This window comes from Stegodyphus dumicola, chromosome 2, assembly GCF_044657685.1.
Source record: "Stegodyphus dumicola isolate Sdum_Otavi_A_Nest chromosome 2, ASM4465768v1".
In the NCBI taxonomy this organism is placed as follows: Eukaryota; Metazoa; Arthropoda; class Arachnida; order Araneae; family Eresidae; genus Stegodyphus; species Stegodyphus dumicola.
In genome coordinates this window covers 183,233,502-183,305,590 of record NC_140769.1, presented here as the reverse complement: position 1 = coordinate 183,305,590, position 72,089 = coordinate 183,233,502, and the positions used below count along the sequence as shown (strand labels likewise).

General features: G+C 36.0%; 1 protein-coding gene across 1 annotated transcript; it reads left to right on the top strand.

The window, feature by feature from the left end:
* Positions 1-42,796: 42,796 nt before the first annotated feature.
* Fitm (acyl-coenzyme A diphosphatase Fitm) lies at positions 42,797-48,112 on the top strand. The gene has a single exon (XM_085811495.1). The coding sequence runs from the start codon at positions 42,818-42,820 to the stop codon at positions 43,790-43,792; it is 975 nt and encodes a 324-aa protein (XP_085667621.1). The 5' UTR covers positions 42,797-42,817; the 3' UTR covers positions 43,793-48,112.
* Positions 48,113-72,089: the final 23,977 nt, after the last annotated feature.

The window sequence follows — 72,089 nt, the reverse complement described above, 5'->3', positions numbered from 1 at the left end:
GAGCCAAACTCACTAATTTTTACTCACACTGCCATGTACTCATCACTGAATTCCAAAGCTAACTGATGAGAGATGAGATGTTTGTGTGGCGTTTGTAGACGTGGAAGGCGAAAGTAACGTAGATAAACAAAACTGGCTCGTGTCACAGGCTATTCCGAGGGTATTTCAAAGCCAAATTAGCCTCTTTTCTATGAAACATGTGAAACCACCTCTCTTTTATTTCACACCCCGCTTAAATCTTCAACCCGCTTAAATCTTAAACTATTAAGATAAAAAATATATTGAAATGGTTCATCAGCTGATTCTGGATACAGAAAAGCAAGGAAGAAGAAAGTGGAAATGTAATTAAATTCGACATAGCTCTGTGATGGTTTATTTTAACATGTTGATTGCCGTGGGGGTCACCGATGACCTGCACTCGACTTGGCTACAGCGCCGTGGGTGTCACCAGCAACGCGACCAATAGTAAAATACATAATTAGAATAAATATTGATACTGATAAATTTTTAAATAGTACCATTGTTACTATAATGGTTTGAAGAAGAATAAATCGTAAAAATTTAAATTATAAATCACAAAAATGGTCTACAGATGTTTGGAGGTCGCTGATGACTCCCAGCATGAAACACAATTATATAACTATGTTCTGTAGATAATATTTCGACATAATATGTATTGCATAATAAAAATTTCAAGTTGGCGTCATGGGCAAATCACGTAAAATGCACGCGGCAGTCAACGTGTTAATTTTTACATTTTAAATTTCTTGTTCCACATTTATAGGATTTTATGAAGATCATTTGAACTTCAATTTTTTAGTTTTTGTGAAAAGTTGGTTCTAAATTTCTTTATATACTATATATAAGAACTCCTAGATAAAACTAATTTATATATTTATTTATCCCAAATTTTCATTTTAGTACATGCTTTTCCTCAATATTTTAAAAGTTGATTTTTTGTTGAACTGAAATATGCAATATGGAAAAATTCTATCAAAAAACATAACTCAGAATCAAAACAGGAGATAAATAGAGATGATAATAATGTGGGATATTTGATTCTCTTCCCCTAATAGTCATTTGAAACATTTTAGCATGTTTTTCCATTCAGCAGAAACAGTAAAAATATAGAAAAATTCCCACAGAAACATAATTCAGCTGAGAAACAAAACAGGCAAAAAAATGGGTTGGCATCAGGAAACTGATTGGTCTAAAACAGGGCTTCTTAAACTTATTTTTAGTCGTGACCCTTTTTTATTATAGATTTTTTTCACGACCCCAAAATATTTACGAAAATTTTGTGGGACCCCATAAGCATTGCGAAAATCTGACACACGCGCGAGTGAAACTGTCAATTTTTTCACTTGTATTGTAAGATAGTATTGCAGTTTTAGGTCATTATCTTTAATTTCTCATTTTAAGACCTAGAACAATGTGAAAATTTTAATTAAGAAACAGACGAAATGACAGGGTCATGTGCAAAGCAAGTAAAATGTTATATTATAAACAGAATGTGTTGAAACATTTTTGTTTTTCTCTTTGTTTGTATTGTCTTATCTATATCTATTTTCAGATAAATATGTAAAAATATTGTGTAATTGTAAAATTATTATATTAAGTTTAAGAAATACCAAAACTACTAAAATTTTTTGCGACCCCCTGCTGTAGATGGGGGTTGCGATCTACAGTTTAAGAAAGTCTGGTCTAAAATAACGTTACAATATTTGATTTTCTTGGAACATTGAATAACTGAGGCCACAGCCAGTGCAGTTATGGCAGGTGTGCAAAATTTTGGAATTTACAGAAATATCGAGTAGCAAAATTTTTGGAATTTAGGAGTGGAAAAGTTTTTAGAATTTAGGACTCAAAGAGATTGCATACCACAACAAAATGTACCTGCTGAAACTAGGACTCCAGTGCATGGTTATATTCTTGTAAGGAGTGTATGCCTGAATGCAGAGATGCGTTTTGAGTCATCATCGCTAGGTCACCAGCCTACACAGCATTGTGTGATACATCATTCATGTAAATAAGCAATAAAATTGACTGCACTTTAGTTAAATAAACTAACTCATTCCTTGTAAATATTATGCAAGAGAATTGTAATTGTTAAATGAGAATACAACACTTGCTCTCTGTTCATCTGAAATAGGATAGATATTCTAGCAGAAGTTTGAAGGATCGGATCATTCTGTATTTAGTTAGATAATCAAAATACACAAGCTAGGAACATAACATATTAAACCGTAATTCACTTTTCACGTTGGACAGCCAATGTTTATCAATTTTCACATAAGTCATACTTTTCCGTAAATTTGAAAATACTCTATTGCATGCTGTTCTGTTGAAGACAAGCCTGAAATCTTTTTTTTTTCAAAATGCAATTGATAACTTGTATTGTTTTTTACAAAATTTTAACCTGGGAGTCATGAACAAATTTGTGGGAGGTCACCAAATTCAAAGAAATTTATTTGACAATAAAAGATATACGGAATTTGAAGAGAATTTTGGATGTTTTTTAACATTTACCAGTAATTTTAAATTAAACATTTCCATATTTTAATTTTGATTTTATTGCTTTCCACTTGATTTATGTTATGTTTGATGATTTCTAAACAGCTCGAATCAAATTTCAAAGCAATTGCATACGCGCAGCTTAGATGTAGTTTTTTTGGCTATCTTAGTAGTGTCTTGCATGCAATTTGTAATTGCAATACGCATCATTTATAAACTATGTTTCTTATTTCTAATCAAATTTGTTGTCAAGTAAGCACATAATATTTCCTAAGCATTGGAAAATTCAGTAGTGTCTCGAAGGATAATAAAAACAATTTTGTTTTAGTTGCAATTTTATACCCAATGTTCAAAAGAGAAAGGATGGATGGACCAACATCAAATAAACTTAGAGAAAAACTGTTAATGAAAATGCAAACAAAAATGAAACCATTGGCTTTCTATTTCTAAAAAAAAATTGAATAAATATCAAGAAGAATTTATTTTATACTGTTTTACATGTTGCATTATCAATGGAAAATGAATACCCATTGTGTGTTAAATGCAGCGAAAACTTGGCACGTGGAAAGCATGAAATCTGCGAATTTAAAAACACATTTAGAAACGGTACTTTTCCCGTTTTGCCGCCGCAAACAATAAAGTTGCCAACAATGGTACTACTGATGCCAAACGGAATATCTTCTCTGCCAACCTCCAACGCCTCATTTTCAAAACAAGTTGCAGCCATTTCTTATCAGATTGATTGTTTCTTTCAATACTGGCATACAACTACATAGAATTTTTACAAGATAATTAAATTTAATGCCCCAAGACCAATCGCGTTAATTAAGTCAGTTAGACTGCAATCACACCACTCACCCGATGGCAAAAATATAGAAAAGGCAAAATCAAGGGTTAAATTCATCAATTCTAATGAGAATGCAGTAGCGAAGTAAAGCACTGCGGTTTTACATAATTTCTGAGTAAGCTATTTGTACGAATTGAAATAATTCTTGCATTTAAACTTGTATTCCAAATGAATTAAATTAAGATTTAACTTGTCATTAATGTAGTTAATTACTGAGAGAATTAGATTTTTGTAGCGTAGTTTACGTGAGATGAGATCATGTGATACAAACCAACAAATCAGGATGTTGAAACATGAAAACATAGTAAATTCTTAATGTCTTTTTATAAATTTATTATCTTTATTTATTGGCTTTTTACAAAATTTTAAAAGATATTAAAATGTTTATGCCTTCAAGATAAAAAATTCTTAGAACTTATGTTTGTTAACATTTTTTGTGTATATTGTATGTTGTCACCAACAAAGTCTGCTTGGCGCGATTTGCGCCAGTGAAACTGAAAAGTACCTCAGAAACTAAGCATAAAGATTAAGTAAATAAATCTGAAGAATTTTTTTAAGGAATGAGCTGAGAGCATGAAAAATTTTAATGTATTTTTGAAAAAAATATACAACAGTTCCTGAGAAGGATTTACAGGCATCCTTAAAAGTTTCATATTTAATTGCAAAAAATTTAAAACCTCATACAATTGGAGAATTGCTCATTCTTCCTTCAGCAATTAAAATGACATCATTTATGCATGCAGAAAAATATAGTAACGATTTAAAAACAATAGCATTAAAAAAAGATACTGTTTCTTACCAAATTTTTGTCATATCAGACACTATAGAATACAAAATCCAGTTTTTACTATAAAACTTGATGAAACTACCGACATTACTAAAATGTTTCAATTAATTGTTTATCTGAGATATGTTTTTGAAGACGACGCAGTAGAATATTTTTTATGTTGTAATATTTGGGAAGGAAAAGCAACTGGAGAGAAAATATTTGAAATTATTAACAGACATTTTGAAACGAATAATTTTACCTAGACACACTGTGTCGCAGTTTGTACTAATGTAAGCTTTTAAAACTAAGCCAATACTTTGGCAAGGAGAATTGAATAAAAAAAAAACTGGAAACATGCTTTTCAGAATTTACTAAAGAAAATAATACAGATTTCTTGTTTAAAACAACATATGATAAAATTGACAGAAAATTTTTTGAAAAATTTCCAAATAAGGAATTAGGTTGGATCTGTGACCCATTTTGCCTTTGGTATTTTCAATTCCAATGTATCTCTAAATGAAAAAGAACAATTAATTGATATTTTTTAAGTGACAGAATACTGTGTGTTAAGTCTCTAACTTGCCAAAAATTTTAGTTGATTGGAAATTAATACGCCAATTTAAAAGGAATGAAAGTAAATTATTACGTTTCTTACATAAAATCATACAGTAAACCTTTAGCTTATATTTAAAACTTCTAAAATGTGTATGTTATATAAGCCCATTGCTTATGTATTGCTAAAATGCTTATGTTATATACCATTTTTCTGTTATATAAGCATTGAAAGTGGATTTCTCACTGAAATAGAAATAATTTTGCTATTGAATTAACATGGAGAACTTTTTTATTGAAATATTTTTTCTCTGTGACATTAGTTGCATCTACTACAAAATTAAGATTAAAGAACTGTTTTTAAAACATTTTGAATTCGTTGTCATATTGATCTATGAAGCACTAGATTAGTGAGTTTTTATTACATTATTGACAAATATAGTTTTCAAACAATCAAAAAATTTTCAGCGGAGATAATTATTTGTCAAATATGAATGTGTTTTCAAAGAGGAAATAAATAATAACTGATAAAAAGAAAATTCAGTCAGAACATTCACATCTCTAACAAAGTAATTTGCTTTGACTTAATCTTTATAATACAATATATTTTACAATGATAAGGCAAAATCCAATGTGAAAGGTTATGCGAAGATTACGATAGTACCTAGAGTACTCAGCATTTCGTATAATCCTATAACCAGATAATAATAATATTAAAATAAATTTTATCTGAATGAAGAAGAAGTTGTCTTATTACAGAAACAGTAAAATTATGCAATTACATAAACGAATGCACTTTCAGACAATATACTTAATACTGTTTACAAATGCAAGTCAAAGTTCTGTGTATGTTACTTCTCGTCCTTCAGCGCATGCTCAAGAATTACCATCCAGGCGAAACTAGTCGATTTGTTCATGACGTCAAAAATTCGAAAAGTGGGGTAGGGTTTGGAAATACGCGTCCTTGTCGGCCAATTGTCCTGCCGGCTAATTGACCTTGTCTGCTAATTGTCCTTGTGGGCTCTTGGATCTTGGATCATATCTTTACTGCTGGCTTTAGCTACTAGGAGCTCTTACCAGTATATTATCATTTTACCATAGGCCATAAAGTTAAAAATTTAAGAGGTATATTTAAAATACACCGCGCCCGAAGGCGAGATCAATAAATGAGAGAACTCATAAAATAAGTTTTGCTAAGTTGCATATCATGGCATAGCATGGATGATTATATACGTAAATGGTGGCGAGAAGCGAAATGAAATTCTAAGCTTCTGCGTGAGTCAAGAAGAGCAGGAGCACGTGATCAGCGTCCGGCATTTAGATTGGTCGAGGAGTCAGAGTTCGAAAAATGAAGTTTTTGTAGTTTTTGGCAATAAATAAAGTTCGAACATAGTAAAAGCAACATCTATTTGTGAATTTAAAAGTCTTATGTATTTTGAAACACTTGAAAATCTTCTAAACTTGCGATATAATCATTAAATGAATAGGAAACTGTAAAAGGTGAAAATGAGGTCATGTAGCTCACTAGGGCTAATGAGTGAGAGTAAGCACTTGGTGTTACCACGAACTTTGATTTTAAAACACACGATACGAAATATTAAAAATAAAAGGTAAACATCTTGGTTAAATAAGTAGTAAAACGAAGAATTCATCGATGAAAAATAAAGTCCTAATTTTGCAAAGTTCATCTTTCTTGAATAGTAACTGCAAAGTAATAGTAATTTTTTTTTCTTTTTTTTTAATACATTATATACACTACCACCACTTAGAATTGTGGTGGATCGTTCGAGGTCTTTTCACTACGTTCTCAATAGTAGGGTCATAGTCTGTAATATAATATAGGTTCTCAATAGTAGGGTCATAGTCTGTAATAATTTAATAGCTTCATAGGGAGAATTTCTCATATCTTCAAAGAAGTTGTGTGCAGAAATTAGGATTTGGTCGTGAATTGGATTGATATCCAGGTCTTTGTGAATTTGAGAATTTCGCACGAACCAGGGTGCGTTCACTATGCTACGTAAGATTTTGTTTTGGAGTACAGTCGGTCACAAAAGTATTCGAACACCGGTACCCTATCAGAAAATGACAAGATGGCGTTTTTTTTTCTCTTTCTCTCTGTGTGTCGTGTTATTCCATCCTAGGTTTTCTTCTCCCCCCCCATCTTGGAAAAAACTGGAAAAAATTGGTTACGATCTCTTTTTGAATGGGGAGATGCCATTTTGAGAAAAAGCTGACGACCCTATCTTGGAGAATGAACATGACCGCTCTACACACCCTTTTACTCTCTCTCTCTCTCTCTTTTTGAATTGGGAAGCCATTTTGGGAAAAAGCAGACGACCCTATCTTGGAGAATGGAAATGAACGCCTCTCCCTCTCTCTTTGAAATGGGAAGCCATTTTGGGACCCTCTATTCTTGGGGAGGGAGAAAACTGAAGTCTGCATTTCGCTGTCTCTGAATGCGGAAAGCCCTTTTGGGAAAAGCGGACCCTCTTCTTCTGATCTTGGAGAACTGGAAATGAACGCTCTACACGATCTCTCTTTGAATTCAGAAGGTATTTTGGGACCTTCTAATGTTGGAAAACTGAAATGAACGCTCTACACCTTCTCTCTCTCTCTCTTTCTCTGAAATGGGTAGCCATTTGAAAACTCCCTAACTTTGGAAAAAAACAGAAATGAACGCTCTACACCATCTCTCTTTGAAAATGGGGGGGGTGTCATTTTGAGACCTCCCTCCCCTAAACTTGAAAAAAAAACTGAAATGAATGCTCTACACTTTCTCTCTTTGGACATGGGTAACCCTTTGGGGACCCTCTCCTCTTGGTATATAAAAAAAAAGAACTGAAGTGAAGGCTCTACACAATCTCTGTTGGAAAGGGATCCATATTTCGGGAAACGTGGATCACCTCATGCTGGAAAACTGAAGTGAACCACCAAGATTGGACTCTATATAATATTTTTTTTTTAAATTGACATCATGACCCTCCTCCCATTTGTTATTAAAAAAATTGTTTTTTTTGTTTTGGTTTTTATCCCATTTCCGATGTGATTTCAGAAATGCAATTCCATAACAGTTCAATTTCATTCGAGGTTAAATGATCTAAACAATCTTTGACCCACCCATCCGTATGATTATTTTCTTCTCCTTCCTGTTGCACCAAATTTTGTAAGTCCATATAATCATTCCATACGGGAAGGGCTGGATCCTCACAAGGCTGTCTTGAAACACTTGGAGTCTCTTTGGGATGAGTGGAGGGATCTAGGATGTCTGGACCCGGCTGCGATTCTACCTCCATGATTTCTGGACCCGTTGGAACTTGTTTACCCGGCTGAAATTCTACCTCCATGATTTCTGGACCCGTTGGAACTTGTGAACCCGGCTGTGATTCTGCCTCCATGATTTCTGGACCTGTTGGAACTTGTGGACCCGGCTGACATTCTACCTCTACGATGTCGGGACTTTTTGAAGCTTGTGGACCCGTCTGACATTCTACCTCTACGATGTCGAGACAGGTTGGAGGAGAAGAAGAACAGGATACTAGAAGAGGTTCTGTCTGTGAGGAGTCCAAAAGAGGTTGCCTGTTTGAACAAGTCAGGGAAGAAGAAGAAGAAGAAGAAGCTTCTGGATTCTGAAGCGGATCTTGCACGCCAGGTAGGTTCCGGTAAGTCGACCGTTTTTTAAGAGGTAATTTTTTTTCTTCCTCCTCATCTTCAATTGTGATGACTTCAATTTCATTCCGTTGCCGGGTCGATTTTGTTTCGGGAAATAACGGTTTGGTCCAGCTCCTCTTATCATCTAAGGAAGGGATGGGTAAAGGTGGCGGAGGGTTTTCTTCTTCTTTTTCTTGAAACATCATCGGCGATTGGAAAGAAATCTCCTCTTTCAATTGTTTCCAAAGCGAGTACGAGCACCGATCGACGAGAAAGAGACTCTTCTCGGTTGTGACGATGAGATATTGCGTTTTCGGGGGAACGACATAGTTTTGAAAAGGTCTTAGAATATATTTCTTATATTTCATCCTGTCGCTGACTTTAAAACTTCTTTCCTTCAGATTGGGGGACGATGATTCGTAATAGGCGAGAGAAGCGGCTGTGGTTTGAACAATATGAACTTCGTCCTCAGCCGTCGTTCTCACTCCAAACGTAAAATATCGTTTCGTGAGAAAAATATTCTTCCACCGAAAACTCGTGCGCGGATCCGTATATCGCCGGTCTGTTTGAATGGACCGTCTTAAAGCTCGATCCATCCAATTCCAAGAGGAGGGAGATTCCTCTTTCGTTTGTTGCGATTCGAATAAATTTCTGTATATATTCTGAACGAGCAGGTTGGAGGATTCGACATCTTGGTTGAAAGAAACGATCGCTTGATGAGGTGGTAAATGCGGAATAAATGTCGCACAATGACACGCCAAAAAAATTTTCAAGTTGGAGATTTGCTTTAGCGTCTTCAAATCCTCCCCGTTCGAAATCCGTTGAGTTGGAAAAACGTCTAATAGCGACATGGCTCCCAATGGAAAAGAAATGATCTCGCCCAGTACTCTCGTCTTTTTATATATCTATATAGACACACACAGACACACATAGAGGCTCTATGACGTCCGTTTTATTTGTTTTTATTTTTGTTTCTCTCTCTCTCTTCTTTCCAAGAAATCTTATCTCCATGACCTCTTTTTCTTTTCTTAAAAGATGAATGTGTGTGGGAATGAGGAAGTGAAAGTAATAATTTAATAAACAAAAAATTATCCAACCATGACCTTCTTTTTTTTTCAAAGTCAACCTTTCCAATCCAAGGACGTTCAGAGATAGAGGAAGCAGGGAGAGAGGAGGAGGAGGGAAGGGAAGGTCACACTCTCTTTCTCTCTATAAATAAAAGGGGAGAGCCCCAAAGTCGTATTTTTGTCCAAGTGGATCATGAGGAGGCATCCCCAGCTCACTACGTGTATTCCTTTCAAGTATAAATATGTTGATCTTTCCTTTTATATCATCCAAGGAGTCGTTTACCTGAAAGCCTCCGATTTTTCAAAATGTGCGGGTTATTATACCGTGGGGAGTTATCAAAAGATGCGGGACGAATTTTTATCCGACGAAAACGTGTTGATGGCTCGTGACATTCCACCTTTGGATGCACAAATTTTGTTAATGAAACGAGCCAAATATTTTTACACGTCCCACTTTCTAACCGTCTCGCAAATGAATAGGATTATGGATCGTCTTGAGAAGACAAAAGGGATTCTCGTTCATTTTAGTGAATGGTTGCATAAATGTTTGCACGAACCTCTCTCGATCGAGAAGACTGGGAAGAATACCTATTATATTCTTCTCGAGGACTCTCCTCCTTCGTCTCATCATAGAGAGGCCACGACTTTTGAAAAAATCCTCGAGCAAGAAAAAATAGAATGGTGGAACAACTACCCCATCCCTCTCCCCGAGCATCAAGAGGAGCCTGTTCAGAAGAAAAAGAAAAAACCTTTCCAAAAGCCTATCCTCATCCTCCTCGATAATGATGGGGATGAGGAGAAGCCTGTTCAGATTCCTCTCAGTTTGTCAAAACCCGTCGAGGATGAAAAACCTCTCCCTTTTTCAAGACCCCTTGAGGAAGAGAAACCCCTCGAGAAGGAGAGATCTCTCCCCTTGTCCAACCTCCTCGAAGATGAAAAACCTCTCCCTTTCTCAAGATCCCTCGAAGATGAAAAACCTCTCCATTTATCAAGACCCCTCGAAAATGAGGGACCTCTCGATTTGTCAAAACCCCTCGAGGATAAGGGAACCAAAACTTCTCTCTCTTTCGAAGAGGGGGGACCTCTCAATTTGTCAAGACCCCTCAAGAATAAGGGAACCGAAAATCCTCTCCCTTTCTCAAGACTTCTCGAGGAGGAGGAGGAGGAGAGACCGCTCCATGTCTCAAGACAGGACCCCCCTCTATCTCTGGAGGATCCGAGGGAAACGATTCCTATTGAAAAACCATCTATCGACGATCCCCAGAAAAGGTCTTCGGAGGAGATTAGACTTCCATGTAGAAAACGAATCTGCCACAATCATAATAATAATAATAATAATAATAATAATAATAATAATATACCCCATTCTCAACAACAGAATCCTACAACATTTGCAGATAAATACATTCAAACCAATCCCTTTATAGTAACCCTTTTGATTGGAGAACCCGTGCATTAGCCTCGAAAAATAAAATGAGATTCTAGACTGTTTCTATGACCAGAATGTTAAGCCAATAGATAGGTCTAGCTCAGAATTTTTCTTTTTAAAAGAAAATAAATAAATAATCCAAAGACTATTCGTAAATATAAATGGTAAAGTCTCGAGTCGGCTGGAAAAAAATTTTCAGAGCTGAGAAAAATTCTACAACTCAAAAAAAAAAAAAAAAAAAAAAAAAAAAAAAAAAAAAAAACTTTTTGTTAATTTTTATCATGTCCTAGACATGATAAAAATTAACGACCCCCTTCCCTTTTCGTCTGGGAATGTTGTCTCACTCTTTTGAAAAACAAATCGTGATTCATTCATGGAATGATTGCCATTAGAGAAAGGATGAGTCATGGTCTATTTTTAGAAAGGGTGAGACATCCTTCCCAGACAAAAAGGAAAAAGGGAGGGTCATTAATTTTTATCATGTCTAAGACATGATGAAAATTAACCAAAAGTTTTTTTTTTTTTTTTTTTTTTCATTAGAGAATTTTTATCTCACCTCTGAGAAATTTTTTTTCTCCCAGCCGATTCGAGACTTTACCATTTGTTTTTAAGAATGATTTCTCCCTGATCTATTATTTCAAAATTCCAAGTTTCGCTTCAGAACCATCTGTGCTGTTGAAGAAGTAACGTTATATATGTATTTTTTTAATGAGTTCTGTCAAGATTGAATTGTGCAGGATCGACCTTGCGAATTTCTTCTCTGTGTCGTTAAATAATAATGATACCGAACTGCTTTTTGTAGAGCGCAATGGAAAAAACCTTTTGTATGGTTAGGACAATTCATGTGTTTGATCCCATTGTATTTGAGAATCTCTTGCGTCGATCCCGAAATGCAATAAATGGATCTTTGCAACCATTTCTCTAAAAACCGCCGTTTCATTTCTCCTCGCACCCAAATCATGGAAAAAGGTTCCGTCAACATCGTTAACACCCATGGAAAATAACTGTACGGAATTTCTCCTTCGTACCACGACAAGCCGTGATAATAATCACTTGCCCACACAGCAGTTCGTTTTTCTTTCTCGGTAAGCATTTGCCATGGAAACGGGGGTTTAAAAACAAATACCCCTCGAGAAGTACCGTCCAATGTGACGTAAGCCGATTCTTTCACAATAAAGGCTCCTTGAGAATCGTAGAAACCTTCAAAGTCGAGCACGAATTCCATGTTTTTTATTTCTTTTTCTTTCCAAGGTGACCTTTATTATTATTATGATGGATGTGTATTGAGATACGCACGATATTATTCAAAAAACAAATATATATATATACGAATGTGACCTTTCCCAGAATTCATACGACCTGTCACGTGCAACCTTCTCTCTCTCTATATATATAAAAGAGGAGACGGCGAGAGAAAGCTATCCATTTTTTCCTTCAGGATACACAGCGAGAGAGAGAGAGAGAGAGAATTTTGTTTTCTTTTTTTCCTCAATTGAAGAAGATGGACATTTTGAGTGCCAAACCTCTCAAAGATTCCTACATTGTTCTGGACATGGAATACTTTCACTGTTATGATCCAAAGACGGGAGATATATGTTTCATCTTGAAGGAACTGGGCTACATCACTTGCGATTTAACCTTATGCGGATCCATGATTTTTCTCCCTCCTGTCCATTACGATGACTTATCGTCCCGCAATCAAGCTGTGGTCAACCAGACTACAAATAATCGACACGGCCTGCAATGGATCGAGGGTCGTCTTTCCTACGAGCATCTTCCTACGATCCTGAAAATGCTGACCGAAAATGTGGAGACGATCTACGTCAATGGATACGATAAAGCCGAATTTTTCAGCAAGCTCTGCCAGCGATCCGTTTACGAGTTTTATATCCCAGGGAAAACCGAGTGGCGGAACAAGTCGAAATGCACGCGACACCAATATTTTCAAAAGATGATTCATTGTGCCGAGAACAAGGTGAGAAATTTTCGATACCATTTGATGGAGGGTAGTTACGTTTTCCGGAAATTACATTGTTACCCCTCCGAAAGCAAAGCTGTCGAAGAGGAGGCGGAAAAATCTCCCCAGGAGAACTCGTGCGACGATGAGGAGGAGGAGGAGGAGGATGAACTTTCTAATAATAATAATAAATGTCTAAGTTGGGATGCTTTAGAGACCCAAGAATATTGGTCTCAACCCTTATCTCACCTAGACCTGAAAGAGGATCCTCAAGTGTACTCTTTGTGGTCCTCTTCTAAAATTTGGTCTTGGAGAGAACCCTTGAATGTTCATGAATGAAATGGTATGTAAATCCCTAGAGAAAAAAAATAGAAAAAAAAAGTTCCTTTTTTTTGTAATATGTTGATTTCTTTCCAATCCCATTTCTTTTCTATAACTCCAGCCCAATCGACGAGAAGAAGACGAATTTTCCAAGTTACACAAGACGAATCTTCCAAGTTACACAAGACGTAGAAAGATTTCACAAGGATTTATAAATCACACGCTCCCACATGATATATGTATAGAGAGAAAAAGACCCTCTGTTCTCTAGCCAATACGTCAAGACTTCCCTAAACTAAGAGAGATCATGAGTACCGAGGAAACCTTAGCAAAGCAAGTGGAAAGACTTTCAAAGAGATTAGAAGAGTTAAGACGGGATAGATTTACAGTTCCGCCGACTAAAGAGGAAAATATCATCGATTTCAACAAACCGCTGTACTTTCATCCCCTACCCCAAAGAATGAGACGAGTGGACTCGCCGTTGAACAGTTCCAATGAGAAACAAAATGTCACTTATTTGAATAGTCAATTTCAACACATGAATATTTCATAAGTATTTTTTTCCCTAAAGCGTAGGGAGATCGGATCAGTAGTTTTTCCCTTTTCATCGTCGAAAAAGATTGGGAGGAAAAATCTTTCTCAGCTCTCTCAGAAAAATTTTTCAGCCTTAAAAAAAAAAAAAAAAAACTTTTTGTTAATTTTTATCACGTCTTAGACATGATAAAAATTAACTCTACCCCCCCTTTTGTCTGGGAATGTTGTCTCACACTTTCTAAAAATAGACCATCACTCCTCCTTTCCTAAAGAATAGAATTCCAAGAATGGGATCTGGTCTATTTTTAGAAACGGTGAGACCCTATTCCCAGACAAAAGGCGGGTAGAGTTAATTTTTATCATGTCTAAAGTTCAGGGTCCATCCATCTTCTTATGTGAAACGGTGACCCTGACAAGATCGAGATAAACAAGTCCTGTGAGTTGTTTTGTAATCTTGACGCGATCCAAGAAAGACTTTTTATTATTATTTTTTTTGAAATAGGCGGGGGGTGGGGAGAGAAAATGTTCTCACGACCCTCAGATATCTTTTCATAAATATATTTTTTATCAAAGTGTTTCTTTCATTCCGATCCTTTAAAGAGGTTGGAATGACCCTGACATTTAGATGGGGTCGCGATCCCGACAGATGTCGCGCGAGTATAAAAGTGTGTGTCCTCCGCGAGATTTCTTCATAGAACAGAAGAAGACGTGAACTGAGCTGGTAAGTTTCTTTAGTCCTATGAATATGGTTATCTATAAACTCGATTTGATTCTTAGTTTTTTTTTAATAATGATAATAATCATAACTTCATTTAAAAAGACCTTTGAAACTTCTTAACCCTTTGAAAAGAAAAATGTCTCTTTCAAGACGACGACTCTAAAACGTTTTATTGTTTTTCCCCCCCTTTCTAGATCTTCCCTGTTACACATATATACCTTTTCGATTCTCTTTTTTGCTCCTGTTTGTGGAAGACATCACCGTATTCATCGCCATGGCGTGCTCAGAAAACTTTATCGTGCTCGATCTAGAGGGTTTCCAGTCCTACAACCACAAGAAGGGTGAATTTACCTACGTTTTAAAAGAATTGGGCTATGCGACAAAAGATTTTTTGACCGTGGGATCGTTGACGTTTACTCCTCCTCACCCCTTCCACCAACTGAGTGAAAAAAACCAAAAGACAAATGCCTGGCTGACAAGAAACCGGCACGGACTTCGTTGGAACGAGGGTCATATTCCCTACAACCATTTAGGACGCATTCTCCAATCGCTCACTCACAGCTTCTCCACGATTTATGTGGTGGGATGCCAGAAAGCTAAATTCTTTGCTAAAGCCTTGGATTATCAAAAACCCGTGACGGAAATTTATGTGCCAGATGGAATCATTTGGAAGTATCGGGAAAAATGTGCCCGACATCATCAAAGGATGAAATATTTCCATTGTGCCGAAAACAAAGTGCGCAACTATCGATGGCATATTATGGAAGGAGATTTTCATATCAATCACGTCTATCCAGACGGAACGGAGAAAGAGGAGAGGATTCAGGAGGAAGCAGACAATCCTCTGCAAGCTTTTGATAAGGCCTACGATCAGTTAGAGAAGCATCCGTCCCCAAAAGCGTACGATAACTTCATCCAGAAATGGGATAATCTGTGCTGTTTCCAAGTGATGGAACATCCGGATGAGCATACGCCTTTAAACTTGATGGGCTCTTCATCTTTGTCGTCAACTTCCTCCAATAACTCGAGGAAGACGGAGGGTTGGGGAGACATACCTGAAAATATTCCCCATTACGATCCAGCAGCCTGTTGGGACGAACCTTCCAAAGAGTCTCATGAGACCCCCAAAATATCTCCAGAGGATCCAAAGACAAAATCCACTGAGTGTTGGGACAATGAACGGACAACTCATGCTCTAAAATCCACTAAGACTATGTCCACTGAGTGTTGGGACAATGAACAGACGACTCATGCTCCAAAATCTATTGAGACTATGTGCACTGAATGTTGGGACGATGAACAGACGACCCATGCTCCAAAATCTACTGAGACTATGTCCACTGAGTGTTGGGACGATGAAACCGAAAAGACGACAGAGAATTGGGATGACCGTTCTCAAAAGTATTTGAATTGATATATGCATAAACTCAGGAGAAAAAAAAATAAAGAAAAGATTTTTAGAAATAAGTAGAGAAAGGTTCTCCGCTTTCCCTATATTTATGGAAATGGACTGAGGAGAGAGAAAGAGAGACGAATCAGGAGACCAAAAAAAATGGGTCTTGGAAGGAATGAGTGCAAATGCATTCGATTCCTTCCAAGACCCATTTTTTTGGGTCCCTCTCTCATCCAATCTTGGAAAAGAACTTTGTCCTATTTTTCTAGGTCCATTCAAAAAGAAATGAATCTATCCATAAATTTTCTTAAAAGAAAAAAACAAAAAGATCCTTTACCTCTTGACAGTCCAAAGTCGAGAATCTTGGAAAAAGTTATCCACTCTCTCCATCCAGTCAAGCTTCTCTGTAGAAAATCTAGTAGGTGCATCTGCATTCTTGAACACCCGGCAGTTATTATTGGACGCGAAACGTCGAATGCTGAAATAGTTAACAGTGAGCCCATTCTTAAAGAAACGGGGATGTTTTATTTATCCAGTCGAGTGCGGAAAAATTTCTGAGAGCCGGAGAAAAATTTCTCTGGCTGAAAAAAAAAAAAAAAAACCCTTTTAGTCTGAAAATTGATGTCTTCAATTTTTCAAAAATTGAAGACATCAATTTTCAAATTTTCAGAGTAAAAAGGGGGGGTATTTTTTTTTTTTTTTTTTTTTTTTTTTTTTTTTTTTAATATCTAACTTTGAACCACAGAAATTTTTTCCGGCTCTCAGAAACTTTTCCCAACCGACTCGATGTGAATAAAACTTTACTGTTTGTTAAGAATGTTATTTAATGGATCGATTTCAACCTATCGAGTTTCGCTTGAGTTCCGGCCGTGCTGTGGGCCCACCTGGATACAAGTTTTCCCCTTTTGGAATAGAATAAAACTTTACTGTTTTTTAAGAATGTTATTTAATGGATCGATTTCAACCTATCGAGTTTCGCTTGAGTTCCGGCCGTGCTGTGGGCCCACCTGGATACAAGTTTTCCCCTTTTGGAATAGAATTTCCGTCAAGGTAGGCTACTTTTCCTCTTTTTGCATTTTTCATGTCATTTCATTTGTATTACAATATACTGAAAACGGGCGTTCGAACTGATTTCTAGGCTATTTCTATACAAATGGAGCTCGATCCAAGAAAGAAATGATGTCTTTTTTTTTATTTTGTGAACTGCCAATTTGTATTGGAATATACTGAAAACGGGTGTTTGAGTCGGTTTTCAGTATATTTCAATACAAATAGAGCTCGATCCAAGAAAGAAATGATGTCTTTTTTTATTTTGTGGACTGCCAATTTGTATTGGAATATACTGAAAACGGGTGTTTGAGTCGGTTTTCAGTATATTTCAATACAAATAGAGCTCGATCCAAGAAAGAAATGATGTCTTTTTTTTTATTTTGAGGACTGCCAATTTGTATTGGAATATACTGAAAACGGGTGTTTAAGTCGGTTTTCAGTATATTTCAATACAAATAGAGCTCGATCCAAGAAAAAAATGATGTCTTTTTTTTATTTTGTCGACTGCCAATTTGTATTGGAATATACTGAAAACGGGTGTTTGAGTCGGTTTTCAGTATATTTCAATACAAGTGGAGCTCGATCCAAGAAAAAAATGATGTCTTTTTTTTATTTCGTGGACTGCCAATTTTGTATTGGAATATACTGAAAACGGGCATTCACGTCGGTTTTCAGTATATTTCAATACAAGTGGAGCTGGATTCAAGAAAAAAATGATGTCTTTTTTTTATTTTTTGTGGACAGCCAATTTTGTATTGGAATATACTGAAAACGGGCATTCACGTTGTTTTCAGTATATTCCAATACAAATGGAGCTCGATCCAAGAAAAAAATGATGTCTTTTTTTTTTATTTTTTGTGGACAGCCAATTTTGTATTGGAATATACTGAAAACGGGCGTTCACGTTGGTGTTCAGTATATTTCAATACAAGTGGAGCTCGATCCAAGAAAAAAATGATGTCTTTTTTTTTATTTTGTGGACAGCCAATTTTGTATTGGAATATACTGAAAACGGGCGTTCACGTTGGTTTTCAGTATATTTCAATACAAATGGAGCTCCATCCAAGAAAAAAAATGATGTCTTTTTTTATGTTGTGGACAGCCAATTTTGTATTGGAATATACTGAAAACGGGCGTTCGAGTCGGTTTTCAGTATATTCTAATACAAATGGAGCTCCATCCAAGAAAAAAATGATGTCTTTTTTTATGTTGTGGACAATCAATTTTGTATTGGAATACACTGAAAACGGGCGTTCGAGTCCTTTTTCCGACTATTTCTATACACATTCCACTATATTAAAATGACGTCATGGTTGAGTCCAAACAGAGTCGTCCCCGGATAGAGTCGTCTCCGGACAAAGTCGTCCCCGGACAATTTTATACCGAATTTGTATAGAAATATACTTAAAATGGGCTTGGAGGGGGGGCGGAGTCCAAACAAAGTCGTCCCCGGACCATCTTGATGACCAGACATATTGCCTTTTCAACAGCCCGTATTATTCTGAACAAAAACGTGGAATACTTTTATAGAAAAGAGAAGAATTGAAAGTGAAAGTCAAAAAGCAAAATGGGATCGGCTGGGAAAAATTTCTGAGAGCCGAGAAAAAATTCTGAATCAGAAAAAAGAAAAGAAAAAATATATAATATATATATTATATAATATATATATATTATATAATATATATTATATAATATATATTATAAATACTTTTTGTTAATTTTTATCATGTCTTCTAGACATGATAAAAATTAACTCATCCCCCTTTTGTCTGGGTATGTTGTCTCACCGTTTCTAAAAATAGACCAGAACCCAGTCTTTTCTTGGAATTTAACAGGATGAGACATGGTCTATTTTTAGAAAGTGGGAGACAACATTCCCAGACAAAAAGGGGTGAGTTAATTTTTATCATGTCTAGAAGACATGATAAAAATTAACAAAAAGTTTTTTTTTTTTTTTTTTTTTTTTTTTTTTTTTTTTTTTTTTACATCTCAGAATTTTTTTCTGAGCTCTGAGAAATTTTTCCTAGCCGATCCCATTTCGTTTTTCGACTTTCACTTTCAACTCTTCACTTTTCCTATCCACTGTCGTTGGAATTGTGTTCACTGGAGGCTATTTCTTTTTTTGCAATCTCGGTTTTAGTTTTCTCTGAGATTCTTTAGAAATGGCTATACAAATTTCACCATCTATATAGAGATGATGTCCAAACAAAGTCGTCCCCGGACCATCTTGATGACCGAATATGTATAGAAATAGTCTGAAAATGGGCTTGAGGGCCGGTTTATGGACGATTCCTCTACAAATTCGGCCGCATCCAGAAAAACAAAAATACATAGTTTCTTTTTGGGTGGACAGGAGATGATAAATTTCTTTTCTCTCTCTCTCTCCCAATATTGGAGGAGAGAGTGGCCCAAAAAAATGGGTCTCGGAAGGAATCGAATGCATTTTGAAATGCACTCATTCTTTCCAAGACCCATTTTTTTGGTCTCCTGATTCAACTCTCCAGTCTATGGAATAGGGAAAGCGGAGAACGTTTCCCCTTCTTTAAGCGACTGGAGACCATATCGCATCATCATCATCATCATCATCACCATCACCATCGTCCTCTTTCTGATACTTTTCAACGAAGGCTTGATGTCTCTGGATGATTTTGGGGAGATGATGGATCCCGAATTGAGTGATGAAAAAGAGAGGACTCTTTTTCCTTTCTTGTTCGTCTTGCACAGTCTCTCGGAGGGTGATATACGTTTCCCCGTCCTCCTCAATTTTCGTCAGAGGTCTCATGAATATTTTACACATCCAAGGGAAGAGCGACTTGTTATGCAGGGATTTCGAAGCGACGAAGGCCGCTTCATTCGAAGTGAGGACAATCTGGTTCGGTTGACCCCATTCTTTGGAGTAGTTGTCCAAATCGCCTAGTCGAAGAAAATGGTGTCGATTAGGAAAAAAGACTTGGAGAACACTCGTCGTATGCGAGACGTTCGTAGGCAAGAGAGTCAAGATATCTTTGGCATTCCAGTACAGGAATCCTAGATCCACATACGCGTGCACGTAATAGTCATCGTTATATTCCAGTTTGAGCAGCATGGCTTTTGTATTTTTTTTCCGTTCTCAAGGCGAAACACTCGTCTGATATGAACAAGAGCTCGCTGGCGATCCGTTTATATAGACTCCTCAGAGAGAGAGAGAGAGAGGGAGAGGGGAGGAGGAGGAGCAAGGTTGATGAATTCTAAAATAAAAAAAAATGATAACGAAATGAGATCGGCTGGCAAAATATTTTCAGAGCTCAGAAAAAAATTCTGAAATGTAAAAAAAAAAAAAAAAAAAAAAAAACTTTTTGTTAATTTTTATCATGTCTTCTAGACATGATAAAAATTAACTCATCCCCCCTTTTGTCTGGGTATGTTGTCTCACCGTTTCTAAAAATAGACCAGAACCCAGGCTTTTCTTGGAATTCTATTCTTTAAAAGGATGAGTCATGGTCTATTTTTAGAAAGTGGGAGACAACATTCCCAGACAAAAAGGGGGGTGAGTTAATTTTTATCATGTCCAGAAGACATGATAAAAATTAACAAAAAGTTTTTTTTTTTTTTTTTTTTTTTTTACATCTCAGAATTTTTTCCTGAGCTCTGAAAATATTTTGACAGCCGATCTCATTTCGTTTTTCGACTTTCACTTTCAACTCTTCACTTTTCTATAAAAGCATTCCACGTTTCTGTTCAGAACAGTGTCTCTCTCTACCCAAATCTGAAACCCTAGTCACGAGAGAATATGGGACTAGAAAAATAGTTTAGCTTATTGATCTAAAAAATGTCCCATGCTAGAACTCAGAATTATAATCAGAGCGGGGCTTTCCAGTATCCACTTCCAAGATTTTAGATTTGTCATGGGTGACATGTTCCCAAATTCATAAATTCTTCAATTATAGTCCCCTTCTTTGACAAATGGCTAAGAAATTCTTAAAGAATATCATGATAAAGATTTAGCTATCTGTATATAACATTATGTTTTCTTTTCAAAAAAAAATCCAGTCTTGATCGAAATGGACTTTACGCACAATTTATTGTATCCCCAACTTTCCAAGATTGGTTTGAAGAAGTGATCAAAAAAAATGGGTCTGGAAGGAAAAGGGTGCATTTCGAGAAAAGAAAAGAGGACCCTCTTTTTCTCGCAATGCACCCGTTTCCTTCCAGACCCATTTCTTTTGCCTCCTCAGAACTCTCTTTCTTTTCTCCTCCCTCTCTCTCTTAAGAGGGATTGAAAGAAAGAGGCTAGATGGAAAAGTTTCTTTTTTTTTTTCTTTCGAGAAGATAAAAAAAAATTTGGAGGAGGAGCAAATTTTTTTTTGGGTGGTGGTGGTTGTTTTTTTTAGAAGGTGATAACTTTAGTGACATTTAAAGAGACCACCAGAGGATCCGTTTGAGTCTCGACGACCTTTTCTTGACGGGGGTCTGTCTGGCAATAAGCGCTGGCATATTGTTTAGGGTAAGTAGAAGAATCCGTCATGCCTGGATGAGGCGGTATGTAGCGCACTCCCAGATTAAAGAGGGTGATGAAGGGAAATTTCTCCCCCGGATAGAGCAGTCGGTAAACGGGTTGATTGGGTACAACTCGAACCAGCGGCTGAGTTAAAATGCTATACACCCAGGCCAGAAGCTGATTATTTTTCGGATTATTTTCGGCCAGATGTAACATTTCTTCGCTGGAGAGGACATATCCCTCTTGAGAACTGCCGAGACTCTCAAGATCTTTTATTTTCCTGAAGACGTGGTGTTCCTCGAAAAACACGGAGAGAATGTCCCAGGTTCTTTTACTGGAAGTATGAATCAGAGGCAAAATGTCCGTAGCGTTCCAAAACAATCTTCCGTCATCCACATAACAGCGAATGCTCACAAACTCATTATATAAGACGCGGATCATCATCTTGAGTAGAAATATGGATACGCACAGAAGTCTCTCTCTCTGGGAAATAGAGTCTGTCTTCCATTCGCCTCTCTATATATACGAGAAGACCACGTGATGGGCGACGTGACGGTTGACTTCTAGAAAAAAAAATCAACTTTGTCTATCTCTCTCTCTCTATGACCTTCTATTTTTTTTCCTAAAGGACACCCCGTCACCTTTTCAAAGGTCATGGGATTGAGAGGAACGAAAGAAAAAAAAAACAACCATCCTTTGTATACTACCTATGACCTTCTCCTAGAGACCCCTGTCATTTTCTTCTCGAGAGCTACGTGATGAAAGCTTTTTTTTATTCTAAAGTTTATCAACTTTGTAGACACATGACCCCGTCGCCTTCTCAAAGGCCATGTCGTATGGAATGGGACCCTTTTGGTTTTTTCTTTTGAGAAAATAAAAAATAAAACAACTCTATAATCATCTCTCTATGACCTTCACAAACACTCATGTTTTATCATTTTTTTTTATTTTTGAATTCATCAACCTTGTTCCTCTTCCTCCCCTCTCCCTCTCTCTCTCTCTCTCTGAGGAGTCTATATAAACGGATCGCCAGCGAGCTCTTGTTCATATCAGACGAGTGTTTCGCCTTGAGAACGGAAAAAAAATACAAAAGCCATGCTGCTCAAACTGGAATATAACGATGACTATTACGTGCACGCGTATGTGGATCTAGGATTCCTGTACTGGAATGCCAAAGATATCTTGACTCTCTTGCCTACGAACGTCTCGCATACGACGAGTGTTCTCCAAGTCTTTTTTCCTAATCGACACCATTTTCTTCGACTAGGCGATTTGGACAACTACTCCAAAGAATGGGGTCAACCGAACCAGATTGTCCTCACTTCGAATGAAGCGGCCTTCGTCGCTTCGAAATCCCTGCATAACAAGTCGCTCTTCCCTTGGATGTGTAAAATATTCATGAGACCTCTGACGAAAATTGAGGAGGACGGGGAAACGTATATCACCCTCCGAGAGACTGTGCAAGACGAACAAGAAAGGAAAAAGAGTCCTCTCTTTTTCATCACTCAATTCGGGATCCATCATCTCCCCAAAATCATCCAGAGACATCAAGCCTTCGTTGAAAAGTATCAGAAAGAGGACGATGGTGATGGTGATGATGATGATGATGATGATGCGATATGGTCTCCAGTCGCTTAAAGAAGGGGAAACGTTCTCCGCTTTCCCTATTCCATAGACTGGAGAGTTGAATCAGGAGACCAAAAAAATGGGTCTTGGAAAGAATGAGTGCATTTCAAAATGCATTCGATTCCTTCCGAGACCCATTTTTTTGGGCCACTCTCTCCTCCAATATTGGGAGAGAGAGAGAGAAAAGAAATTTATCATCTCCTGTCCACCCAAAAAGAAACTATGTATTTTTGTTTTTCTGGATGCGGCCGAATTTGTAGAGGAATCGTCCAGAAACCGGCCCTCAAGCCCATTTTCAGACTATTTCTATACATATTCGGTCATCAAGATGGTCCGGGGACGACTTTGTTTGGACATCATCTCTATATAGATGGTGAAATTTGTATAGCCATTTCTAAAGAATCTCAGAGAAAACTAAAACCGAGATTGCAAAAAAAGAAATAGCCTCCAGTGAACACAATTCCAACGACAATGGATAGGAAAAGTGAAGAGTTGAAAGTGAAAGTCGAAAAACGAAATGGGATCGGCTAGGAAAAATTTCTCAGAACTCAGAAAAAAATTCTGAGATGTAAAAAAAAAAAAAAAAAAAAAAAAAAAAAAAAAAACTTTTTGTTAATTTTTATCATGTCTTCTAGACATGATAAAAATTAACTCACCCCCCTTTTGTCTGGGAATGTTGTCTCCCACTTTCTAAAAATAGACCATGTCTCATCCTTTTAAATTCCAAGAAAAGACTGGGTTCTGGTCTATTTTTAGAAACGGTGAGACAACATACCCAGACAAAAGGGGGATGAGTTAATTTTTATCATGTCTAGAAGACATGATAAAAATTAACAAAAAGTATTTATAATATATATTATATAATATATATATTATATATTTTTTCTTTTTTTTTTTCTGACTCAGAATTTTTTCTCGGCTCTCAGAAATTTTCCCCAGCCGATCCCATTTTGCTTTTTGACTTTCACTTTCAATTCTTCTCTTTTCTATAAAAGTATTCCACGTTTTTGTTCAGAATAATACGGGCTGTTGAAAAGGTAATATGTCTGGTCATCAAGATGGTCCGGGGACGACTTTGTTTGGACTCCGCCCCCCTCCAAGCCCATTTTAAGTATATTTCTATACAAATTCGGTATAAAATTGTCCGAGGACGACTTTGTCCGGAGACGACTCTATCCGGGGAGGACTCTGTTTGGACTCAACCATGACGTCATTTTAATATAGTGGAATGTGTATAGAAATAGTCGGAAAAAGGACTCGAACGCCTGTTTTCAGTATATTCCAATACAAAATTGATTGTCCACAACATAAAAAAAAGACATCATTTTTTTTCTTGGATAGAGCTCCATTTGTATTAGAATATACTGAAAACCGACTCGAACGCCCGTTTTCAGTATATTCCAATACAAAATTGGCTGTCCACAAAATAAAAAAAAGACATCATTTTTTTCTTGGATGGAGCTCCATTTGTATTGGAATATACTGAAAACCAACGTGAACGCCCGTTTTCAGTATATTCCAATACAAAATTGGCTGTCCACAAAAAATAAAAAAAAAGACATCATTTTTTTCTTGGATCCAGCTCCACTTGTATTGTAATATACTGAAAACCAACGTGAACGCCCGTTTTCAGTATATTCCAATACAAAATTGGCTGTCCACAACATAAAAAAAAGACATCATTTTTTTCTTGGATCCAGCTCCATTTGTATTGAAATATACTGAAAACCGACGTGAATGCCCGTTTTCAGTATATTCCAATACAAAATTGGCTGTCCACAACATAAAAAAAAGACATCATTGTTTTCTTGGATCCAGCTCCACTTGTATTGAAATATACTGAAAACCAACGTGAATGCCCGTTTTCAGTATATTCTAATACAAAATTGGTTGTCCACAACATAAGAAAAAGACATCATTTTTTTCTTGGATCCAGCTCCATTTGTATTGAAATATACTGAAAACCCACGTGAATGCCCGTTTTCAGTATATTCCAATACAAAATTGGCAGTCCACAAAATAAAAAAAAGACATCATTTTTTTCTTGGATCAAGCTCCACTTGTATTGAAATATACTGAAAACCGACTCAAACACCCGTTTTCAGTATATTCCAATACAAATTGGCAGTCCACAAAATAAAAAAAAGACATCATTTCTTTGTTGGATCGAGCTCTATTTGTATTGAAATATACTGAAAACCGACTCAAACACCCGTTTTCAGTATATTCCAATACAAATTGGCAGTTCACAAAATAAAAAAAAAAGACATCATTTCTTTCTTGGACCGAGCTCTATTTGTATTGAAATATACTGAAAACCGACTCAAACACCCGTTTTCAGTATATTCCAATACAAATTGGCAGTCCACAAAATAAAAAAAAAGACATCATTTCTTTCTTGGATCGAGCTCCATTTGTATAGAAATAGCCTAGAAATCAGTTCGAACGCCCGTTTTCAGTATATTGTAATACAAATGAAATGACATGAAAAATGCAAAAAGAGGAAAAGTAGCCTACCTTGACGGAAATTCTATTCCAAAAGGGGAAAACTTGTATCCAGGTGGGCCCACAGCACGGCCGGAACTCAAGCGAAACTCGATAGGTTGAAATCGATCCATTAAATAACATTCTTAAAAAACAGTAAAGTTTTATTCTATTCCAAAAGGGGAAAACTTGTATCCAGGTGGGCCCACAGCACGGCCGGAACTCAAGCGAAACTCGATAGGTTGAAATCGATCCATTAAATAACATTCTTAACAAACAGTAAAGTTTTATTCACATCGAGTCGGTTGGGAAAAGTTTCTGAGAGCCGGAAAAAATTTCTGTGGTTCAAAGTTAGATATTAAAAAAAAAAAAAAAAAAAAAAAAAAAAAAAAATACCCCCCCTTTTTACTCTGAAAATTTGAAAATTGATGTCTTCAATTTTTGAAAAATTGAAGACATCAATTTTCAGACTAAAAGGGTTTTTTTTTTTTTTCAGCCAGAGAAATTTTTCTCCGGCTCTCAGAAATTTTTCCGCACTCGACTGGATAAATAAAACATCCCCGTTTCTTTAAGAATGGGCTCACTGTTAACTATTTCAGCATTCGACGTTTCGCGTCCAATAATAACTGCCGGGTGTTCAAGAATGCAGATGCACCTACTAGATTTTCTACAGAGAAGCTTGACTGGATGGAGAGAGTGGATAACTTTTTCCAAGATTCTCGACTTTGGACTGTCAAGAGGTAAAGGATCTTTTTGTTTTTTTCTTTTAAGAAAATTTATGGATAGATTCATTTCTTTTTGAATGGACCTAGAAAAATAGGACAAAGTTCTTTTCCAAGATTGGATGAGAGAGGGACCCAAAAAAATGGGTCTTGGAAGGAATCGAATGCATTTGCACTCATTCCTTCCAAGACCCATTTTTTTTGGTCTCCTGATTCGTCTCTCTTTCTCTCTCCTCAGTCCATTTCCATAAATATAGGGAAAGCGGAGAACCTTTCTCTACTTATTTCTAAAAATCTTTTCTTTATTTTTTTTCTCCTGAGTTTATGCATATATCAATTCAAATACTTTTGAGAACGGTCATCCCAATTCTCTGTCGTCTTTTCGGTTTCATCGTCCCAACACTCAGTGGACATAGTCTCAGTAGATTTTGGAGCATGGGTCGTCTGTTCATCGTCCCAACATTCAGTGGACATAGTCTCAATAGATTTTGGAGCATGAGTCGTCTGTTCATTGTCCCAACACTCAGTGGACATAGTCTTAGTGGATTTTAGAGCATGAGTTGTCCGTTCATTGTCCCAACACTCAGTGGATTTTGTCTTTGGATCCTCTGAAGATATTTTGGGGGTCTCATGAGATTCTTTGGAAGGTTCGTCCCAACAGGCTGCTGGATCGTAATGGGGAATATTTTCAGGTATGTCTCCCCAACCCTCCGTCTTCCTCGAGTTATTGGAGGAAGTTGACGACAAAGAAGAAGAGCCCATCAAGTTTAAAGGCGTATGCTCATCCGGATGTTCCATCACTTGGAAACAGGACAGATTATCCCATTTCTGGATGAGGTTATCGTACGCTTTTGGGGACGGATGCTTCTCTAACTGATCGTAGGCCTTATCAAAAGCTTGCAGAGGATTGTCTGCTTCCTCCTGAATCCTCTCCTCTTTCTCCGTTCCGTCTGGATAGACGTGATTGATATGAAAATCTCCTTCCATAATATGCCATCGATAGTTGCGCACTTTGTTTTCGGCACAATGGAAATATTTCATCCTTTGATGATGTCGGGCACATTTTTCCCGATACTTCCAAATGATTCCATCTGGCACATAAATTTCCGTCACGGGGTTTTGATAATCCAAGGCTTTAGCAAAGAATTTAGCTTTCTGGCATCCCACCACATAAATCGTGGAGAAGCTGTGAGTGAGCGATTGGAGAATGCGTCCTAAATGGTTGTAGGGAATATGACCCTCGTTCCAACGAAGTCCGTGCCGGTTTCTTGTCAGCCAGGCATTTGTCTTTTGGTTTTTTTCACTCAGTTGGTGGAAGGGGTGAGGAGGAGTAAACGTCAACGATCCCACGGTCAAAAAATCTTTTGTCGCATAGCCCAATTCTTTTAAAACGTAGGTAAATTCACCCTTCTTGTGGTTGTAGGACTGGAAACCCTCTAGATCGAGCACGATAAAGTTTTCTGAACACGCCATGGCGATGAATACGGTGATGTCTTCCACAAACAGGAGCAAAAAAGAGAATCGAAAAGGTATATATGTATAACAGGGAAGATCTAGAAAGGGGGGGGGAAACAATAAAACGTTTTAGAGTCGTCGTCTTGAAAGAGACATTTTTCTTTTCAAAGGGTTAAGAAGTTTCAAAGGTCTTTTTAAATGAAGTTATGATTATTATCATTATTAAAAAAAAACTAAGAATCAAATCGAGTTTATAGATAACCATATTCATAGGACTAAAGAAACTTACCAGCTCAGTTCACGTCTTCTTCTGTTCTATGAAGAAATCTCGCGGAGGACACACACTTTTATACTCGCGCGACATCTGTCGGGATCGCGACCCCATCTAAATGTCAGGGTCATTCCAACCTCTTTAAAGGATCGGAATGAAAGAAACACTTTGATAAAAAATATATTTATGAAAAGATATCTGAGGGTCGTGAGAGCATTTTCTCTCCCCACCCCCCGCCTATTTCAAAAAAAATAATAATAAAAAGTCTTTCTTGGATCGCGTCAAGATTACAAAACAACTCACAGGACTTGTTTATCTCGATCTTGTCAGGGTCACCGTTTCACATAAGAAGATGGATGGACCCTGAACTTTAGACATGATAAAAATTAACTCTACCCGCCTTTTGTCTGGGAATAGGGTCTCACCGTTTCTAAAAATAGACCAGATTCCATTCTTGGAATTCTATTCTTTAGGAAAGGAGGAGTGATGGTCTATTTTTAGAAAGTGTGAGACAACATTCCCAGACAAAAGGGGGGGTAGAGTTAATTTTTATCATGTCTAAGACGTGATAAAAATTAACAAAAAGTTTTTTTTTTTTTTTTTAAGGCTGAAAAATTTTTCTGAGAGAGCTGAGAAAGATTTTTCCTCCCAATCTTTTTCGACGATGAAAAGGGAAAAACTACTGATCCGATCTCCCTACGCTTTAGGGAAAAAAATACTTATGAAATATTCATGTGTTGAAATTGACTATTCAAATAAGTGACATTTTGTTTCTCATTGGAACTGTTCAACGGCGAGTCCACTCGTCTCATTCTTTGGGGTAGGGGATGAAAGTACAGCGGTTTGTTGAAATCGATGTTAGTTTCCTCTTTAGTCGGCGGAACTGTAAATCTATCCCGTCTTAACTCTTCTAATCTCTTTGAAAGTCTTTCCACATGCTTTGCTGAGGTTTCCTCGGTACTCATGATCTCTCTTAGTTTAGGGAAGTCTTGACGTATTGGCTAGAGAACAGAGGGTCTTTTTCTCTCTATACATATATCATGTGGGAGCGTGTGATTTATAAATCCTTGTGAAATCTTTCTACGTCTTGTGTAACTTGGAAGATTCGTCTTGTGTAACTTGGAAAATTCGTCTTCTTCTCGTCGATTGGGCTGGAGTTATAGAAAAGAAATGGGATTGGAAAGAAATCAACATATTACAAAAAAAAGGAACTTTTTTTTTCTATTTTTTTTCTCTAGGGATTTACATACCATTTCATTCATGAACATTCAAGGGTTCTCTCCAAGACCAAATTTTAGAAGAGGACCACAAAGAGTACACTTGAGGATCCTCTTTCAGGTCTAGGTGAGATAAGGGTTGAGACCAATATTCTTGGGTCTCTAAAGCATCCCAACTTAGACATTTATTATTATTATTAGAAAGTTCATCCTCCTCCTCCTCCTCCTCATCGTCGCACGAGTTCTCCTGGGGAGATTTTTCCGCCTCCTCTTCGACAGCTTTGCTTTCGGAGGGGTAACAATGTAATTTCCGGAAAACGTAACTACCCTCCATCAAATGGTATCGAAAATTTCTCACCTTGTTCTCGGCACAATGAATCATCTTTTGAAAATATTGGTGTCGCGTGCATTTCGACTTGTTCCGCCACTCGGTTTTCCCTGGGATATAAAACTCGTAAACGGATCACTGGCAGAGCTTGCTGAAAAATTCGGCTTTATCGTATCCATTGACGTAGATCGTCTCCACATTTTCGGTCAGCATTTTCAGGATCGTAGGAAGATGCTCGTAGGAAAGACGACCCTCGATCCATTGCAGGCCGTGTCGATTATTTGTAGTCTGGTTGACCACAGCTTGATTGCGGGACGATAAGTCATCGTAATGGACAGGAGGGAGAAAAATCATGGATCCGCATAAGGTTAAATCGCAAGTGGTGTAGCCCAGTTCTTTCAAGATGAAACATATATCTCCCGTCTTTGGATCATAACAGTGAAAGTATTCCATGTGCAGAACAATGTAGGAATCTTTGAGAGGTTTGGCACTCAAAATGTCCATCTTCTTCAATTGAGGAAAAAAAGAAAACAAAATACTCTCTCTCTCTCTCTCTCGCTGTGTATCCTGAAGGAAAAAATGGATAGCTTTCTCTCGCCGTCTCCTCTTTTATATATATATAGAGAGAGAAGGTTGCACGTGACAGGTCGTATGAATTCTGGGAAAGGTCACATTCGTATATATATATATTTGTTTTTTGAATAATATCGTGCGTATCTCAATACACATCCATCATAATAATAATAAAGGTCACCTTGGAAAGAAAAAGAAATAAAAAACATGGAACTCGTGCTCGACTTTGAAGGTTTCTACGATTCTCAAGGAGCCTTTATTGTGAAAGAATTGGCTTACGTCACATTGGACGGTACTTCTCGAGGGGTATTTGTTTTTAAACCCCCGTTTCCATGGCAAATGCTTACCGAGAAAGAAAAACGAACTGCTGTGTGGGCAAGTGATTATTATCACGGCTTGTCGTGGTACGAAGGAGAAATTCCGTACAGTTATTTTCCATGGGTGTTAACGATGTTGACGGAACCTTTTTCCATGATTTGGGTGCGAGGAGAAATGAAACGGCGGTTTTTAGAGAAATGGTTGCAAAGATCCATTTATTGCATTTCGGGATCGACGCAAGAGATTCTCAAATACAATGGGATCAAACACATGAATTGTCCTAACCATACAAAAGGTTTTTTCCATTGCGCTCTACAAAAAGCAGTTCGGTATCATTATTATTTAACGACACAGAGAAGAAATTCGCAAGGTCGATCCTGCACAATTCAATCTTGACAGAACTCATTAAAAAAATATATATATCACGTTACTTCTTCAACAGCACAGATGGTTCTGAAGCGAAACTTGGAACTTTGAAATAATAGATCAGGGAGAAATCATTCTTAAAAACAAATGGTAAAGTCTCGAATCGGCTGGGAGAAAAAAAATTTCTCAGAGGTGAGATAAAAATTCTCTAATGAAAAAAAAAAAAAAAAAAAAAAAACTTTTGGTTAATTTTCATCATGTCTTAGACATGATAAAAATTAATGACCCTCCCTTTTTCCTTTTTGTCTGGGAAGGATGTCTCACCCTTTCTAAAAATAGACCATGACTCATCCTTTCTCTAATGGCAATCATTCCATGAATGAATCACGATTTGTTTTTCAAAAGAGTGAGACAACATTCCCAGACGAAAAGGGAAGGGGGTCGTTAATTTTTATCATGTCTAGGACATGATAAAAATTAACAAAAAGTTTTTTTTTTTTTTTTTTTTTTTTTTTTTTTTTTTGAGTTGTAGAATTTTTCTCAGCTCTGAAAATTTTTTTCCAGCCGACTCGAGACTTTACCATTTATATTTACGAATAGTCTTTGGATTATTTATTTATTTTCTTTTAAAAAGAAAAATTCTGAGCTAGACCTATCTATTGGCTTAACATTCTGGTCATAGAAACAGTCTAGAATCTCATTTTATTTTTCGAGGCTAATGCACGGGTTCTCCAATCAAAAGGGTTACTATAAAGGGATTGGTTTGAATGTATTTATCTGCAAATGTTGTAGGATTCTGTTGTTGAGAATGGGGTATATTATTATTATTATTATTATTATGATTATTATTATTATGATTGTGGCAGATTCGTTTTCTACATGGAAGTCTAATCTCCTCCGAAGACCTTTTCTGGGGATCGTCGATAGATGGTTTTTCAATAGGAATCGTTTCCCTCGGATCCTCCAGAGATAGAGGGGGGTCCTGTCTTGAGACATGGAGCGGTCTCTCCTCCTCCTCCTCCTCGAGAAGTCTTGAGAAAGGGAGAGGATTTTCGGTTCCCTTATTCTTGAGGGGTCTTGACAAATTGAGAGGTCCCCCCTCTTCGAAAGAGAGAGAAGTTTTGGTTCCCTTATCCTCGAGGGGTTTTGACAAATCGAGAGGTCCCTCATTTTCGAGGGGTCTTGATAAATGGAGAGGTTTTTCATCTTCGAGGGATCTTGAGAAAGGGAGAGGTTTTTCATCTTCGAGGAGGTTGGACAAGGGGAGAGATCTCTCCTTCTCGAGGGGTTTCTCTTCCTCAAGGGGTCTTGAAAAAGGGAGAGGTTTTTCATCCTCGACGGGTTTTGACAAACTGAGAGGAATCTGAACAGGCTTCTCCTCATCCCCATCATTATCGAGGAGGATGAGGATAGGCTTTTGGAAAGGTTTTTTCTTTTTCTTCTGAACAGGCTCCTCTTGATGCTCGGGGAGAGGGATGGGGTAGTTGTTCCACCATTCTATTTTTTCTTGCTCGAGGATTTTTTCAAAAGTCGTGGCCTCTCTATGATGAGACGAAGGAGGAGAGTCCTCGAGAAGAATATAATAGGTATTCTTCCCAGTCTTCTCGATCGAGAGAGGTTCGTGCAAACATTTATGCAACCATTCACTAAAATGAACGAGAATCCCTTTTGTCTTCTCAAGACGATCCATAATCCTATTCATTTGCGAGACGGTTAGAAAGTGGGACGTGTAAAAATATTTGGCTCGTTTCATTAACAAAATTTGTGCATCCAAAGGTGGAATGTCACGAGCCATCAACACGTTTTCGTCGGATAAAAATTCGTCCCGCATCTTTTGATAACTCCCCACGGTATAATAACCCGCACATTTTGAAAAATCGGAGGCTTTCAGGTAAACGACTCCTTGGATGATATAAAAGGAAAGATCAACATATTTATATTTGAAAGGAATACACGTAGTGAGCTGGGGATGCCTCCTCATGATCCACTTGGACAAAAATACGACTTTGGGGCTCTCCCCTTTTATTTATAGAGAGAAAGAGAGTGTGACCTTCCCTTCCCTCCTCCTCCTCTCTCCCTGCTTCCTCTATCTCTGGACGTCCTTGGATTGGAAAGGTTGACTTTGAAAAAAAAAAGAAGGTCATGGTTGGATAATTTTTTGTTTATTAAATTATTACTTTCACTTCCTCATTCCCACACACATTCATCTTTTAAGAAAAGAAAAAGAGGTCATGGAGATAAGATTTCTTGGAAAGAAGAGAGAGAGAGAAACAAAAAAAAAACAAATAAAACGGACGTCATAGAGCCTCTATGTGTGTCTGTGTGTGTCTATATAGATATATAAAAAGACGAGAGTACTGGGCGAGATCATTTCTTTTCCATTGGGAGCCATGTCGCTATTAGACGTTTTTCCAACTCAACGGATTTCGAACGGGGAGGATTTGAAGACGCTAAAGCAAATCTCCAACTTGAAAATTTTTTTGGCATGTCATTGTGCGACATTTATTCCGCATTTACCACCTCATCAAGCGATCGTTTCTTTCAACCAAGATGTCGAATCCTCCAACCTGCTCGTTCAGAATATATACAGAAATTTATTCGAATCGCAACAAACGAAAGAGGAATCTCCCTTCTCTTGGAATCGGATGGATCGAGCTTTGAGACGGCCCATTCAAACAGACCGGCGATATACGGATCCGCGCACGAGTTTTCGGTGGAAGAATATTTTTCTCACGAAACGATATTTTACGTTTGGAGTGAGAACGACGGCTGAGGACGAAGTTCATATTGTTCAAACCACAGCCGCTCCTCTCGCCTATTACGAATCATCGTCCCCCAATCTGAAGGAAAGAAGTTTTAAAGTCAGCGACAGGATGAAATATAAGAAATATATTCTAAGACCTTTTCAAAACTATGTCGTTCCCCCGAAAACGCAATATCTCATCGTCACAACCCAGAAGAGTCTCTTTCTCGTCGATCGGTGCTCGTACTCGCTTTGGAAACAATTGAAAGAGGAGATTTCTTTCCAATCGCCGATGATGTTTCAAGAAAAAGAAGAAGAAAACCCTCCGCCACCTTTACCCATCCCTTCCTTAGATGATAAGAGGAGCTGGACCAAACCGTTATTTCCCGAAACAAAATCGACCCGGCAACGGAATGAAATTGAAGTCATCACAATTGAAGATGAGGAGGAAGAAAAAAAATTACCTCTTAAAAAACGGTCGACTTACCGGAACCTACCTGGCGTGCAAGATCCGCTTCAGAATCCAGAAGCTTCTTCTTCTTCTTCTTCTTCTTCCGTGACTTGTTCAAACAGGCAACGTCTTTTGGACTCCTCACAGACAGAACCTCTTCTAGTATCCTGTTCTTCTTCTTCTTCTTCTCCTCCAACCTGTCCCGACATCGTAGAGGTAGAATGTCAGACGGGTCCACAAGCTTCAAAAAGTCCCGACATCGTAGAGGTAGAATGTCAGCCGGGTCCACAAGTTCCAACAGGTCCAGAAATCATGGAGGCAGAATCACAGCCGGGTTCACAAGTTCCAACGGGTCCAGAAATCATGGAGGTAGAATTTCAGCCGGGTAAACAAGTTCCAACGGGTCCAGAAATCATGGAGGTAGAATCGCAGCCGGGTCCAGACATCCTAGATCCCTCCACTCATCCCAAAGAGACTCCAAGTGTTTCAAGACAGCCTTGTGAGGATCCAGCCCTTCCCGTATGGAATGATTATATGGACTTACAAAATTTGGTGCAACAGGAAGGAGAAGAAAATAATCATACGGATGGGTGGGTCAAAGATTGTTTAGATCATTTAACCTCGAATGAAATTGAACTGTTATGGAATTGCATTTCTGAAATCACATCGGAAATGTGATAAAAACCAAAACAAAAAAAAACAATTTTTTTAATAACAAATGGGAGGAGGGTCATGATGTCAATTTAAAAAAAATATTATATAGAGTCCAATCTTGGTGGTTCACTTCAGTTTTCCAGCATGAGGTGATCCACGTTTCCCGAAATATGGATCCCATTCCAACAGAGATTGTGTAGAGCCTTCACTTCAGTTCTTTTTTTATATACCAAGAGGAGAGGGTCCCCAAAGGGTTACCCATGTCCAAAGAGAGAAAGTGTAGAGCATTCATTTCAGTTTTTTTTTCAAGTTTAGGGGAGGGAGGTCTCAAAATGACACCCCCCCATTTTCAAAGAGAGATGGTGTAGAGCGTTCATTTCTGTTTTTTTCCAAAGTTAGGGAGTTTTCAAATGGCTACCCATTTCAGAGAAAGAGAGAGAGAGAGAGAGAGAGAGAAGGTGTAGAGCGTTCATTTCAGTTTTCCAACATTAGAAGGTCCCAAAATACCTTCTGAATTCAAAGAGAGATCGTGTAGAGCGTTCATTTCCAGTTCTCCAAGATCAGAAGAAGAGGGTCCGCTTTTCCCAAAAGGGCTTTTCGCATTCAGAGACAGCGAAATGCAGACTTCAGTTTTCTCCCTCCCCAAGAATAGAGGGTCCCAAAATGGCTTCCCATTTCAAAGAGAGAGGGAGAGGCGTTCATTTCCATTCTCCAAGATAGGGTCGTCTGCTTTTTCCCAAAATGGCTTCCCAATTCAAAAAGAGAGAGAGAGAGAGAGTAAAAGGGTGTGTAGAGCGGTCATGTTCATTCTCCAAGATAGGGTCGTCAGCTTTTTCTCAAAATGGCATCTCCCCATTCAAAAAGAGATCGTAACCAATTTTTTCCAGTTTTTTCCAAGATGGGGGGGAGAAGAAAACCTAGGATGGAATAACACGACACACAGTGAGAAAGAGAAAAAAAAAACGCCATTTTGTCATTTTCTGATAGGGTACCGGTGTTCGAATACTTTTGTGACCGACTGTACATTTAATTTTTGTCTGTCTATTTTTCGGGCAGTAGCCCAGGCTGGAACCCTTGTCGGCTAAATGTCCGTGTCGGTTAAATATCCTGTCGGCTAAGGGTCCATGCCCGCTAGGTGTCATTAACCACTCATGCGCATTGAATTGTCAGATCCGTAACGGATTCCACATACGAGAACTGCCTAATCTTTTTTTTAAAGGCGGGTTACTACCTTGGCGTAGTTTATTATTTTTTAAGCGTTGGCGACTTTCAAAAGTTTAGAAAGGAAAATGGGTTCTTTTTCTTATAAAATGAAGGAACACATTTCCTTTTATTAAAGTATATATGAAAAAAGGGTAGATTTTTATGTTCGCAATGTTTATTGTTTTCCTGAACGGTTAGAATAGTTTAAATGACTGATTTTGGGGGGGGACAAAACCTTGTTTACATTTTTTGTACTTCTTAGAATACGCTTAGCTTCAAAGATGTGTTTTGCGCAATCAAGATTTTAATTCATTCCTCTTTGAAAATTTTCGTCCGAGAAAAGATAATGAAAATTAGACAGGGGATTTCTGTGTAGAAAATTTAGACATGAAATAAGTTAAAGGCCATTAAATCAACAATTAATCATATAATACTGGTTATTAATAATTCTGTATGCCTGCTTATTTTTTTATCGAAATACTTGGCATTTTCAGGATACAAGTACTTCAAAGAACTTTGAAATATTATTTAGTATAAACACATTAATAAATTAAATTGAAATAAATAATTTAAAAGACAGAAATAATTTAATGAAGAGATTTAGATTTAAAAATTTGCACACACAAATGATTTATCAGATTTTATTTCATAAATAACTTTGAATATGGCATTTGAACCTACAAACATGAGTGGATACTGAAAAAGTGATGTACATATAAGAATATTATAATTTCCAGTAAGTTTTCTTATTGAATAATTAATTCTGAGAGTCCTATGCTATAAAACTAGGGTCTAAGTTTGCATAAAAATTCCTCTGTTATATAAAAGAATTTAAGTAATTTCTGTAGCCTTTTTGTCAATACACTAAAGATTTTTTAACTAATTACATGTCGTCGCTTGCAATTAGAACCATCATTAAATTGCTATTTTATCTAATCATTTCCTGAACATTATCATGTATATAGATTGACCTCGTCTTCGTAACTGATAATTATTACTTGCAAATTATTCTCTTGCTGGTGAACTATTAACAACCCTTTCTATTGCTGAGTTAGGGTTAATAATCTTCGCTTTCGGATTGTCTTACGGAAATCGGCGTAAAATGCTGGTACTTGGGCTGATTCTGCACATGCGCGAACGTAGGTGGTGTCAATAGCCTCTTAGCTATTCGTCCCGCCGGTGCGATTATCTAAAGTGGCAAGGTTCTTTAATATACTAAGGTTAGGCCAGGAACGGAAAAAGCGTGCCATTGGTTGCTGGTAGTGACGTCACCCGGGAGACAAGACGCATCGGCCGACGCGTCTGCTACATGATTTTGGTAATGGAAAAAATGTAAACTAAAGCAAAATGATCATTTTATATGTGGTAGATACACCTGAAGAACCTGAACACCTGAGAAAATGTTTATTTTATGCACAGAATTCGTACGAATGCTGAAAATAATTGTAAACATTAAATTCTTTTCGTAAAGGAAAGCATTAGAAAATGAAAAACGATATTTAAGTTAATTAAGGGAAATAAATATTGTAAAACAAGGTATTTTTCAATATTTTTTCGTAGTATTGTTTGCACTAAATAAATCTTGTTGAACAGAACACATGATGGCATAACTGCTAAGACCACGGTAAAAACATAATCAAAAAGTATTATTCTATTTATTTTCATTGCTCATGCACTTTTTTTTAATACAAATGAACTTTGACATTCCATGAGAAATATATGATCGTGATTTCAGTTTAAATTACATATCTCAAGCAAAAATATATATAAAAAGATTTGACTTAACAAATTCATATTTAAATACTATAAAATTCTACAAATTTCTTAATATCCGTCATTATACTTTTAAATAGTATACTTATCTCATTCTTTTTAAAGTGAAAAGTCACTTCATACTGATTCACTTCAGATTTTAGCAGAAGTGCGTATATTTTCAGTATAATCTAAAAGTACTCTTATAATCCCTTACACTCAACAAGATTTCTATATAACATTTATCCTGACGTGATTATTTGCTATAGTAAATAATCTTCGATATTGGCATCCTATTCTTCCTTCCATACATTAAAAATGGAACAATTAAAATACATTTTCTTACACATATACGCACAATTATAATAATAATAAACTTGCCCTACATCTTAGTTTCGGCCCACCAGCGGCCGAGCGGTAAAGTCGCTGAACACTGGTAGTTCGGTCCGAATCTCGCGAACGGGCTGGCTGCATGGGTGTTTTCGTGGTTTTCCTCATGCGTAATGTGTATACGAGCCAGTTTCCCTGAGAAGGTCCTCCACGAAGGCATCACACCTATTATGCAGATAGCCCTAGTGTGCTTTGCCATAATTAAATACACCACCACATCTTAATTTCAATTCAGCCTGTACACAAATTAAATATTTTTAATTATTAATGTATTTTTATCAGGTTATTTCTTAAAATACTTTTGTTATACTCGAAATATGTGTTCAATATTGAATTATTTTTCTTTCTCTTATAATTAAAAACAAGTTATATGGAATTAAAATTAAAACATATGCAGCAGTTAAATAAAACTGAACCGAATATCTTACTTACTCTTTCGTTATTTGTATTCTGGCATTATACACAGATTTGTTTTCCTTCAGGTTCAAGCATGTGTAAGTTATATCAATTAAATTACATCACACATACCTGTATGCATCAGTTAAATAACACTGAAGGAAATATGTCACTCACTCATTCGATGTTTGCATCATAGTGTGGTCGAGAAATTGTTCTTTCCTCACGGTGAGGCATGTATCAGTTTACTTAGTTCGCAAAGCTTAACCCAGACGCTGCTTCAATACATAGAATTACGTTTGGGATGTAAAGAAAATAACCAAAACATGTGAATGAAGTTGGATACGCGAATTTATTAACTAATCATTCAGGTACTCAGTATTGGTAAACATGACACTGAGTTTAAATATCTCACTACGATGTAAGTCTCATACACAAAATGAAGATTATGATAAAAAATGATTTAAAATGAGAAATTTTTCAATTTAAATGTAAAATAGCAGTAAAATGAAAAATAAATGTAAAATTACATCACATTTATGTATGAAAATTACATAAATTCATTAAAAAAATAGTTATTTTATCTGGTTGTAAAGAGTGTTTTCCGCCAAAAAACGTATTAACGTGTATAATTCTGACACAACGCTATAGCACAATTTGCCACTTCCGCCTAGGTATAATAGCAAATTAACAACACAAATCAAATCAAACTGTTGATGCAACGAAAGTAAACAAACGCCAAGAACTAACGCTGTCACCCACATGACGTCATGCGCATGTGGCATAACTTTCTCCCTGCACTGCGCATCGCTCTTGGGCCCCCCTGCTAAAGTGGTGCCAGACACCAGGGTACATGGGTATTACTAACCCTACCCCTCATCGAACAAATTATAGTATAGTTTCGAATATATGTGAATTATAACTGAACGAACATATCTTAAAATGTTGTAGATATACATAATTATCATTTAATGGTACATAATTTTTTAACAGCATATCTCCTAACGTAGTAACTCAAAGAAATAATCTGGATAGAAAGCCAGTCAAGCACAGAAGCTGTCGAGTGGTAGAGCTGGAAAGAGAACATAGACAAACATGGCAAAACAAAAGAGGTAAGGGCGCTATTTTGGTGCCGCTAAACTGACAATATGCATGATACTAAAAAATAATATATAATACAATAACAGTACAGAAATTTGTAGATTATACATGTATAATAATAATCAGTCATTACACACAGAAATTAAGGTAGGTTAACACACATAATGACCCGCGGGCACTTAATATTCATATGATTATTTACATCAGTGGCGGCTCGTAATAAGCACTGAGGAACTGCAGCACCCCCAATTTCCACTTATTATTATTTTTAATATTCAATATAGTGTGCCCTCCCTTTAGTCTTTCTTTCTTTATACTTTTACAATACATAATCCTTAAACTTTATGTCAATAGCCATCCCCCACTTTGTCAAAAAGGTACGAAAGTCTTTGTAACTGCGCGCTTCACAGTTCTAGCGATGTGTTGTTTGGCTGTTCTGAGCATGCGCACACAGAAAACAGCAGGCGAGCCGGGCAGAGGGAAGAGCACTGTCGCTCTTGCAGTGCCGAAATTCTGGCATGTTGTTCGAAGAGTGATTTCTTTTTACTCCGTGCGTGTGATATTTCTCCACAAGGTGGAACTTTATCATACGGACCATAAACAGAGCTCATGAAAATTTGCAACCTTTTAAAAAATTGCCTTAGTGAAATTCAATCAACATCAAATGCAGAACAACAACAAATGAAACAACTGTTCCTATTGCAAAAGCAATAGGAATTTTAAAATATCTAAATTATGATAATTTCAAGTTTTGGTTAGATCTTTTTTATCAGATGCCTCATGTTGAAATAATATACAATGAAATGCAATTCAGAGAAATTAGTGTGTTTAAAGTTAACGAATATATAACAAATTCCAAAACTGCTATCTTAGAATTAAGAAACTCAAAAGTACTGTGAGAATTTTCCAAAGATACCGATGTCAGAAGAATAGAAGAAGGAAATATGTGACTTTATACTATGTATTGATATAATGCAGAGATATTCTTCCACTAAACACTTAGCGGCTTCTGAATTGTTAAACAAGAAATGTTTCGCTAGTTTTAGGAATGAACATTCTACAGAAGAAATAGTACTGGCAGCTGAAGCATATCCAATGATTGACAAAGAATAGCTTGAAACTGAACTAAAAGTATTCTATTGTAGGTCTGATAGCCATGAGTACTGAAAATTAAATGAGCTATTGAAATTTATCTTTGAAAATAATCCAGATGATGTTCTTAGTGGAATTACGAAACTGATAAAAATTCTCTTGAGAGTTCTCATGACTACATCAGAGGCAGAACGCTGATTTTCAACATTGAAACGAATGAAAACTGTTCTAAGAAGCACTAGAATTCGGAAAAACTAAATGCGCTTGCATTGCTTTCAATAAAGAAAAATTTCCTCAGTTGTCATCCAGAGATCAAGGAGAAAATTATTGATTGTTTCGCGCAAAGTAAAACAAGAAGAATTAATTTCATTTTTAAATAGACAAAGAGTGAACTGTAAAAATTTTGGTTAAAGTAATTAAGAAATGCTTAATTTTTTATTGTAAGATTTCCTGATGTTTCAAAATAAATTTTCTTTTTATGCATGTTTGTTTCCTTTCAGACAATCTTAAAGGTTAAATTTTTTTGGAACAGCACCCCCACTAATTTTAGCCACGAGCCGCCACTGATTTACATCATAGTTATACTTAGTTATCGCAGGATTGTCAATAGCCTCCTGCTTGTCATAAAAATTCCGCGATAGGCGGCTGTAATAATCCTTGAGTTCCTCAAGTTTTAGCTCCTTGGAGCTGTCTATTCCTAACATACCAGGGGGCATTGCAAATTTGTCTAATTGCCCCATTCTCAGCTGCTTGCAGTCTTTTTCTAAGTGATTTACAAGAGTATGCCCATACTAGTCAGGCATAACTCAGAATGAGGCGTAACATAGATTTGTAAATGAGCAACTTGTTATCTATAGATAGAACGCTGTTTCGAGCAATTAAGGGTAAGAGTGAAGCTTTACTAGCTCGAAACTTCTTGATAATATTTGTAATGTGTGGGTTCCATGTAAGAGATTTAGTGAGGTTCACCCCAAGATAAGGGACCTGCTTGACCCAGGGGATGCTTTCTCCATACATCTTCAGGCAGACTGGAAATTTCTTTTTTGTTGTAAACAATATAGCATATGTTTTCTCAACATTTGCAGGTGAGTCGTGAAATTCTTCTTAGTAGTAAACAGTATGGCATGTGTCTTGTCGACATTCACTTTGACTTTCCACTTGACAAGCCAAGCCTCTAATGCCTGGATGTGTTCTTGTAAGTGTTGTATAGCTGAACCAACAAATGCGCTTTGTGTAAGGATCGCAGTGTCGTCTGCATACATTGCAAGTGTCGTGTTGGGTGTAGTGGGTATGTCGTTCACATAAATGTTGAATAGAGTTTGGCCCAAAAGGGACCCTTGTGGTACGCCAGCCCTTATAGGGCGGCTGGTGGATAATGTCCCAGAAACGTGAACAACAAAATGTGTATCTGTTAGGTAGGATTTGATCGTGTCAGTGATGTAGCCTGGTAACCCCAGGTTGTGTAACTTGCATGTGAGGGCATCTAGCCACACACGGTCGAAGGCCTTAGCAATGTCTAGAAACAGACCTCCAGTCACTCTGCTTCTTTGTAAGCCATCACTGATCATCTCCACAACTCTATAAAGCTGGTGGGTGGTTGAGTGCTTCTGACCAAAACCGAATTGGTATGGAATGATGACCTTATGCTCCTCCAGATATTTATTCAATGTGCACAGTATTATTGCCTCCATTAGTTTACTGACAGAGCTCAGGAGGCTGATGGGACGATAGGACTCAGGTGCAGTGGCTGGTTTGTGAGGTTTCGGTATTGACGTAATTTGAGCAGTTTTCCAACATGCCGGAAAGTGTTGCCACTGTAAGATGCAGTTAGCCAGCTTGGTGAAATAACATATTGTCTTTGGTGGAAAATTCTTGATCATCTGATCGAAAATACCATCCAACCCAGGGATCTTTTTCCTTCTCAGCATTTTGATGTAACTGCAGACCTCCGACGGCATGACTAAGATTATGTTGTCGGTGTATGGGCTTGTTGTGTAATTGTGATGAAAGTCAGCAATAAGCTGATCTGTGTTGTTGTCTGAAATGTTGTTCATACAGAACTGAGATTCCAGATGCTGCGCTAAAAGTTCTGCCTTCTCAGCTCCAGTGTAGTGTCGGTGCGATTAGCCACTGCCGATACACACGCCGGCGAGGGGACAAATTTTTAGCTTTAACACTAGTAGAAAAACAACGTTTGAATACGAATTCTAACTCTCCTTTTGCATCTTTAATTTGTTTCTATTTTATTAAAAACTTAAATGATCTCCTAAATTCACTTTTTTTGCTTAATTCATGCCCAAACATTAATTTTTTTCTTCTTTGCGTTGCTATTTGTGAAATGCAAAACCAGGTGAAACACATTTCAACTCTTCCATGATTTAGGGAAAACCAAAACAAGAATGGCCGTCCACAAATTGCAGTCGACTAGTAGGGAGTTGAAATGGCAAAATTTTCAATCCAGAAGATCTGCTACTGTAGGTAGAAAGCCACTGCCGGATCCGATGACTGTTCAGCATGTCTTTTTGATGATTATCATGCACATATGCAGAAAAATTGTTCTATTCGAGCCCGAAATAAAGATCGCTGTATACCTCGCTGCATTAGTGGTGGGCTCTTTAGTATGTGATTTCACTCCTGTGCCGAAAACTTACTTTTCTCGAAAAAGCAATGTATTTAATTATTACTTTGTAAAATGGGGTTGGGGCTGGACTTTGATATCTGTGGGTGTTTTTTTAGGACTTACCTCATGGGTATATTGTTGTGGTAATATGGAAAGAATGAAAAGGCATTTTTATAGACTTTTGGTTGGAACGGCAATGTGGTTCTGTTGGACGAAATCTTTCGTACTTATCGAATCCTATACTGCTGGTTGCCTGACAGAAAAGTATGTTACGAAAGTGAGTTGCTTGCGAGGTGGCTCTGTTTGGAAAGGTTTTGACATATCTGGTCATGCTTTTTTACTAATCTATTGTAGTTTATTTATTGCTGAGGAAGCAAAATCCATCCGTGGTTGGGAGAGAATTGGTGATTTAATCAGAAATGAGGAGTATGAAGACGACAGTCCTTTAAAAGCATTATCTCAGGAAGAACTGAAGCATTTGCAAGAAAATTACGAGAAACTGACTCCTTATGTTAGAACTGCTTTCATAAACCTGACTTTATTTTCTATTATGTGGGATGTACTGCTGATAAGTACAATAGTATATTTTCACTCAATGGTACAAAAGGTTGTGGGTGGTATAATTGCCATATTAATGTGGTATGTAACATATAAATGGTGGTATAACTTTCCATCTTCACCTGGCTTACCTGGGCAAGGCTGCTTTAAATATTTTGATCAACCTGTAAAGAAAACATGTCCTCATGGTCGCTAGCTTTAACGTGATTTTAGTCCATGACTTATTAAATACAAATTAATAAATTATTTATTAAGAATTCTCCTTAATGTTTTATATATCTATATATAAACTGAAAAATACTGTTTGCTAGCATTTTTATCTAGACACTATTAAAATTACGGTACTTGCGTATTATCGCAACCAGGTTGGCGCGATTTGTAAGTTTGAGTTAAAAAGTATGAATAGAAAGAAAATGTACATTTATTAATTACAGATAATTTTTAATACAGTTTTTTATATTATTTTGTTTTAAAATATAAAATAGCAATTAAACCCTTCCAGTTTTGAATTTGAATAAGTTGCAGAATTATTTTTTCAGCGGAAATCTTTTGGCTATTGCTTTTAGCACTGATTGAAAACCGTCTTCGCCATTAACAGACGATTAACGCCATTTTTACAAATAAACTTTCGTCTATTTCCACAATAAGTCCTTCGCCGCCTATTTGCTTTCTTTCTTTTTCATCCATTTCAAGGGCACGTATCTCCCGCATGTAATTATTCCAATCTATAACAGTTTTGTCAGCTATTCCCATCTCTTCTGCAGAAAATTTAATTGAGGTTAACTCTTTACACCAACAATAAATGAAGCGCACCGCTGTCACAAATGAAATTCGGCTACCTTCAAACCAATTTCCGGTTCTCACACCCAAATGTTGATTGCACTCTTCGACGTTACATTTCCAGAAGATTTGTTATCCAAAATACAGTTTCATTTTATGAGAATTTTTACAAGTACGTTCATTCGGTATAATAGTAGTATAATAGTAACACGTAGGGTCGCCAAATTTGGCGATTTATGCGAATTCTGGCCTGGTTGTGTTAATACGTAAGTACCAAAATTACTTTTGCATATACACATGTTTTGTTTCAGCATTGAGTTTTATAAAATGTATGAATGTGGGTTAATTGGAGAGTTAAATTTTGGAAATGAAGTGTTACATACATTTAAATATGATTTGTTTTTTAGTCACCACTTATTAATTTAATAAGAGTTTGTTTTATAGTAAGATTTTTAATTATTTGAATGAAAAATGCTTAGATTTAAATAACTGTTAGGTTTAGATTTATTTATTTGGGAAATAGTTAACTTATATTAAGGGTTTATTTTGTATTATTCAAAAAAAGTAAATTACTACTCCTTTTGCACATTAAAATGTAGATAAGTTTTGACATTTAAGAGTTCTAGTAGTATATTTTTTAAACTTTTTCTAATGAAGATTTGTTTAATTATGTGGAACTGAACTCATGAATATGGATTAATATCATCTGAAATATCTTCCATATGGAGGTATTTATTCATTAAAAATTTTACCATGAAAGGATGAACACAAGATAAGACATATGGACAGTGGAAGTGGTGTATTTCATGACAATTAATGACTGTGTTTAGAGCAGAATATTTTGTTATTATTGTTACTAAGAGGAATATTTAATGTCACTTCTTACATTTGAATTATGCTTCTAAAGAAACCAATTTATGATTTGTATTCCAAACTATAAGTGCTAATTATGAATTTCATTAATACATTGTATATATTACCTTGTATAACATTATATCGTTGTTCTTTAAAATATTTTGCTCTGTTATTTTATTTCTGATTTAGAAATCATTCTCAAAATTTATCCTTAAGGTTGGAAAATAAATGAAAAGGGCAAACTAAAGCTGTAAGTATTATGTATGTATATTACTTTCTAACAATTAACAAGTATTATTAAAAAGCATTATCACTCAAGGCCTTCGAAATTGTAGCTGTTTGGTTTCTTGTACTTAATTTGGCAGCTAAATATTTCTGTTATTCTTTATGTAAGTACAAAATTTATTCTCAGGTACACTTACACAGATTGATATGCTCTGAAGTTTTTAAAGAAACTTTTTATTAAAGTTTCTTAACCAACTTCACAGCATATCAGTTATTATTGATAAAGTCTGACATAACAATGGTGACATTTAGATAGAATTTTTGCTGTGCATGCGACTTCTTTTTGAAGCATTGTTATCTAGCTCAGAAAAGTTTAAATTTCTGTAATCTTATACTACATTTGTAATATTTCACATAAATCCATTTATATGTATCTAGTTTCTTATATGTAGAATCTGTAAAATTTGCTTCACAAGTTTCTTGCTTTAGAAAAAAAAAAAAAAAAAAAAAAAAAAAAAAAAATTAGCATGTTTCTATGAAGCTTTCTTTTCAGTTTTAAATCTTGGCTACTTTTTTTGAATAATAATTTATTTAAATGGTTTTGAAGAATTTCTAAGTATTCAATGCTATATAATTAATTAAAATTCCATGAAAACTGTTTTAGTACTGTAATCTTAAATATTTTATTAAATAATTGAGAGACTTACCAAGTTCATTATTTTTACTGACATTAAGTTTTAAATTAATTAACTCAACAAAGTAACTAACTTAGGACTGTTAGATGTAATACTGAAGTTTATGTATTTTGTTATTTTTCATTATAAAGTGGCATATTGGTGCATAATCAATACAATAAATAATGAAATAAGAATTGCATGAAAATTTACACAATTTTGATTACTTATTGTGGGAAAATGACAAAATGCAAAAAAATTGTACATACATCATATTGTGATGTAGTCCTTGTGATGTCCAAGGCATGTATTTCATTACTGTGGAAGTGTATGGGTACTTTGCGAGAATTTTATTGGTTTTGATTGGCCACTTGTGCACTGTAGTTTTCATCACTGGAACTGTTTGCCTTCTATTCCCGTGCACTGCAGTATTCATCAATTTGAAATTGTATGTTTCAGCTGTTAGAATACATAAAACTCACTGGGAATGATGTCTAGTGAATAAGGCATAATCACTGGAACTGTTTGCCTTCTATTCCCGTGCACTGCAGTATTCATCAATTTGAAATTGCATGTTTCAGCTGTTAGAATACATAAAACTCACTGGGAATGGTGTCTAGTGATAAGGCATATATGTGATACATTCAGATTTCACCTCCTGGATTGTTGCAATCATTAAACAGGCAATTTGCAGTTGAGCATTGGTGTCCAACAACAATGCACCTAAAGTCTGTCGTTTGCTCTCGATTGCAAGGTGAATTTTGAAGCAGATCTGCTTAAAAACTGCTGGTCACATTTATGCCATTATCTGTATAAGGTATCAAAATTGTCTATCCTCTTTGCTCCCAGAAGAGAGGAAGCATGATTTTTATTGATGGGGTGGGCTTCTCTACAGGAATGACATCATTTCTAAATTTCATACACCACTCATACACTTGCTATTAGGACACATATAAATAATCATACTGCACTTTTATCTTATGATGAATTTCAATTACCTTCACTACTTACAATACCTTCACTACTTAAGCTGTAACATGGTGCATCTTTGGCCTGATTTTGCTTCGTTTTTCAGTAATGTGCAATCATATTGCCACTGTTACCAAAAATAACTCCTTGCAAATTACAAATCAGTCATGCAGTGTTTTCAAATTTTATTGCATTCTTAAGGTTTTCATTTGAATCATTTATGTAATTCTTTGTAATTTCTGTAGACTTGCTACAGTGCATTAAACACTTTGTAAATGGCTAAATTTCAGATGAAAATAAATTTATAGAAATTCATATGTAGTATGAAATAATATTTATCTGGCTAATTATCAAATTATTATTGCACATTTGAATTTTGAAGTATGTTGTGTCTTTTAATGCAAGTAAAATATAAAAAAAAATTATTTAATGTAAATGAATTCTTTCCAAAACATTTTCTTCCTTTACATATTTGGTACTCTTCTGTTATCATGATCAGATTAAAAAATGTCTGTGTGCATGTGAGTATATGCATGTGTATACATATGCATACGTGCATACATATATATACACATGCAATACATTAACACATCCATGCATACAAACATTTCTGAATCTGGTCCGTCCCGATAACAGAAGAGTATCATATGTTCTATAAAGTATTAAAATTTTTACTGTTCACATTCATATGAAATATTAAGCAAATTGTAATGATCATTCAGTGATTAGTGTTGTTACTGATAAAAAGTACTACTGTAATGATATTTAAAACAGTGTATTAAAATTTCTGCTTAGTAAAATAATCTTTTTTACTGACTGTAAGCTGCTCTTTAAAATTATATAAAATGTATTTTTTCTTACTTAATTGTTTTCATTATTATGCTATGGAAATTTTCACTTATTTGCATGTAAAAACTCATCGGTACAGATGGAAATGTAGTTACATTTGTATGTGATTGTATTTACACCTGTCGCTTACTTCAAGAAAATTAAATGTTCATCTTATTTAGATATATTCTGGAGTGATTGTGAATTTCAAGATTTAGTTCCACACCTCAGCTCCAAAAGTATTTCTTTTATTATCATTCGAATCATAATTATCAGTTTAAATGCATTAGATGATACTTGTTTATCATTATTGCCTAAATATATGTAACATAATTTTTTTTCCTTATTCCCCTCCCCCCACCCGTTAAGTATTCTCATAATCAGCTGAATCACAGAGTCGTAGCTAGGGTTTTCAGCGCCCAGGAACAACTGAAGATTTCGCGCCCCTATTGCTTGCCAAGGATGGAAAACATTTAATTCTAAAATGTCGTAACATCAGTTTGGCGCCCCTTGGATTCTGCGCCCGGGGACAGATGCCCCCCTTGCCCCCCTCTAGCTACGCCCTTGCTGAATCAGAAATATAAACTCAAATCTGTTTCCAAAATTTTATATTGAATTATTATTTGATAATTCAATATAAAATGTTTATATTCAATATAAGTTATTTTACATCTGAAGATTAGCCAAATAGAGAGTCTAATTTTGTTGCTACGTATAACTTGCTATTCCTCTAACTAAATTTATTATAATACTTATTTTATATTTTTTAGTTTTATTTGTTTATTGTTTTTATAAATAATTCTTCATGTAATGTGTTAACATGCCCATGTTGTTTAAGAAACAGATTAATTTAAAATTTTTAAATGTACCTATACAATATATATGCACTTGTCCAGAAACAAAATGTGATGATTTCGAAGGAAGAGAGGGCACATACAAGTTTATCTTGTTTTTAACCTTCTGAGTGTCTTGAACATTTTTATTATTATTTATTTTTATTTACATTTCATTGCCATTTCAGTCGTGCTTTGTTCTAAAGTGTTTTATTTTCTTTAACGTTTTAGAAAATACTTAAATAATTTGTAGCTTACAAAGCAATTAATAAACTAAAGTGAATTTATAAGAATATTATAAATTTAGGAAAGAGATTTTATGTGAAAACAGCACTTCATAAGTTATTCCAAAAACTTTTGGCATTCAGAAGGTTAATGTAATGAAATTATCTAATATTTTATTATTTCTGTTTGATTGTGATTCATTATTTTTGATGAACTCAGAAATAATAGGTTTTAATTTAATAAGAACACTTTTATTGTTATAATTTATTATAATTAACAAATATTTATGTAGTTTCGACTAAATATTACAAGTCGGGAAATCTACAGTCAAAAGTCGTTAATTCGGACACCCATAATTCGGAATGATCTATAATCTGGACCTCAAAACTAAAAACTTTCTGCGCATGCGCCGCGTTGACACATGCGCATAGGCGCTTATGCGCGTGCGTAAGACCTTTTACTACTGCGCATATGAGTGTGCGCAAGTGCAGAATACGTTTTTGCGTGCGCGTTTTATGTATAATGGACGTATAAGCTAAAATTATCTAATTATCTATTTCAGTTAATATTGATGATTGCGTTGTTCCTTAATTTTCGAATTGGATCCGGCTTATTATTTTTTGCAGACTGTAAGAGCAATTTTATAAAAGTAAGCTTAAACTTTCGATTATATCAAATAGAATTTCCGATATATATTTGTTAATATGTAAAGGATCTAAAGCGAAAGTATGTTTTGAAATCCGAAATCTGTTTATCAATTTCACGCTGCTCGGCGGGAGGAACGCCGCGCGGCGGGTGCGTAATGAATTGGAAGTTATCTGTCAGCACTATCCTTATCTTCAGGGCAGATGTTTTTATTTTATTTGGCTTATAATTGAAGATCGGATGTTTTTATTTTATTTGGCTTATAATTCCTTACCAAATGTAGTATTTCATTTCGATATGCTCCGTCTTTGATATGATTTAAAACAAGTTCCTCGTCATTATAATTCGCTTCCGATAGCGAAGAAAAGTAACAGAGGTTATTGAAAACGAAAAAATTTCGATTGACAAATTAGTTGGTGTTCTTGACACAGCGATTATAGGACTTGAACAGCGGAACTTTGTAACTGAACAAGAAATTATGTCTGTTTAATAGAATTAAAGAGAAAGTATTATCACATAAAACGAAGCAACATAAACAACTTACATTGAAAGAAATGTTTATTTAAGTAAACAAATAAATATTAAGCTTTTTCTTTTTGTAAATTTTGATACCCTTTAGATCATAATTGTTCTTTATTTCATAAATTACGGTTTCATATTTTTAATTTTAGAATTTCTGCATGCCATCCTACGAGATTTAAACTGATGATCTATAATCCGGAAAAATCGATAATCCGGAATCGCCGAAGTTCCGACGAGTCCGGATTAACGACTTTTGACTGTATTAGTTTTCTTAAGAAACGCTGCAGATGCTCAGATTGCATAACCATTAAGTTCCTATGCATGGCATGATAAGCAAATTATGTTATATAAATAAATATAAATACAAAAATTAAGATTCCAAAAATAAGATTCATTTTATAACTAACAGAAAGATGTTTAATAAAACAATAATTGATTAAAATTATTACAAAATGGATCTTTGCCATTACTACTAATCATTGTTGAATGAGAGTGTTTCCTTTTCAGTGAAATATCCTGATTGTTTGAGTTTTCTTTGGCATAATTGTAAAATTTCTGTGCTGAGGAAATTGGAGAGGGAAAATATATTTTTTCAATTCTTTAGTTTTAGCTGAGAGATTTTCCCAAATTTCGTTGTGTGCCGTTGTCAAATTTTGTTGCAAATTTTATGCTTCTTTCCATGAAATCATCTGTATTTAAGAAATGTAGCTCCAGTTATTCAGCTATTAACTATCATCTTTTTCTTTTTCTGTCCTCTTTAATTTTGTTTTGACAATGATTTCTTTTAGTTGTGTTTTTGAGTAAGGTATGATGTTGAGTAACAACAACTCTACCATAGGCATCAATGCCGTGCTCTTTATTCAAACCATTTTGGATCAGAATGCTGTAATTATTATGCTATGGAAATTTTCACTTATTTGCATGTAAAAACTCATGAGTTTATTTATTTAAACTCATATTATTAGAGATATATGTAGCTATTTACAAAATGAATCAAAATTAATTATTCTCAGTGTATTCAAGAAATATTAATCAGTGTTATTTTGTTTTTGTTGTGACATTTCAAGAAATGGTTTCTTTGCTTCTTTATTTTCATGAAATATGCTGCTAAAACACATGAAATATAGTTTTCAATAGAAAAATTGGTACAACTCGATATACGCCCTAATTTCACCAGATGTGGCGATATATGTTCTGCGCTGGTTTTTGGTGCGATTGCGTGTTGTATGGCAACCCTGTTGACGTTGAAAAATCTTTCGCTGGAGTTCGGTGGTTCCCGCCATGCTTTGTGTCTTAGAAGCTAGGGGGGAAGAAATGGTGAAAGTTGTTGAATTGAAGTTCGACATAAGGAAATATCGTCGTGGCCATCCTGTTGAGGGGCAATGGGTATTTGGAGGTGTGGAAAGAAGGTATGGGAGATTAATTTCAGTGGCTGTGTGTTATAGAAGTAGGGATTTGTGATTATTTGTTGTTTTATTTATTTGTGAACCATAGTATGAATTTTCTGGATAGTGTGCCAGGCTGTCATATAAATATGATAATGATTACGTGGCGGCATGTTAAAGGCGGTATGAAATTGGTATTTCTGCTGTTCGAAAAAGCATTAATGGTAAGTGCATTTTATTTTATTCTTGTTCTTATTTTGTAGAATGTTATGTTCATTGTTTTTTTAGTATGAATTTCTGTCGTTATTGTTTTTTTTAATTGTTTGAAATTTATTTTAGTTATTTTGTTGATTAGTACGTACCGTCTAAATTGTGCAATTCGTAGATGTTTTTTTAAGTTGAAACAGAACACTGTGTACATGGTATTCTTTGAAATTTATTGTTGTTATGTTAATTTATTAAAGCGAGGTGTGCATAGTTCGTAAATTTGTTCGTTGCCTAGATGGCGCCATTCATAGATGTTTTTTTAAGTTAAAACATATCGCTGTGTACATGGACTCTTGTCAAATAATTTTGGTTAGAAACTTCACGGTTTTGCTATCTAAATTTTTTGTTTTTGTTTTGGATTTTTGGCTTAAATTGTGTGTTCAAAATGTGGTTTTTGCATTCGCGAAAACCGTGTTTTTGGAGACATTTTAGGTTTAAAGTTCGAAATATAGACAAAAAATTTAGATAGCAATATGGCAGTGTGGAGTTTCTTGCCAAAAATATTTGGCGAGAAATTTGGCACCTTGAGGTCACATATCAGAGTAGTTCCGAAAAATTGTTGAACAGAGAGTCAAGAGTTATATTACTTAATCTTAGCTCTGTTTTATATCACCTACACTTATTTGCATGCTAGCTTCTATTCAATAATTACATATTGTTTTAAATTCATATTTCCTAAAATTTCCTGCACCAAAGCAAGGCATCCTTTCCTAGAAAGAAAACTGAGTTTTTAATTTGCCAGTTAACCCTCCAAGTTTTCAAGGGTTTTTATCCCCCAAATCCTAAACTTACCCAGAAGACCTCAAAAATGGTAATTCCATGAGTATAATTCCATTATAGCCTTCCTTTTTTGTGCTTTGTTTTCTTTTTTCCCCCAATATATGTATTAAGTTAATTGTCTGGACATTCATTCAAATGCATATCTAAGTATTTAGAAGTTATAACAAATATTTTTTAATGTACATATACGGCTAAGCTGCTTGGAGGTTAATCAATCATCTGTTTGTTGTATTATCAGAATAATACCTCTTCCTTTTGTTTTTTTTCGGGGGGGGGTAGGAGGATTTGTAACTGTGATCAGACATCATAAACTATGTGAAATTAAGCCTTATTCACTGCTTTAAGTACTGCTGTAGTAATGTAAACCAAGAATTCACATTTTCAAATGAAATTGCAAAAATTAAATATTGGCAGATTATGGTAGAGTAGAATGTTATATGCAAAGTATGTCATATGAATTACTATAAACATTTTATTTCTATATAAGCATATATTATTATACAGTCAAAAGTTGTTAATCCGGACTCGTCGGGACTTTGGCGATTCCGAATTATAGATCATCAGTTTAAATCTCACATGATGGCATGCAGAAATTCTAAAATTAAAAATATGAAACCGTAATTTATGAAATAAAGAATAATTATGATCTAAATGGTATCAAAATTTACAAAAAAAAAAAAAAAAAAAAAAAAAAAAGCTTAATATTTATTTGTTTACTTTATTAAACATTTTTTTCAATGTAAGTTGTTTAAGTTGCTTCATTTTATGTGATAATACTTTCTCTTTAATTTTATAAACAAACATAATTTCTTGTTCAGTTTCAAAGTTCCGCTGTTCAAGTTCCGTTAATTGCTGTGCCGAGAATACCAACTAACTTGTCAATCGAAATTTTTTCGTTTTCACTAACCTCTCTGTCACATTCTTCATGTCTTTATCCATTTTTTCCAGCAATTCCACGTTTTGTTTGATGGACATCAAAATATACTTTCGTTTTGTACGATCCTTTGGGAGCTCCAGAATCGGAAATTCTATTTGACATAATCGAAAGTTCAAGTTTACTTTTATAATATTGCTCTTACAGTCTGCAAAAAATAATAAACCGGATACAATTCGAAGATTAAGGAACAACGCAATCATCAACATTAACTGAAATAGATCATTTTAGCTTATACTATCCGTTATACATAAAATGCGCACACGAAAACGTATTCTGCGCTTGCGCACAAGCATATGCGCAGTCGTAAAAGGTCTTACATGCACGCGTAAACGCCTATGTGCATGTGTCAACGCGGCGCATGCACAGAAAGGAAAACTCAGCAGGCAAGTACAAGAAAACTTGCGAGCTTCAAAAATGAATGAAGATACAACTAGAAACTCAGCAGGCAAGCATAGTGACAAGAAAGCTTACACATTCAAGAAAGTGAAGAAGAAACGAATAGGAGTTCCAGCAGACAAGCAGCAACTCAAGAAACTTCGCGTGCTAAAACTGTATCAGAAACTAGTAGAACACACAAAAGACATTCAGAAAACCAAGAAACACTGCGTGCTCCGGAAAGAGAAAGCCGAAGCGAAACGGAGGCCCATTAGATAAGTGGAACGTCAACAGAATATGCGCGATGAAGAGAAGCGATGAAGATACGTTGCAAGTAAACGAAGGATACAAGACTCTCCGCGTCACCGTAAGATTCGACAGGAAATACCAGAACAGCTCAAGAACCTGCATAAACAACTCAAGACGCTGCAGATTACGAACAATTTCGGTTCGAAGAGGCAGAGCTTGTACGAGAAAACAAGCTTCGCAAGAACGCATTAAGTACTCTTCACAATGCAGGAAGTTTACTTTGAGCAACACACTGTATACATAGAACTGGTTAACATATATAGTAAAGATTTTGCTTTGGCAACAGCCCCCTAGTAAAATGTATGAAGTTTATATTGGTATCTCACAATACCTGAACGAAATTTTTCTATTTACTTCTTCATTTACTATTTTCTTAAATTTTTTATCAGTAATCCTGTCTATAAATTATAGATATCAAAATCAGAAAAATTTAATTAATTATCTTTAAATGTATCTTAGTAATGAATACTTCCATCCTGTTCATACCGAAACAACATGATGTAATTGTAGATAGCTAGAAAGTAAAATGTATTCAGCAGGCTGTACAGCAAGCGACATCTATAAATGGTGATAACACAATAATGTTATATAATGTTATATACTGTCAGAGTTTTAAAATAAGAACATATACATCAGTGTTTTAAAAATACGAATTTTGCATCAAATTGCAAAACAAATATCTTAAAATCTGCCTTTTCATGCATAAGAGTTCAGCATTCGGAAAATTATATTTTCGTAAACGGTTTAGCAAAAATAACAAAAATTATTGCCTTGAGAAATGGATAATCTTGGTATGAATCCGAATTACGCCAAGACTACCCGTCAATGGTTGTTTTGAACACGCCCTAAATGTATATATATATAAAAGTGAGTGAATCTACTATCCGAGTGTGTAATAGTATGATAATGCTATGTCGTATGAACATAACTTCTTGCATTGTAAATAATGAACATAACTTCTTGCATTGTAAATAATCTGTAATAGTATGATAATGGTATGTCCTATGAACATAACTTCTTGCATTGTAAATAATCTGTAATAGTATGATAATGCTATGTCCTATGTGTTGAAGTATGTTGTAACAGTATGTTGCGCTATGTCCTAAACGTTGTTAGTGCTATGTCCTATGTTTACTGTAATCAGGTCCCCTGTGTCCAGAGAGCTAGTGCATGGGGGCTATACCATTTTTGTCAATGGCGATGGCGTGGTGCCCCCTGTACTTGTTCCTGTCCTGTCCTGTCCTATCCCGAGTGTGTCTTTATGTCTTGAGAATTTAAGAAATAAGAAATGCATTTATCAATCTGGATAAAGCTAACGCTATTGCCCGAATAACAACGTTTATTTAACACTTGATATAACCAATTTCATATACATCTTGAAAGAAAAACATAAATTTCCTAATCAAATTCTACCAATTGCAGAAAAAAGACAGAAATAATGGAATTTCTAATAACACTACAAGTAACATACCGAGGAATAAATTGCGCGGCAAAACTGATGCAATCTACAATATGTAAACCAAAAAATTTAGGTTCCGCTATAGAAATGCAATAGAATGAGAAATGAAACTATGATGAGATTTATAATGAAAAATTTACCATAAAGTATTAATATATGATATTAGTAAATATATACTTTTAATACTACTCATTTAAATATGCTGAAACTTTCATAATATTCATTACTTACAAACGCTTTTTCATCCATCGAAGCATAGCACAAGCCATTCTCAATTCAGTGCTGGTGCACGTCAATAAAATAAGGATAAATCCAAATTTTCACAAAAAATCAATCGCTTTGACTCGTTTCTCAAAAACGTTTACCTACAAATGCAGTATTAATATATCACATCAATATAATTCTGGATCATAAAATCTCCAAACAACGCATTAAACGCAAAAAATCGCATTAAGGCAGAAAGAAGAATTTTCACTCTTACAATGGCTTTTACAACAATATACAATAGAATCTAATTTCTAAACTAAGTGTTCATTGTTACACCATATTTCATTCTTGAGGAATCTTTCATGGTTGTTCAGTAATTCTAACTGTTAACTGGTTTAAATCGAATTATGATTTCATATATATGCACAGACTTATATATGTATATATTAATACGTATCTGTAGTAACATACATCATCTTATTATATGTAGGCGCATAATTCTAAATTAATTATACTAGTAAACATAATTTATATATTGATAGCATCAGACTTTAAAATTATTTATTACTATCTGCTTGCTAACTATTATATAATTACGTACAGTGGTACCTCGACATACGAGTTTAATTCGTTTCGTAACCTTGCTCGTATCTCATAGCAATTTTCCCCATTGAAATAATTCGAAATGCCATTAATCTGTGCCAGCTCTCAAATCACGACCTCAGTTGTTTTTGTTAAGTGTTTTCGAATAAGGAAAATGTATTTTCTTATTCAAAAACAAGAATAAGAAATATGTATTTTCTTATTCAAAAACAAGAAGAAACAATTATTTATAAATAACAAATACATATTCTATAAAAACATAATGAAAAGAAAAAGTGAAGTACCTACGGAAGCGCTTAATTTTTGTCTCTGGTCTTCGCTTTTTTCGTCATGCTCTGCTCATTTTCACCCGCAGATCGTTTAAAAAAACTGTGGAAGGAGGTTTGTTTCTTCCTCCGTGTCAAGGATGCACGAGTAGTTGCAACTTTTTCGCGTTGATTTTTATCAACGCACTCTACAACTTTCTCCCACATTCCCAAGACCTAAGATCACGCTCTCTAGAAGAATTTCGGCTCGACAGCAGTTGTCGCCCAACAGTGGCGGAGGGGTAAAATCGCTGAGCACTGGTAGTTTCAAACTGGTTTCGATTCTAGGCGAATAGGTTGACTGCGTGGGAGGTTTCGGAGTTTTTCCTATGTGTAACGTGTATATTAGCCAGATTCCCTTAGAATGTTCTCCACGAAGGCATCCTTCATCCTAGGCAGATAGCGCAAGTGTGCTTCGTTATAATCAACTAAATCAAACCAAACACCAGAATTGCCTGTGTGGCACAGACAGACTAAACACTTGTCGAGCACCGAAGCTAGAATCCTAAGATTCGAGGACGAATACGAAGGTTGTGGAAACCGGCTTTCCTATCTCCATGCCAGAAAACCGCTAAGCGGAAAATATTTTCAAGTTTTTTGTGGTGAGTAGGCGAAATAAAGCAGGATTACGATTATCGTAGGATTTCCGTTATAATCATGATGGTAAAGTGATGTAATTATATTAAAATCATGACCAGTATATGAAATTATTCGTCAAAGTTTTGGACTGATTTTGGTATATATGGTTCGAAGGTAGCATTTATGACATTGAAGCATCCTTTTTTAATATTTATATAAATATGTCGCGAGACTGCTCAACTAAGGTGAGATCGTTATAGGCAAGGTCGATTATGCTGACATTTTCTCAAGTCAGTAAATTGACCAAAGTATTATACTTTGGTACTTTAGTTTTACACTAATGTTGAGAGGAAATAAATGTTTCTTTGCTCTTATCTGTTCCGTAATAGATTTCCAGGTAGAGTGTGATATATGTAGGGATTATAGGGATGTTCAAAGTAAAAGGTATACAGGAAAGAAAAGTGACAAAAAGAAAAATGTGCCTTAAGTTATAGTTGATTTCTTTCTTTCAGCAAATCATGTATATTCTAAACGCGATCGTCTAATACTATAACCAAAATTTATCAAAACATCGCGGCATAAAAATACATAGCAACGAATTTTCAAGCATAATTTTTTTTTATAAACTGACTAACATATTTACATTTTTGTGAAGTAGCATATTTACATGTATACGAAATGAAAAATAGATATGAGGTAATAATAAAAAACTAAATAAAATATGCTCCCAAATAAAGACGTTAAGGCAATAATTGCTACACAAAGACAGAAAGTTGGTAACTAAACTGAGAACTTTTGCGGCGAAGACATTTATTAGTTCAAAAATCTATAAATATGTCAAAATAGAATAAATTCTATGTAGAAATGTTAGCAAAGATACTGTTACGAATTTGGTATTTAAAAAGCTAATGTTAGTTCAATTATAAATTAAATGGTTTTATTTCTCGCGCAGTGCAGCGCGTGACGAATATTAAAAGAAAGCTAAGCAGGAAATTGAAAATACAAGAGCGCGTGCATTAAATAAATAAATATCTCTTTTTGATTTCGAGAAAGTACTGGAAAATTCTAGCGCGTGATTTTAAAATCTTATAAAAGGAGGAAAACATCTCATTTCGCAGTAGTTGCTTAGTTTGTTGTTGTTTAGAAAACTGCTCTTGTTGATTGTAGCGAATTCGCGGATTAGCGTTCTTTAGCTGTTTTGAATTACGTTCTATTGGACATTTGAGTAGTTAAAAGATAACTACTGTGAGATATTGTAATACTGCATGATAATTTGAGAAAATGTAAGCATTTTTGTTGTGATAATAATAAATTTTTGTTCATTTTTCATCGGACTTGTGCATTCATTTCATAACGAACTCGTACGCACGCAACAATTTTTGGTGTCAGAAGTGGGATTTGAATGCCAATAACAAGAGCGATGGAAGAGCAATTAAGGCAGTTGATCTCAGCCTTTACCTCGTTGAAAGAAGATATGAAATCTAATCAGGAAAGAATTGAAGCGGGACAAGAATCCGTTAAGGAAGAGATAAAGGCCATTCAAGCTGGTCAATTAACTTTTAAAGACGAAATAAAAGCCGTACAAGTAAAGATTGAAGAAAGTCAATACGAAATGAAAAGAGAAATTGCCTGCATAATGGAAACCAAATTCGATGCTATTGAAGGCAGAATAGATGTGGTTGAAAATAAAGTTGGGCAAATTGAAGAAAACGTTTCTTCCGTAAAAGGTCAAATTGAAGAAAGAGTTTCTTCGGTGAAAGAAGAAATAGAAGAAAGAGTTTCTTCTGTAAAAGACCATATAGAAGAGCGAGTTTCTGCCGTCGAGCAACAAATTGATGATAGGGTTTCAGCCGTTGCGAAAGAAGTTGACACTTTAAAGAAGAGCATAGCGAACGAAAGAAGCAATTCTGAGGGTTTTAAATTCTTACCGATGCCTGCTCGTCCATCTCTGAAGATATCTACATATGATGGGAATACACCCTGGCAAGTGTATAAAACACAATTTTCTATCGTTTAGGATGCGAATGGATGGGATTCCCAAACTAAGGCCTGCCATCTCGCCGCTTCTCTGAGAGCAGACGCAGCGGATATCCTGCAGACGCTTCCAGAAAACCAAAGACTTGACTTCGAAGCTTTATCCGGCGCATTGGAACTGCGCTTTGGCGAGAAATGTTTAAAAGACTACAGCAGGCTTCAATTAAAATCCCGTCAACAGAAGCCCACCGAATCACTCCAGGAACTCGCCACAGATGTTGAAAAGCTGTCCCACCTCGCCTTTACGGAGTGCCCGAGAGAAACGAGGGAAATCCTGTGCCTGCAGTACTTTATCGATGGCATCCGGGATCCCGAAATACAGAAGGCTCTACGAATGGCGGATGTTAAAGATTTGAAAAGCGCTTTAGTGTACGCCATGAAATTCGAGGCAGCCCAGCAAGCCACTCGTCGAGACCGCCACCCCGTGAGAGCTGCTCAAGTCCAGCAGCAGAGAATCAAGTCACTGCTCGTCTAGACGATTTAACTAGACAACTCAACGCCTTGAGACGGAATATTGGTGATAAGAAACCGACCGTTAAGTGCTGGAACTGCGGTGCTGAAGGACACATACGACGAAATTTCAGAACACCCCAGGGCACGGATGTTAAGACCGCTCCTAGCAAGCAGCAGGGAAACTAATTAATGGCCATCTCGTGGGGCGGAGTTTGCCAGATAATGAAAAGCCCCAGTTTAAAGCGCTTCAGATATCTGCAGTGAGAGGCGGCAGTAATGGACTTTTTGTAATAGGACATATTAATGGAGTTCCCTGCAATATGACAATAGATACAGGAGCCAACGTTACCATCATCCGAAAAGATTTGGCTCAAGAATTGGGAAGCAAACTTATCTGGACGCCGCCCTGCGTTACCCTCCAGACTGTGTCCGGTGAGAAGATCGATATCGCGGGGAAAGTGAACGTTAATATCAGGTTTGGAAGTGCCGCTTACCATCACATAGCATATGTAGCAGACGTTACAGATCCTTGCATACTCGGATTAGACTTTTTAAGGAAATATAATTTTTCCTTGGACTTTAAAAATAATGAATTGCATTCTGCGTCTGAGGACATAACGTTATTTGGAATTAATAATGAAGAAGTTAAATCTGTCCACAGAATCATAGCACAAGACAATATCACAATACCGGCAAGAACAGAAATTTTACTCCCTGGATCTATAGCCGAAAACAGAGATTTTCGCTACGGCATCATAGAATATCCCAATAACTGTAATACCCCGAAAGGAGTACTAGTAGCCTCAACACTCGTCGACTTATCGAGAATGGTTATTCCTGGGAGAGTTGCCAATGTAACTGAGAAGGCGAGAGTTATTAAGAAAGGCGACGTGGTTGCAGCATGTACTCCAGTAACCAGCGTTGAAAGAAAGAGCAACATCCCAGAACCCGTGTCCTCAGAGAGCATTACATCGGAGTTATTGCAGAATGCGCAATTAAACGATGAAGAGAAGAATGCTGCCGATCGCGTCATTAAAGATCTTCAAGTTGTTTTCTCCCGCTCGTCTTCTGACGTGGGTCGAACTAGTTTAACGCAACATAGAATCGATACAGGCGATCATCACCCGATCAAGCAACATCCAAGACGCCTACCGTTTGCTAAACAGGAAGAGGTACGGACACTTTTAAAGGATATGGAAGAAAGCGATGTTATCGAGCCTTCAGCAAGTCCATGGGTATCTCCCATCGTTCTTGTCAGAAAGAAAGACGGCTCAACAAGATTTTGCGTTGACTATCGCCGGTTGAATGAGGTTACGAAGAAAGACAGTTACCCTCTTCCTAGAATTGACGACATTTTGGACACTCTTTCTGGAAGCAAGTGGTTCTCAACACTTGATTTAAAGAGTGGGTATTGGCAGGTAGAAATACACCCTGATGACCGAGAAAAGACGGCATTTACTACGGGACAAGGGCTTTGGCAATTCAAGGTGATGCCGTTTGGACTGTGTAATGCGCCGGCAACATTCGAACGTCTTATGGAGACTGTTTTGAAAGGCCTTTCCTACGAAGCCTGCCTGATATACCTGGACGACATCATCATCGTCGGAAAGAGTTTTGAAGAACATTTAGAAAATTTTAGGAAGGTGCTTCAGAAACTGAAAGAAGCCAATCTGAAGCTGAGTCCCGCTAAATGCAAATTGTTCCGAAAGGAAGTGACTTATCTGGGACATGTCATCTCTGCAGAAGGTGTACGCACGGATCCTGAAAAGATATCAGCGGTTAAGCTTCCTAGGGCTTTGCACCTACTATAGGAGATTCGTGAAGGACTTTTCTTGCATCGCAAGACCCCTTCACAAGCTGACAGAGAGCAAGCAAACGTTCTTGTGGACAAAAGAATGCGAGGATGCATTTAACACCTTAAAGGAAGCTTTAACATCTGCTCCAATCCTGACGTATCCTCAGCTCGACAGACCATTTATTCTCGACACGGACGCGAGCAATGAAAGTGTCGGTGCGGTTTTGTCCCAAGAAATAGACGGCCAAGAACGTGTAGTAGCGTACTGGAGCAAGTGCCTGTCTAAACCGGAGAGGAATTACTGTGTCACCAGGAAAGAGTTGCTCGCCATAGTCAAAGCTGTAGAACATTTCCATCATTATCTATACGGCAGAAAATTCCTCCTCCGCACGGACCATGCCTCATTAGCCTGGCTTTTAAATTTCAAGAAACTTGAGGGTCAAATAGCCAGGTGGATACAGAGACTCCAAGAATATGACATCACTATCCGTCATCGAAAGGGATCATCACACGGGAACGCCGATGCTCTGTCTAGAAGACCTTGCCCAGAAAGCTGCCGATATTGTTCCAGGGTGGAAGCGAAATACGAGCTGCTGACTCCGGTCGCAAGACAAATTACAACATCAACATCGGCTGATCGAGACCCGTGGAGTGATGATGAAGTCAGGAAAGACCAGCTGGAAGACCGTGACATTAAACCCATACTTGATTTAATAGAGTTATCAAACAGAAAACCTACATGGCAGGACATTTCTATCTGTAGTCCTACAACAAAACAATACTGGGCACTCTGGGATTCACTTCACATTCGAAACGGCGTCATATACCGGAAATTCGAGTCGGATGATGGGAAGACGCTCCGATGGCAACTGATACTTCCAAGATCCCGGATTCCTGATGTTCTCAAAGAACTACATAACAGCCCAACAGGAGGTCACTTTGGAATTATGAAGACCTTACAGAGAGTTCGTGAGCGCTTTTACTGGAAAAATGCAAAGGATGACGTGCAAAAGTGGTGCCGATCTTGCGATGCCTGTGCAGGTAGGAAAGGACCAAGGAAACACAGGCGAGGCAAGCTGCAACGTTACAACGTTGCCTTGTGATCTATTGTTTGGTCGCCCTCCGGATTCTCCTTCATCGTCTGAGGAATATATTCAAGATCTCCAGGCCCGGTTTGAAGTGATGCACAACTTTGCACGAGAGAGAGTCAAATTGGCGACAGAGAAGATTAAGACCCGCTACGACACAAGAGCTACTGAACATCAATTCCACGAAGGAGACAAGGTGTGGTTGTGGAATCCGACTCGACGGAAAGGACTTTGTCCGAAATTACAGTCACCTTGGGTTGGCCCGTACACAGTCCTAAATAGGCTGAATGACGTCGTGGTTCGGATTCGTAAGTCTTCGAACTCTAAACCTAAAAAACCTTCGAACTCTAAAGTCGTTCATTACGACAGGTTAGGTCATTACTATGGCCATAGTACGTAATGTAAATAATTGTAAATAGTATAAGACCATGGTCCTTTTTGTTTTTAAATGTATATTTGAGTTGATTTCTATTTAGTATTTGATTTGCATTTAGTATTTGATTTGTATTTGATAGCATTTGATTTGTTTTATTTATTGCATTTATTGTTCATGTTGTTCATTATTGTAATGTAATGCTTATTAATGCATGTATGCCACAGTTGTAAGTTTAGCTTCCTGTCCAGGGATTGTACTGCCCGGGACGTGCAGTCCTTGGGAAGGGGGCAGTGTTACGAATTTGGTATTTAAAAAGCTAATGTTAGTTCAATTATAAATTAAATGGTTTTATTTCTCGCGCAGTGCAGCGCGTGACGAATATTAAAAGAAAGCTAAGCAGGAAAATTGAAAATACAAGAGCGCGTGCATTAAATAAATAAATATCTCTTTTTGATTTCGAGAAAGTACTGGAAAATTCTAGAGCGTGATTTTAAAATCTTATAAAAGGAGGAAAACATCTCAGTTCGCAGTAGTTGCTTAGTTTGTTGTTGTTTAGAAAACTGCTCTTGTTGATTGTAGCGAATTCGCGGATTAGCGTTCTTTAGCTGTTTTGAATTACGTTCTATTGGACATTTGAGTAGTTAAAAGATAACTACTGTGAGATATTGTAATACTGCATGATAATTTGAGAAAATGTAAGCATTTTTGTTGTGATAATAATAAATTTTTGTTCATTTTTCATCGGACTTGTGCATTCATTTCATAACGAACTCGTACGCACGCAACAATACATTACTGAGAGCCTGCAAACACAAATTGTAAAACAAGTTTTCGAAACAGTACAGTGGTTGGCTTGTTTACACTTAGATGTCCATTGCAATGAAATGTTTCCATGGCGTATTTGAAGGGCTCGATTTGCAATAGCAAGAACTTGGCATCCAAAACATATCCTAAGCAATCATTCCGCTAATGTCAATGGCAACCAAATTAATAAGAGAATAAAACTGTGTGCATAACATTTGGCCCATTTCACTTTGGCTGCAAAGAAAGAAAATTTAAATGTTTACCTAACAAACCTAACGGTTTTGGTAATTGCATGACAACTAAATATTCACTAAAACTCGAAAACTGTTTTAATGTTTGGCTCTGAAACCGCCGTACAGTCGGTCACAAAAGTATTCGAACACCGGCACCCATTCAGAAAATTTACTTTTCCGTTGAGAAACAAAATTGTCTCCAGAGTCCATCTTGGTTCGATAGAAAAAAAACAAAAGGATGGCTCATGTCCAAAATTGGCTAGGTGTATGAAACAAAATACAACATGACCTATCTGGGTGAGATGGGAAACAAAATGGCTGCTCACGTGATCCATTATTGCGCTCATAGAAAACGCAAAGTGTGGCTGCGGCTCGTCTTGGTTCGCGAAGAGTGAAAACCCAAAACGGTCTGTAGTGTCTATCTTTGTTGGATGAGAAAACAAAAGGATGGCTCATGTCCAATTTATTTAGGTGTGGGAAAAAATATAACGTGACCTATCTGGATGAGATGTCTCCAGCGATCCAGTATAGACTTTTTCCCCATCTGCAATAGGTGACATCTATAAACAATTTTATTGAAATCTCCTCGAAATATAAGAAACAGCTAGCTCGTGAAATTGTAAGGTATTCCCAAAAAATTCCACTTCTTGAAGAAGGAAAAACATCCTAGATGCAGATGAGGTAGAGAGAGAAAAAGCATTGCGCTATGGACAGCCCGCACGGTTCTGAACAGAAAACGTGGAATGCTTTTATAGAAAAGAGTTGAAAGTGAAAGTAAAAGCCGATTGGAAATTTTTCACTTGGTTGCCGACTGGGAAAAAATTTTCAGAGCTCAGAAAAAAAATTCTGAGATGTAAAAAAAAAAAAAAAAAAAAAATTTTGTTAATTTTTATCATGTCTTCTAGACATGATAAAAATTAACCCTACCCCCTTTTTGTGTGGGAATGTTGTCTCACTGTTTCTAAAAATAGACCATGACTCATTCTAGGAATTATATGTTTTAGAAAGGATGAGTCATGGTCTTTGGGTTTCTCCACTCCAAAGTAAACAAAGTGAAGACATCAAATTAATAAAAAAAGGAAGAGGTTTTTTTTTTTTTTTCCAGTTCTGGAAATATTTTTCCCATTCAACAGCCAAGAAATATTTCCAGCCAATACAATTTCATTTTTACTTTCACTTTCAATTCATTTCTTATATCTATAAGAACATTTCATGTTTCTGTTCAGATCAGTGTGGGTTGTTCAAGACGCAGCAACTCTACTCCATCCCACAACCAGGAAAAAAACAGCCCACACAATCGCTGAAATGGATTAAAAATAAATTCTTTCATACATTTTTAAACCTCAAGAGTGTTAGCTGTCATGGAAAGAGCTTTTTTTTCCCCTGAGCTCTAAGAAAATGTTTCCCAGCAGACTCAATCGCTGAAATGGATTAAAAATAAATTCTTTCATACATTTTTAAACCTCAAGAGTGTTAGCTGTCATGGAAAGAGCCTTTTTTCGCCTGAGCTCTAAGAAAATGTTTCCCAGCAGACTCAATCGCTGAAATGGATTAAAAATAAATTCTTTCATACATTTTTAAAGCTTAAGCGTGTTAGCTGTCATGGAAAGAGCCTTTCTTTCCCCTGAGCTCTAAGAAAATGTTTCCCAGCAGACTCAATCGCTGAAATGGATTAAAAATAAATTCTTTCATACATTTTTAAAGCTTAAGCGTGTTAGCTGTCATGGAAAGAGCCTTTTTTCCCCTGAGCTCTGAGAAAATGTTTCCCAGCAGACTCAATCGCTGAAATGGATTAAAAATAAATTCTTTCATACATTTTTAAAGCTTAAGCGTGTTAGCTATCATGGAAAGAGCCTTTTTTCCCCTGAGCTCTGAGAAAATGTTTCCCAGCAGACTCAATCGCTGAAATGGATTAAAAATAAATTCTTTCATACATTTTTAAACCTCAAGAGTGTTAGTTCTCATGGAAAGAGCCTTTTTTCCCCCTGAGCTCTAAGAAAATGTTTCCCAGCAGACTCAATCGCTGAAATGGATTAAAAATAAATTCTTTCATACATTTTTAAACCTCAAGAGTGTTAGCTGTCATGGAAAGAGCCTTTTTTTCCCCTGAGCTCTAAGAAAATGTTTCCCAGCAAACTCAATCGCTGAAATGGATTAAAAATAAATTCTTTCATACATTTTTAAAGCTTAAGCGTGTTAGCTGTCATGGAAAGAGCCTTTTTTTCCCCTGAGCTCTAAGAAAATGTTTCCCAGTCCACTGAATCGCTGAAATGGATTAAAAACAAATTCTTTCATATCTTTTTAAAGCTCAAGCGTGTTAGCTGTCATGGAAAGGGCCTTTTTTTCCCCCACCCCACTCAATCGCTGAAATGGATTAAAAATAACTTCTTTCATACATTTTTAAAGCTCAAGCGTGTTAGCTGTCATAGAGCTGCAGATGAGGTAGAGAGAGAAAAAGCATGTTGCACCATGGAGAGCCCGCACGGTTCTGAACAGAAAACGTGGAATGCTTTTATAGAAAAGAGTTGAAAGTGAAAGTAAAAGCCGATTGGAAATTTTTCACTTGGTTGCCGACTGGGAAAAAATTTTCAGAGCTCAGAAAAAAAATTCTGAGATGTAAAAAAAAAAAAAAAAATTTTGTTAATTTTTATCATGTCTTCCAGACATGATAAAAATTAACCCTACCCCCTTTTGTGTGGGAATGTTGTCTCACTGTTTCTAAAAATAGACCATGACTCATTCTAGGAATTATATGTTTTAGAAAGGATGAGTCATGGTCTTTGGGTTTCTCCATTCCAAAGTAAACAAAGTGAAGACATCAAATTAATAGAAAAAAGGAAGAGTTTTTTTTTTTTTTTTCCAGCTCTGGAAATATTTTTCCCATTCAACAGCCAAGAAATATTTCCAGCCAATACAATTTCATTTTTACTTTCACTTTCAATTCATTTCTTATATCTCTAAGAATATTTCATGTTTCTGTTCAGATCAGTGTGGGTTGTTCAAGATGCAGCAACTCTACTCCATCCCACAACCAGGAAAAAAAAAGATGTTCTTTCATGATGAATTCTTTTGGCTTTCGAAAACAATGATGACATGATGATTGTAATACATTTCTGTTCTCATGTCCCATGATTGAACTCAGAATTATTTCCAGAACTCTGAGAATTTTTCCTAGTCAGCTCGATGAACCAAATTTCGTATATTTATTTTTTAAGCCACTCGAGTTTCGACTTCCCATCCGTGTGTGCTGTGCATTCAACCTAGACACACATTCCCTGAGCTCTAAGAATATGTTTCCCAGCCCACTCAATCGCTGAAATGAATTAAAAACAAATTCTTTCATACATTTTTAAAGCTCAAGCGTGTTAGCTGTCATGGAAAGAACCTTTTTATCCCTGAGCTCTAAGAAAATGTTTCCCAGCCCACTCAATCGCTGAAATGGATTAAAAATAAATTCGTTCCTATATTTTTAAAGCTCAAGCATGTTAGGTATCATGAAAAGGGCCTCTTTTTCCCCAGCCCACTCAATAGCTGAAATGAATTAAAAACAAATTCTTTCATACATTTTTAAACCTCAAGAGTGTTAGTTCTCATGGAAAGAGCCTTTTTTTCCCCTGAGCTCTAAGAAAATGTTTCCCAGTCCACTCAATCGCTGAAATGGATTAAAAACAAATTCTTTCATATATTTTTAAAGCTCAAGCGTGTTAGCTGTCATGGAAAGGGCCTTTTTTTTACCCCAGCCCACTCAATCGCTGAAATGGATTAAAAATAACTTCTTTCATACATTTTTAAAGCTCAAGAGTGTTAGCTGTCATAGAAACTGAAATTTATGTCATGGTTTGTGTCTCACACGTCGTCAACGGTATGGTTTGAAGTGAAAATTGAAAACCCGGTATGAAAAATCTCTTTAAGTTCACTTTAGAAGAAGCTGTGGGATAGAGAGATTTCGTAATGGAAAAATGTCTTTCAATGTCCGTCATCGAAAAATGTCTTTCAATATCATGACATCTCCTTTCAAATAGGATTGAAGGATTTTTCTTAAACTATGTTGAAATCTTTTTGCATCCAAACCACGGATGGGAAATTCTGATTCATGGATGGATCACCCAATTTCGCTAGAACCTGATAAACGGTTGCTGATGAAATCCAAACGAGGGGTCCTAGCTTTTCAAAACGGAAACATTTTCCCCTAAACAGAAGAATGATTTCTATTCTGTGAGACATTAAAAAGTGGAAAGAAATTTCTGTTCACAGAAGCTCTTTCTAGAAGAATGTTCCTGGGTCCAGATGAGATAGAGAAAGAGAAAAAGCATGTTGCACCTTGGATAGCCCGCACGGTTCTGAACAGAAAACGTGGAATACTTTTATAGAAAAGCGATGAAAGTGAAAGTAAAAGCCAAATCGTCTTGGCTGGAAAATTTTCACTTCGTTGCGGACTGGGAAAAAATTTTCAGAGCTCAGAAAAAAATTTTGAGATGTAAAAAAAAAAAAAAAAAAAAAAAAAACCTTTTTGTTAATTTTTATTATGTCTTCTAGACATGATAAAAATTAACCCTACCCCTTTTGTGTGGGAATGTTGTTTCACTGTTTCTAAAAATAGACCATAACTCATTCTAGGAATTATATGTTTTAGAAAGGATGAGTCATAGTCTTTGGGTTTCTCCATTCCAAAGTAAACAAAGTGAAGACATCAAATTAATAGAAAGAAAAAGGAAGAGTTTTTTTTTTTTTTTTCAGCTCTGGAAATATTTTTCCCATTCGACAGCCAAGAAATATTTCCAGCCAATACAATTTCATTTTTACTTTCACTTTCAGTTCATTTCTTATATCTATAAAAACATTTCATATTTCTGTTCAGATCAGTGTGGGTTGTTCAAGATGCAGCAACTCTACTCCATCCCACAACCAGGAAAAAAAGATGTTCTTTCATGAGGAATTCTTTTGGCTTTCGAAAACAACGATGACATGATGATTGTAATATATTTCTGTTCTCATGTCCGATGCTTGAACTCAGAATTATTTCCAGAGATCTGAGAATTTTTTCTAGTCACTCGATGACCCAAATTTCGTATATTTATTTAAGCCACTCGAGTTTCGACTTCCCATCTGTGTGTGCTGTGCATTCAACCTGCAGACACATTCCCTGAGCTCTAAGAAAATTTTCCGAGCCCACTCAATCGCTGAAATGGATTAAAAATAAATTGTTTCATACATTTTTAAAGCTCAAGCTTGTTAGGTATCATGGAAAGAGCCTTTTTTCCCCTGAGCTCTAAGAAAATATTTCCCAGCCCCCTCAATCGCTGAAATGGATTAAAAATAAATTCTTTCCTATATTTTTAAAGCTCAAGAGTGTTAGGTGTAATGGAAAGAGCTTTTTCTTTTCACAGCCCACTCAATCACTGAAATCGATTAAAAACAAATTCTTTCATACACTTTTAAAGCTCAAGAGTGTTAGGTGTAATGGAAAGAGCTTTTTCTTTTCACAGCCCACTCAATCGCTGAAATCGATTAAAAGCAAATTCTTTCATACATTTTTAAAGCTCAAGCGTGTTAGCTGTTATGGAAAGAGCCTTTTTTTCCCAGCCCACTCAATGGCTGAAACGGATCAAAAATAAATTCTTTCATACATTTGTTTAAACCTCAAGACTCTTAGCTGTCATGGAAACTTCTTTTAACTTTAACTTCACTTTAGAAGAAGGTGTGGGATAGAGAGATTTCGTCATGGGAAAATATCTTTCATGTCCGTCGATGAAATCCAAACGAGGGGTCCTAGCTTTTCAAATGGGAAACATTTTCCCCTAAACGGTAGAATGATTTCTATTCTGTGAGACGTCAAAAATTGGAAAAAAGCTTGTGTTCACAGAAGCTCTTTCTAGAAGAGTGGTCCTGGCTCCAGATGAGGTAGAGAGAGAAAAAGCATGTTGCACCTTGGACAGCCCGCACAGTTCTGAACAGAAAACGTAGAATACTTTTATAGAAAAGTGTTGAAAGTGAAAGTAAAAGGCCAATCGTCTTGGCTGGAGAATTTTCACTTGGTTGCCGACTGGGAAAAATTTTTCAAAGCTCAGAAAAAAAAATTTGAGATGTTAAAAAAAAAAAAAAAAAAAAAAAAAAAAAAACTTTTTGTTAATTTTTATCATGTAGACATGATAAAAATTAACCCTACCCCCCTTTTGTGTGGGAATGTTGTCTCACTGTTTCTAAAAATACACCATGTATACCAATATACAAACGGACTTGAACGCCTGTTCTCAGTATGTAGCTATACAAATTTGAAGGTAAAATTAAAAAAAAGACATCTTTTTGGGGAAAAGGGAGTAAATTTGTATAGGAATATACTACAAACGGAATTTAAGGCCTGTTTTCAGTATATAGCTATACAAATTGGAAGGTAAAAAAAAATAAAAAAAAGACATCTTTTTTTTCGGGGGGGGAAGGCTGTGAATTTGTATAGGAATATACTACAAACGGACTTTAAAGCCTGTTTTCAGCATATAGTTATACAAATTGGAAGGTAAAAAAAATAAAAAAAAGACATCTTTTTTTTTCGGGGGGAAGGCAGTGAATTTGTATAGGAATATACTACAAACGGACTTTAAAGCCTGTTTTCAGCATATAGCTATACAAATTGGAAGGTAAAAAAAATTTAAAAAAAAGACATCTTTTTTTTTCGTAGGGGGAAGGCAGTGAATTTGTATAGGAATATACTACAAACGGACTTTAAAGCCTGTTTTCAGCATATAGCTATACAAATTGGAAGGTAAAAAAAAAATAAAAAATAAAAAATAAAAAAAGACATCTTTTTTTTTCGGGGGGGGGAAGGCAGTGAATTTGTATAGGAATATACTACAAACTGACTTTAATGCCTGTTTTCAGTATATAGCTATACAAATTGGAAGGTAAAAAAAAAATAAAAAAAAGATATCTTTTTTGGGGAAAAGGAGTGAATTTGTATAGGAATATACTACAAGAACATCAAGAATAGAACATCATGGGTCCAAGAATTGAAACTGAAAGTCCAAAAACGAAATGTTAACGACTGGGAAGAAAATTTTCAAAGCTGAAAAAAGATTTAAAAAAAAAAAATACTTCCTTTTTCTTTCTTAATTTGATGTCTTCATTCTTTTGACCTTGTAGAAATAAAAAAAGTGAAGACATCAAATTATAAAAGAAAAAAGGAAGGTTTTTTTTTTTTTTTTTTTTTTTTTTTTAATGTGTGAAAATTTTTCCAGAGCTCTGAGAATTTTTCCCAGTCGGTTTCTAGAAGCAACTCGTTAATGTATTTAAACCACTCGCGTTTCAGTTTCAGATCAGTCTGTGCTGTGCACTCAACGTGGATACACGCTTCTCACTCTCCTGGGAAGAGCTTCTGTGAAGGTATGTGAACATTTTTTTCTTACTCTTTTGTATTTCATAGACTACAAATATTTATTGAGTCACCCATTTTATAGAAATGTATTCTTATTTCTTTTCAATACTTTGAGGTAGGGTAATATTTTCCCCCCTGCAACTGTTTTTGTTTTTCAAGGCTAGAAATGTTTTACTCAATAGCTGTTTTTTATAGAAAACATGCTATTATTTCGTATACTCATATATTTTGTGAAACTTTAACAAATCCTTTTCAACAAAGCAAGATCATGTGATCCACAGCTGGCTAGACACGTCAGTGTAATCGAATCACGATTGTTCCATCATATACTGATATATTTTGTGAAACTTTAACAAATTCCTTTCAAGAAGCCAAGATCTCGTGATCCACAGCTGGCTAGATACGTCAGTGTAATCGGATCACGATTGTTCCATCATATACTGATATATTTTGTGAAACTTTAACAAATTCCTTTCAAAAAGCCAAGATCTCGTGATCCACAGCTGGCTAGATACGTCAGTGTAATCGGATCACGATTGTTCCATCATATACTGATATATTTTGTGAAACTTTAACAAA

What these genes read in the sequence shown, in the direction of transcription:
- Fitm (XM_085811495.1), top strand. Translation starts at nt 42,818, where the DNA reads ATGGCCGTCCACAAATTGCAGTCGACTAGTAGGGAGTTGAAATGGCAA.